General features: G+C 37.2%; 1 protein-coding gene and 2 pseudogenes across 1 annotated transcript; 1 reads left to right on the forward strand and 2 right to left on the reverse strand.

Moving 5' to 3' along the window:
- Positions 1 to 1520: 1520 nt before the first annotated feature.
- Positions 1521 to 25115, reverse strand: LOC134361364 (NKG2-C type II integral membrane protein-like). Its single transcript, XM_063076401.1, has 6 exons — positions 24929 to 25115; positions 6170 to 6268; positions 5627 to 5680; positions 4935 to 5107; positions 3150 to 3250; positions 1521 to 2829 (listed from the first exon to the last, which is right to left on the reverse strand). Exons 1-6 carry the CDS (start codon positions 25113 to 25115, stop codon positions 2718 to 2720), a joined length of 726 nt encoding a protein of 241 aa, XP_062932471.1. The 3' UTR covers positions 1521 to 2717.
- Positions 25116 to 68453: 43338 nt separating this feature from the next.
- On the reverse strand, positions 68454 to 69382 carry LOC134361094 (olfactory receptor 5W2-like; annotated as a pseudogene).
- A 256-nt stretch (positions 69383 to 69638) lies between these two features.
- The window catches only part of LOC134391795 (dermatan-sulfate epimerase-like), a 3555-nt pseudogene continuing 1104 nt past the window's right edge, over positions 69639 to 72089 (forward strand).

A 72089-nucleotide genomic window follows, 5' to 3' on the forward strand; every position in this document is an offset into this window, starting at 1 on the left:
AACAAAGAAAGAATATTACAGACCAATCTTGGAAGAACATGGATGCAAAATCCTCAACAAAATATTAGCAATCAGAATACAGCCATACGTTAAAAAAAATTATACACCTTGATCAAGTGGGATTCATTCCAGGGATGCAAGGATGGTTCAACATATGCAAGTCAATAAATGTGATATATGAAATATTTAAAGTAGCCAAAGTTATAGAAACAGAAAATAGAATGGTGATTGATGGAGGAAGGTGGTGGAGGATGTTGTTTAATGTGTATAGAGTTTCAGGTTTGCCAGATGAACAAATTCTAGAGATCTGTTGTACTATTACAACCCTGTACTGTATTGCTGTGTAATGCTACTATAGTTAATGCTACTAAACTGTTCACTTAAAAATGGTTAAGATGTTTGATATGGTTAGGATGTAATGGTTAAGATGTAATATACTGTATGAGTCCAACTATGACAGCTGGGAAAAAGAAGTTTAATAGTCTACCATAGTGCTAGGCATGTGTAATTAACAGTAATCCATTGCATGTTCTCAAATGGCTAAGAGAGGAATTCGAATGCTTTCATCACAAAGAAAGGATAAGTTTTTGTGATAATGGGGATGCTAATTAGCCTGATTTGATATTCACACATTGTATACTTGTATTGAAATATAACTCTGTACCCCATAAATATGCACAATTAATACACAGCAATTTAAAAATAAATAAACTAAAAAAAAAACATTAAAAACAGAGTAGCTGAAATTAACTGAAATTAAATGCAAGTGAATTAGAAGGAAAAAAACAATAAATAGTACAAAATTATGACAAAGAACAAAATTACAGTAGAGAGGATCAATAAGGCCAAATGCGTTTTCATTAAAAAGACATTTAAATTGATAAAAGACTATTGAAGAAAGAATCTGTAAAGGCACAAATATTTTATTTATCAATTAAACAAGGGAACACCATTATGGTTTTTACAGATACTGAACAGAAAATAAAGCCATATTATGAACACATTTTAATGCCATAAGAAAAAAAAATTCCTAGAAACACAATTTACCAAAATGCAGTACAACAAACAGAAATCTAAGTCAATCTTACATGTATTAAAGAAATTAGGTTGGTGATTTAAACCTTCCTACCAAAATATCGTACAGAGTCTATGGCCTGTACACTAGTGAATAACCTTTAAAACAGTACTCTCACACATACTTTCAGGTTATCTGTAAAAAAAGAAATGCTTCCCAATGTAGCCTTGATAGCAACTGGTCAATTACACATAGCTATAAATGAAAACACAGCTGAATCTCCTTGTGAACATATCTTACTCTGAGTATATTATACGCACTGATTTTCTTGGAAGGGTAAAACAGAATGACCAATTTCATTTTACATTTGAAAGAAATAATGTTTGCATACTTTATAAACATTATACAGAGAAGAAATATTATTCCAAAAGGTAGAAAAATAATAAAAATGTAATATTGACAAAATCTATTAGAAAGATAGAATATTATACAACTCCTTCAATATCAGAAGTATGGTTTTTTAAAAACCTTTGTAAATATGGATGAAATATCAAAATCTTTTCCCCTAAATTAGGAAATCATAAGTATGACACATGTAGAACCTTTACTATACCTTTTATTCAACATTGGAAATAAAACCCTCCCTAGTACAAATGTCACCATTGCCCCTCCCTTTCCTAAACTCTAGGAACCACAGTTCTACTCTGTACTCCTAAAATTTCAAATTATTATTTTTATTATTTTTATTTTTAGCTCCCACATATGACTGAGAGCATGTAGTATTCATCTTTCAGAGAATGACTTATTACACTTAACATAGTATATCCAGACTCGTCAATGTTGTTGCAAATGACAGGGTTTCATTCTTTTTCATGGCTCAGTAGTATTCCATTGTGTATATATACCACATTTTCTTTCTCCATTCATCTGTCAATAGACATCTAAATTGATTCCATATCTTGGCTATTGTGCATAGTGCTAAAATAAACTTGAGGTATCTCATCACTATGCTAATACTCTGCAAGACATCAACAGCAAAAAGTACAAACATGATAGAGAGAAATTAAAGAAAACCTAACTCATTGAAGGACATATCATAATATTGATTAGAAAATCAATACTATACAGATGTCTAATCTTTAAAAAGTACTTTAAAGATTAAATGTAGTCCCAAACATAATTCCAGGAGACTTTTTCTTAACACTTTAATTGAAGTGTAACGCACATAGCATAAAATTCATTCATTTCAGGTATAAAAATCAGTAATGTTTAGTGTATTTCCAGAGTTACAACTTTCACCACAATCAAAATGTAGCAAGTTTTCATCAACCCAAAAAAGAAACACTGTAGAAATTAGCAGTCACTTCCTATTCCAACCTCCCCTCAGCCCTTCGTAAACACTGATCCACATTCTGTCTCTGTGGGTTTGTCTATTCTTCATATTTCGTATAAACAGACTCACACAAAATGTGAACTTTTAGAAAGATGGATGCCACAAACATAATGCTGAGCAAAAAGAGCCCGACAAAATGTAATGATATCTGTCCTTTGTGGTATGTGTTTTATACTTCAATGATTGGTTTTGGAAATGTTTTTGTTATTAGAATAACACAAATTATTTTAAGACATCCAATTATAATATGGTTTCCATTTCATTCAATATAAAATTACCTAACAGACTCCAGACTCAGGTGGTTCAATTCTAAGGCTTATGCTTACAATAAAACATTTGTGAAGATCCACAACTGTCTGATTTTAGATATCCTGAGAGTAGCACAACACAATTATGTTCATGATTGCCTGATTCTGTTAACCTGCAATGGAGAAAAATGCATAATTCTATTATATATCATGGGGACAATACATGAAACAATAGCACTTTCCATGTACTGTAATAAAAGCATGTTGTGAAAATAGATAACATTTTTCATATAATATTGGTAAGAGTGGATTATTATAAAAACTGAGTAGTCTATTCTTTAATATTTATATCAACATTTTACTAATTTTCATCATCTTTCTTTAGGTCTGTAATTCATTAATATTAAATAATATTAAATTTATTAATATTATTATTCTTAATTTCTCTTTTTCATATATTTTCTCTTATATAACATCATTCAAAAAAACTTACTTTAGTTTGAAAGTTGAGCCATTTATTGACGCCCACGGACGATCACTGCTGTTACGAAAGACTCCAACCCATGATACAAATGATAGGGACATCAGAACTTTCTACCAGAAAATAAAGAAGTTTCATCTAAATAGTCATTATGGAAGCTTTTAATAATTTTTTTAAATGCATGTAGTGTACTGTTTCATAGGATCTTTAATTTAAAAAACAAAATGAACATGTGCAAAAATATAATAAAGTATAATAAAGTCGAAAACAATCTTTCATGTTGCCAAAAGCTTCACAAACGTTTGTAATTTTGATTTTAAATGAACTTATATTTATACCCATGTACTTAGTTTATACTTAGTAGTTTCATTATTCTTCTTATATTAATAAGAAAAAACGTGATTCATATAACTTAATAGCTACCCATTTTGGGGGAAAAAAACATAGCATGGATTAAAATGTTTCTGGATATTATGCATTCATTTTCAAGATACTGCGACTAAATACATGTGGTACTTTTCTATTGTGTTACTCAGACATTGGGGTTGAGACAGAAATTAACGGGTTTCCACTAAGGAATTAAATGAAATAGAAGACAAAATTTGGTTTTTAACTAGATAAGCCCCCACTTTTATCTGTATCTGTGTTGGTGAAATGCCAGTGGTCTAGACAAAGTGGCATAGAATCATTTCTCTCTGCTACTTCCTAGTAAACACAACTGTGAACTCTTGAGCCAATGAAGTACAAAAGCGAAAGAGAGCTCTGAAAGGTAGAAAGAGAAAGGTAAAATGATTTGTGAACACAAGATCAGGGATCAACAGAGTGGTAGGGAATCTTAAGTCCCACATGCGACAGAAGAAAGTGACCAAGGTATGCTGTGACCCAGCACCCAACCTATCAAGGAGAGGTGGCTCAGATAAGTTCAGTCCTACCCTGTATTGAAAGAGCCCTGCCAGCAACAGGCCAGGCTGGTGCCACTGGCAAGAGGTGTCTATCAGGAGATCTGCTAAAAATCAGCAGCCAGAGGAAGTGCTTCTTCCTTACCAACAGACAGCAGTGTGAGGTGTGGGAGTGGGGGAGCAGCAAAGGGAGCCCGGGGACTACAAGTGATGACCCATGAAGCCTCTTTACGCTGAGGCATGACACACCTTTTCTATCAAGAAACAATGGATAGACTGGATTTTAATATGTCATATTCACATAATATAGTTGTAAAAATGAATAGATTACAGCTAACTGCAGTAGTATAGATGGATTGAACAAATATATGGAAGTGAAAGGAGACACATAAGATACCTACTGAATGAGTCCATTGATATCAATTCAAAAACAGGCAAAGCTTATTTGTAACATCAAAATTGATGGTAGTGGTTTAGATAGAAGACAGGGAAGTGATGGGAGCACACACAGGGACAGGGCTGCAGGAGCTGGAAACTTCTATTTTGTGATCTGACTTGTAATTACATGGATCAGTTCACTTTGGAATCAATCTGCACCATCATGAGATGTTTAATTTTCTTTCTGTATTGTAAAAGCAAAAGCAATTTTTTTTATTTTAGAAGAAAAGCATTTTCATAAGCATGATTTTCCATGAAAAGCAAGAAGAACTGAAATGATCAAATGTGCATTTAGAGCATGCAAAAATAAATAAAATAGAGTAAATTCAAACAATAGAATAGGGTACAGATTTGAAAAAAAATAAATTAAAAATATACACAGGAATATGGATGAATTTTATGAATATAATGTGGACTGAAGTCAATTTTAATAAAATGCTTAAAACATCTAAAATCTTACCATTTCTTCTTCATCATCAATGTAAAGAAGACTAGAATTCTTAGAAGCACAGGCAATCAAACTCTCATTCCAAGTCTTTCTTTCCATACTGATGAAATAACAACTGCTGGAATATGTGAACCACTCCTTTTCACAGTGACCACAATGATACACTGAAGAAAGATTATGAATTTCTATCCAGAAAAAATGTGAATATTTTGATATTAAAATTAACTTACCTATTTGCATAGAAATGAACATATGTATATATACATAGCATATCTATATACCCTAATAAAAAAAGTACATATTTTAAAAAGCATACTCATCCAACAATGACAGAACAAGGTCATCCCCTAATTTATGTGACTATATAAAGCAAACAAACAAAAATCCACCCAACACATGTCTTGAAAGTCACTGAATAAAAATTCTTTTTAAGATTAGTAAAATAATTGATCTTCTCTCATATTATAGCAGTAGGGAATTTGAGAAAATTGGGGAAAAAAAAGCATATAGTGATTTTAAATGAAAATTTCTACTTATTGTTGGAGTAAAGGGATTGCTCTACTACAATCTGTACTTATGAGAATTTAATGCTCAATTTTGTAGTTTAATTTCCCCAAAAAACCCGTATTATCATTTTGCATGCCTTAAGGTAGAGACAATGTATAAACTGTACAAATATCAAAACTTTGAAAATCATTATGTACCTTTCTGGCTTCTTGTTTTCAGAGAAGAATTATTCTGTTCCAGTATCATGGTCACTAGAAAAATTAAAATAATTCTTATAAAAATTAATATCCAAATAAATCATAATAATTTTAGAGTCTTAGTTTGAAATTTTGTGAATTATTTAGATTTGGGATGATTTGGAATGCACTGGACTTTTCCTACAAAAATTAAAGAAATGATGTGACTTTGGAAAAAAAACTCTAAAAGCCTAAAGCATCAAACTCTACCATCTCTTGCAGTATTTGATTTAAACACTTTCAAGAACTGATTTGTATTTTTAAATATTTTTCAGTCCCCTAAAGCATATTTGAGTTATGAAATCAGAATATATATCTATATTCAATTAAAACAAATGCTCTCTACAATCATTTTGCTTTGAAAAATTCAGAATAATCATTTCACATTGGGTTCAAAGACATACATTAAAATCAGAATTCTATTCCCTAATATTATGAAATGTTGAGGCACTTTCAATCATTAAAGTGAAAAGTTCCTTTATAATCTTCCAAAAATATACTTACAGTAAATAAGAACCATCAATTTTAACACAGTGACCATTAAGACAAGAGAAATGTATCCCAAGATCTCAGCAGTGAGCTTCCCTGGAGGTGACAGTGAATCTGTAGATGAAAAATGGAAACACTGACAATGGAGAGATGGACACAGTTATTTATCAAGTTTACACACAAGAGAACCCAGAAGTACAGAGAACTATGAAGATCAACCTAGACCCCAATCCCACATCTAGCACTGTAATATTTCTCTCAGAATATACCATTGCATTTTCAGTACGTAAAATCCTCTATGAGTCGTTTTTCAAGGACTACAAATTTTAGCAATGCCTGAATAAAATTAGTCTTCAGAGTTGACACTAGAATACCATATCCCAACTTCAACCTCTCATACTCACAAGTGAGGAATATTTCCTCTCCTTTCCCCGCACCTCTGCCCTCCAGCTGCACATCCTGAGAAGCATTTTGAAGGTATAATTCCCCATGGGTTATTTCCTGTTCAGTGACTGAAATGGAGCATTTAGTGTCCTCATGGTTTTTTTTCTGTTTCTTTGGGATTTTGGCCAGATTCTATTCTGGGTAGGTTACTCTTTGTTTATTCATCTCTGCAGTGGAGTCATGTCAGGGCCTGTGCTCTGTGGTAACTGTACATAGGAAGTTGACAAGTTGTGTGTACAATAACAACGTCACTGGTATAGTCAAACTAGGTGTGCTGAGGGGCTGAGTGACAAAATCTGTTTTGCAGTTAAATGATTTAAATGTCTGGTACTAACTTTATTAGAGCTTTAAAGAAGGGTCTCATGATACAATAGGTAATTTTAAAAAGATATTCTGCATTTTACATAATATATTGGTTAAACTATGAAAACCATTAAATTAGTGAGGAATAAGGAATTCATGAATGAGAATATCTTCATTAGTTTAAAGTCAGATTCCACAGACATACTGTAACACAATTAGAATAGCTGTGTTAAAAATTAAAATGCCATTAAGAAAGAAAGGTAATGCACTAATTTTATGAACATTTTAAAATTCATAAACGATTAAAGATTGAGTGCTATGAAATGGAGGAGTAGTAATGATAGTTTATATAGCAATTTATTCCACTACAATACTTTTAATTAGCGACTTTCATTTATTTATTAAGAGCATGATATGTTATGACTTTTATTGTGAATGAGAGGAATTTTGAGAAAGCATTAAAAATTTAAAGAAATATTTTATGTCTTGGAAAATGTTACAATATACTTATGCATGAGCTAAACAATACTAAAATATATTTTTAAATATACACTTTATTTAGAAATTAGCAAATGATTTAATGACTAAAATATGAAATCGTAGAATGATAAATACAAGTTTAGAACATCTATAAAAGAACATGTTTGATTCAAACTTCCAGAAAGATCCAATTGTTGTCAAAGTCAGTGAGGGTCACTTTATTTGCGTAAGTAATTATAAAATTCAGATAATGTAATGAAACAATTCAGTCAATGAGCTGAGCAATAAGTGAGATACAAAATTCACTCTGGCTTTGATACTTACAGTGTGTGACCTTTAAAAAGTTACTTAGTGTTTAGTTACTTAGTTTACTAATCTAGAATGGGAATCATAATTTGTAAAACATAATACATGTAAAACACTTAACATTCAACCTGGCATTCATTAACCTTCAATAAATATTCCTTATTTTAATTATTTTGAAGACAATTGCCATGTTGTTACTTATGATTCATATTAGTTAGACCATGTAAAATACCTCAGCAGATAGGAATCTCTTATATAAGTGTGGTATGTCATTTTTTCAATGTTTTCTTCAGTTTCTTTAAGTCTTTCAGTTGTTTATAGTTAAGTTTAGGTTAACATTTTATGGATGCTAAGGTATCATTATTTTTGTTGGAAGTAAAAACTGCTTTACTTAATCTAAGTGTATGAAAAATTGTTTGACATTCATAATTTGAGGTGTTCATTTAAAAAATCTATTTGTAAAGGCTGAGCTAAATATTAAATATTATTATACCTGTCCTGATTTTAAAAATCCAAAATTAATTGTTCATTGTCCTGATGGTTATGGGTTTCACTTTAAATTATATTAATTAGCAAACCTAGTATCATGTGTGTGTATGCATTCAACTAATTCTCCACAGGAAATAAATGGAGTATTTAAAAAAATCCTCCAACATATTTCATATTTCAGGCTTGTTTTTCACCCTGGATAATTCACGTAAATACACCAATGTTCCACCTTGATTTTACTCTATAGTAATCGCACCTCATTTGCATCACATCTAGAAGCTGCAATCTCCCACTAAATTAGGGGGCTAGTAGAGACAGAAAAGCAGTGAAACATACCTTCCGTCACCAGTAAGTCCTGTGTCCACCACTGTGGAAGGCCACATCATGCTTGTAAAAAAAAAAAAAAAAAATTATCTGTGATCTTCACAGACTGCCCTGTGAGGGTTCAGAGTGAGGCAAGTGTGGAACGATAGATTTCTCAGCGTCATGTCACTTAAGGTTTGAGCAGGAAATTCTCACACGGGCTAATCTGAAGACAGTTCATTCTCATCACACATTTTCTGAATATAGGAGACTTTGGCCACCTCATGTGTTGTTTAATTTGTTCCTTTTCAAGTGTCCCTGAGAAATTATTTTCAAATTCTAAATGATATGGGAGGACAGAAGCTTGACTACCCATTCAGTTAACTTGTTTTTGACTCAATCGCAAACACTAAAACCTTGAACCTTGTTAACAGGATCTTAGATGTTTAAGACAAGATTGCTAAATTTTGACATGACACACTTCTTCTTATATCCTTGTTATATTATCATTAAATGATTAAAAATTATAAAACCATAATCATATTGTTAATAGGCATTTAAGTATATTAGTCAATAACTGTTCTGAGGAGTAACTACATTTTCAACTTTGTTGTAACTGGCCTCAGTTCCCAAACTTATCTTCTTTATTTCTCTGCCTTTGTTTTTAAAATTCATGTATTCAATTTTATTCTTTGTAAAAAGTTAATCAGACTCCCCTGATTAAAGAAAGTCTCTTAGAATGATAAAATAATAAACAATATTGAATTATATCACCATGCCTGAGATCAAAATATTAAACATCTACTCATTATGTTTTTTATTGATTCATTCTCCAATCACGTTACTAATTGTCTATATGTACATAGGAATATTTGTTGTAAATCGTAAAAGCCCAAGTCAAACTACGTAGGAAGAAAAAAAATAATTAAAAAAAATGTCGCCTAACTAAAAAAGTGGAGGGGGAAGAAAAAGTAGACTTTTAAAACACATGATACATGAATATTAGAGAAGAACTTCAAATCTAAATTATCTAGTCTATATCAAATGGAAATTTTTTCATCATTCTTCATCTAGTATCAAGAAAAGGAGGAATGCTCGTTATTTGTAATTCCAAAGGATATTCGCTTCCATAAAACCATCTGGGGACTGAGTAAATCCCAAATCTTTATCTCTCTAATATCTAGAAAAATGCAACTTAAATTCATAGTTATGGTCATGGAATCTAGACTATCATTTGAGCCTTCCATAACAATGGCTAGAGTTGGCTTACTATATATGCATTTCTGTTAATTATATTTCAATATATTTTCATAAACTAAATTAATAATCATATATATGCTAGTGTATATGTATATATTTCTATTTATTACAAATAAATGCATTTATATTTATGTATTTATCACATTTCATAAACAAAATTAATAAACTATTTTTAGTCATATTTTAGAATTAAAACAATGAAACCATTCATTAGAGATGCCAAATAATATCACATTCACTACTGTTCTCTTTTTAAATTTGAGATAATTATGTCTACTATACATACATATATCCATTTTGTGTTTTCAATTAAATGTTATATAACGTGTCCTTTATTGCATGCAATAATATTTATCTTTACTCTTTAAGCATTTAAGAGTAATAAAATCTGTGCTCAGACAAAGACAAAAAAATATAATAGCACAACAAAAATTACTCAAAATAACCAGAGTAGTTAGAATATATTCTACATGATAAACGTTAAGTGTGTATATACATGTGTGTGTGTTTGTGTATATATACACATAAAGAATCTAAACACGTATTACGGTGACTATTTTCAATAATGTCAATATGTAGTATCCTAAGAGAGACAGGTAAATTGGGAGTCAATAGCAATTAAAAGTATCCTTTTAATATGATGGCAAAATACATTATCAAGGAATTTTTAAAAATGGACTCAATTACTAATTCACTGTAACTGAAGGATCTTCTAAGATGAAGCATTTCCTCCCAATAAAAACTTGAACATGCAGAATGGAGACTTGATGAAAAAAATGTGGGTATATTTAAATGGATATTGAATGGATAAAATATTAAGAACCAACTTTTAAATTGTAAAATATATGTTTGTATTAGAATTCAGGGAGCAAATACAGCATAAGCAATAATGAAAGTGAGGGTTATTTTAGTCAATTTGTGCTGCTATTTCAAAATACCGCAGACTAGGCAGTTTATAAACAATAGAAGTTTATTTCTCACAGATCTGGAGGTGGAGAAGTCCAGCAGGTCTGGTGTCTGGTGAAGCTGTTCTCTGCTTCCAAGATGATGCCTTGTATCTGGGTCTCTACACAGTAGAAGGCAGAAGGACAGAAGGACAAACACTGGTTCCCTACAGCCCTTTCATAAGGCACTAATCCACTCATGAGTGCAGAGCTCTCACAGCTTAGTCACCTCCTGAAAGACCCACCTCTTCATACCACCACACTGTGGATTAAGTTTCCACTTAAATTTTGGTGAGGACACTAACTTTCAAGCCATAGCAAGGGTACTGAGAACAGTTCACTGTGTAAGAAGTGGTAAAGAACTAATTTGTTAGTATTTTAATGAGTAAAGAATATATGGTGTTAAATGCAGAGCATTAATAAAAGTATATTAACAGAACATTAATTAACAAGTTTGTATAGTGGAAAGTGAACAATAAAAATATTGTGAAAAGATTTTTAAAAAGCAAGTAGAGTTCAAAAACTTAGTAGTCAATCCAGATTAAATAAAAATTATATTATAATATATAATTGTATTATATTTAAACATTTACATAAAAAGAAAATGAATAATTATATATTAAAATTAGATAATTATATGAAATATAAATAGAACAATTTTAATTAAATACAAATAGTGATTATATTAGAAAAATAACTGCTGTCTAAATGAGACACTCCTTTAATATAAACATAAGCTAGCAGGTTACCTCACTTGGTTAGAGAATGTTGTTGATAACACCAGGGTTCAGGGTTTGATCCTTCTACTGATCAGTAAAATAAATCAGCAAGCATAAAGAAAGGTGAAAACCAGGAGATGAAAAAATATAGCATGTAACACAAACCAGTAGAAAACTGCTATGGTTATATTAGTGTCATAAGATAAGGCAAGAACCGCAACTGCAAATAAAGAAACATGTTTTATAATCATAGATTCATTGTCCAAAACTTTTGCAATAATTTTAAATAATTTATATGTACCTAATAATACAAATTTAACATAGAATTTAAAGAAATGAGCGAGTAAACTATCATAAATGATGATTTGAACACTTTTCTCTCACTGCTCATATCACAAGTAGATACTCAATAGACTGTAGAAAGATTTAAACTGTAAGAGTACCCACACACAAATGCATAAGCACACGTGCTCACACATAAGCTTTATACTAACACAGAATATTTATATATTAAAAGTCACATGAAAATTTTACAAAGGTACACTATATTTTCATATTCCCAAGGTTACTAAAATAGAAAGTACAGAACTGTGCAGTCAATGCAATAACCACTAGCCAAGTATGGCTGGTTAACACTCAAAATATAGCAATTTAATTTTAATATTAATTAATTAAAAATAAATAATATTTCAAATCAATTTCTCAGTCACTAGCCACATTTAACCAAAAATAAAACAATCCCAGCCTAGTAGAAAATTTTATAACTATAGTTTAACTAAAATAAAAGTGAGAAGTGGTGGACTAATGGGTACAAACTATGCTATCTACCCTAAGTGAATCATTGTTCAGTGATGTATTGAACTGACATACTGTATCTCACAAATGAGTACAAGTATATGTTAAAATATTTTGAATAAACATTTTAAATAAGAAGTAAAAGAAAAAAGTCTGTAACCAAATTTTGAAAATTGTATATGATTTTTGATTGAGTGATGTAGAGTGATGTATTTCTAAATAATTTATGAGCCAAAAATATCATTACAAGAATATTCACAATTATTAGGTGTATGACAAGGAAAATAAAGTAAAAGTCTGTCACATAAACATATGATTGCTTAGACACATAAAAAATGCACAACATCACAAAGCATCAGGGAAATGCAAATCAAAACTGCATTGAGAGATCATCTCACACCAGTTCCACTGGCTGTTACCAAAAAGACAGAAAATAACAAATGCTGGAAAGGATGCAGAGAAAAGGGAATTCTTTTGCACTGTTGTGGGGACTGTAAAATAGTGCAGCCATTATGGAAAACAGTATGGAGATTCCTCAAATAAATACAGATAGAACTGACATATGACCCAGCAACCCCACTGCTGGGTATATATCCAACGGAATAAAAATCGTCATATTGAAGGGATACCTGCACTCCCATGTTTATTGTAGCTCTATTTACAACAGCCAAGAGTTGGAACCAACCTAAATACTCAATGGGATACTACCCTGCTATAAAAAAGAATAAAATTTCTCCCATTCACTGCAACATGGGAGAACTTAGAGTAAACTAGGAGACATAAGCCAGGCTCAGGAAGAGAAATACCATGTTCTCACTCATAAGTGGGAACTAAAAAAAGAAAAACAAAACAAAACATAAATTAAAAAAAAAACAAAGAGAAAGATATAACAATCAATAATTTGCTTAATTTTCAAAAACAGGGAACAGAATTGAGGCCCCCTCAAAGGTGAGAAAGGTGGGGGAGGGTAGTAAGAAATTGGTAAAGGGCCACAAAAAATGATTACATAGTGTAATGTTGAATCTACTAATTATCCAGATTTGAGCATCACATATTGTACATTCTTATTGATATTCATTGCTGCACCCCACAGATACATACAATCAATTATTTGTCAAGAAAAAATATATAAACATAAAGAAAATGCTTAAATGCATATATTACTTAAAGTGAAAGCAAAAATTTAATTATTTAACAGTGCATCAAAAGAAATTAAGAACCAAAAAGCTGAAATTGAACACAAGTAAAGTAGAAAGAAAAAAAAAATATAATACAAAATCATGATAAAGAATGAAATTACAATAGAGAGGATCAATAAGGCCAAAGGTATTTTCATTGAAAAGGCTTAATACAATTGATAAGAGATTACTGAAGGAAGAATCTGAGAAGGCAGAAATATTTTATTTGTGGATTCAACATGGATACACCATAATGTTTTTCACAGATGTTAAGCACATATAACTTATAACATACTGTACTATGAATACATTTTAATATCCATATGAAATAGAATATTCTTAGAAAATGCAAAGTACCAAAATTCAGTACAACAAACAAACTTGAGCAAACCCTACATGTATTAAAGAAATCGAATGTGTTATATAAACCTTCCTAATATTCTAAAATATTCTGTGAACTCAGATGGCATCACTAGTGAATAATATTTAGAAATAAGAAAATTGTGGGAAGATGGCAGACTAGAGAAACCTAGGATGTGTTTTTCCCACAGAAAAAGACCAGAACAGGCACTTTCCTGCCAGCACTGCACTTTCCTGCCAGCACTGCACTTTCCTGCCAGCACTGCACTTGCAGTGACATCATCAGGAACTGGAACCATCACCCACCTTCCTTCTGTGAGTTTCGCCACATCCCATGCTGCTGTTGCCTGCAGTATGGCTGCAGCTGCTGCTGTTGCTGGAAACTACCCAAACCAGCACTACAGCAATGACCAGGCTAGATGTGCACAGGATCCCTGCCCACACTGCTAGGCCAGTCAGCCCTACCATGTGTGGGTCCTCTGCCACAGCCACCTGCAGTGCAGCATACTTTGCTAGCAGCTGTCTACACCACTGCACCAGCCAGACCAACAACTCACAGGACCCCTGCCAAGCAGCTTCAACAGCCAGCTCAGCCTCTTGCGGATCCCCTGCTGTAGTTGCGCACAGTGCGGCTGCTGCTGCCCTAGCCATCCATCAGTAAGACCAGCTGGTCTGAGGGAGTGAGCAAGGAAGTGGCAGACCCCAGCTCTGCTGATTCCAATATGAACTAACGCTGCAGCTGCAAAGCCACAGAGGAAGTGATGGAGAGAGCACTGCCCCTGCAGTGAATTGACCCTGCAGCCACCAGGGCCACTGCAGACAAGAGTGGCACAGTTGCAGCCATTGCTGCTGCTATTGTCAACATAAGGTAACTCCGCTGCCACCTAGGACAACACCAAGGACACCACAGAGGAGAGTGAGGTAGTTCCAACCACCGGTGGCACTGCTGCCCTCCTGAGGTTACATCCCTACTGCTGTGGACACCACAGAGGTGTCAGAGGCTATTTCAGCTAAAAGTACCATAGCCACCCCACAAGGTAGCCCTGCTTCCTTTGCTTTCACTGAGGACATCATAGATGGGAGGGAGAGAGGTGTAGCCTCTGGCACCACTGCTGCCCACACCAGGTAACTCTGCAATCACGGCAGACACAACAAACTCAAGGGAGGCAGTTGCAGCTGCCAGTGCTGCTGCCACCCTCACAAGGTAACCCCACTACTGCTGTGGACAGTGTAGATGCCAGGGAAGCAGTTACAGCCACTGGTGCAGCTTCCACCTCTGTGAATTAACCCAGATGTTGCTGCAGCCACTGTAGCTGCACCGGCAACTGTGGAGATCACTACAGCCAAGCAGGCAGCTAGTGCAAACATCACTGCTCCAGTCACTGCCACCACCAGCACTATCAGATAGCCACAATCATTGTTCAAGTAGCCTGCCACTGCTGGAGCCACTTCTGTCACTCAGGCAACCCGCCAAAGCCACTGCCACATGAGGGTGACCTGCTACCACAGGTGAAGCCATAGCAGCCACTGCAGCTGTGCAGACAGACAACCAATCACTCACTCATCTGAATTGACACAAAGAAGGCCACCAGCAGAGTCCAGGGAAAGAGTAATAGAAAAAGCACAGCTCTTCCAGATAACTAAACATCAATGTAAAGATAAGAAAAATATGAAAATACAAGAAAATATGAGTCCACCAAAAGAATATCATGACGCTCAAGAGCCAGACCCCACAGAAGAGGAAACACTTGAAATGACTGAGAAGGAATTCTGTGTAAAAATCTTTAGGAAACTAAATGAGATACAAGAAGATACAGTTAGATGACACAATGAACTGAGCAAAACTATCCTGGATATGAAGGAGGAAATCTACAAAGAGATCAATACTTTAAAAAAGAATGTAACAGAACTCATGGAACTGACGAGTCATTCAACAAAGTAGACAACACAACTGAAAGCATAAGCAACAGGATAGAGCAAGTGGAAAAAAGAATTTCTGATCTTGAAGACAATCTCTTCAAAATGACTCAGGCCAATTAAAAAAAAGAATTTAAAAAATGAAGATAATCTAAGACAGAGAGTAGACAACCTTAAGCATGCAAACATCCAAATCATGGTTATTCCTGAAGGGGAGGACAAAGGAAAAGTCATTGAGACCATATTCAATGAAATAATATCAGAAAAATTTCCCAGGTATAAGGACAGACATGGACCTTCAGATTTGAGAAACTCAACAATCCCCAAGCAGCTTCAATCCAAGAAGGTCTTCTCTGAGACACATTGTAGTCAAACTATTCAAAGTCAAAGACAAAGAGAGAATCCTAAAAACAGCCAAAGAAAAGTGTTAAGTCACATATAAAGGAGTCCTCATCAGACTAACAGCAGACTTCTCAATAGAAATTCTACAAGCCAGAAAAGAATGGGATGATATATTCAAAATACTGAAAGAAAAAAACTGCCAGCCAAGAATACTATATCCCAGAAAGCTATCATTCAGAAATGAAGGAGAAACAGTGCATTTCCCAGACAAACAAAAACTGTTCACCACCACATGAAAAGCCCTACAAGAAATTCTCAAGGGAGTCTTGCATCTGGAATACAAGAAACAATAATCACTTCCATGAATACATTAGAAAGAATAAAACCCACAAAGAGCACAAAAATGCAAATGAGAAACAGAAATAAACAGTATCTTACCACTTCAAAAAAACAAAAATACCAAACAAAAACAACAAAATGGGAAGAAAGAAACATGAGACATTCAAAACATCCAAATGAAGATCAATAAAATGACAGAAGCAGCAGAACACTTTTCAGTCACAACCCTAAATGTAAATGGATTAAATTCCCCACTCAAAAGACACAGACTGGCTAATTGGATTAAAAAGATAGACTCTACTATATGCTGCTTACAAGAGACATACCTCACCTGTAAAGAAACACACAGACTAAGAGTGAAGGGATGGAAAAAGTTTTACCATGCCAATAGAAATAAAAAATGAGCAAGAGTAGTTATTCTTATATCAGATAAAATACACTTTGAGCCAAAAAATATAAAAAAAGACAAAGAAGACCACTATACAATGATAAAGGTATCTATCCAGCAAGAAGACATTACAATCATCAATATATATGCAACCAACATTGGAGCACCCAGACATATAAAACAAACACTATTAGACTTAAGGAAAGAGATAGACCCCAATACTATAACAGTAGGGGGCCTAAACACCCCTCTCTCAAAATTGGACAGGTCATCTAGGCAACAAGTCAATAGAGAAACACAGGATTTAAACCATGCTTTAGACCTATTAGATTTGGTGGACATATACATAACATTTGATCCAACAACTACAGAATACACATACTTCTCGCCATTTCATGGAACATTTTCCAGGATAGTCCACATACTAGGTTACAAATCAAACCTCAACAACTATTAAAAAGTTGAGATAATTTCAAGTATCTTTTTAGACCACAATAGATTAATACTAGGTATCAGCAACAAGTGAAACTCTGGAAATGATACAAATATGAGGAAATTAAACAACATGCTTCTGAATGACGTATGGGTGCAAGAACAAATTAAATAAGAAATCAAAAAGTTTCTTGAAACTAATGAAAATAATGAAACATCATACAGAACATATGGGATACTGCAAAAGTAGTTCTAAGAGGGAAGTTTATTGCTTTAAATGTTTAAACCAAAAGAACAGAAAGTTTTCAAATTAACAATTTAACATTACAAATAAGAAAATTAGAAAAACAAGAACAATCAAATCCAAATCTAGTAGACAGAGGAAATAATTAAGATCAGAGCAGAACTAAATTAAATAGAAACCTGAAAAGCCACACAAAAGATCAAACAAAAAGTTGGTTTTTCAAGAAGATAAATAAAATAGACAAGCCATTAGCTAGATTAACAAAAAAAAAAAAAAAAGGAAGAGAGAAGACACAAATAACAAAAATCAGAAATGACAACCAATACCACATATATGAAAATCTGGAAGATATGGATAAGTTTGTAGATGCATACAAACTACCAAGACTGAACCAAGAAGAGATAGAAAACCTGAACAGATCAATAACAAGCAAGACATTTGAAGCAGTAATTAACAATATTCCAACAACAACAACAAAAAAGTCCTGGTCTGGATGGTTTTACAGCTGAATTCTATCAAACTTTTAAAGAGTAGTTAATGCCAATTCTCCTTAAAATATTCTAAACAATTGAAACAGAACATACTCTTCCAAACTAATTCTATGAGGCCAATATAACTCTGATAACAAAACCAGACAAAGATACAACACAAAAAAGAAAGTTACAGGCCAATATCCTTGATAAACCTAGATGCAAAAATCCTCAACAAAATATTATCAATCAGAATACAGGAACATATTTAAAAAATTATGCACTATGATCAAGTGGGATTCATCCCAGGGGTGCAAGGATGATTCAACATATGAAAGTCAATAAATGTGATACATCACATCAACAAACTCAAGAACAAAGACCATATGATTATCTCAATAGACGCTGAAAAAGCATTTTACAAAATTCAGCATCCCTTCATGATAAAGACTCTCAACAAAGTAGGTATAGAAGGAAACACAACACAATAGAAACCTCAACACAATAGAAGCCATCTAAGACAAGCCCACTGCCAGTACCACCTGAATGGGAAAAACTGAGGGCATTTCCCTTTAAGAACAGGAACAAGACAAGGAAACCCATTCTCACTATTTCTATTTAACATAGTACTTGAGGTACTAGCCAGAGCAATCAGGCAAGAGAAAGAAATAAAGGAAATCCAGATTGGAAAGGATGAAGTCGAACTTTCCCTATTTGCAGATGACATGACACTATATATAGAAAAACCTGAAGACTCTATCAAAAAACTCCTAGAGCTGATTAATAACTTCAGTAACACTGCAGGATACAAAATAAATGCCCCCAAATTAGTTGCATTTACATACTCAAATAATTAACTAACAGAAAGAGAAATAAAGAAAGTAAACCTATTTACAATTGTCACCAAAAAAAAAAAAAAAAAAAAAATAGAACACTTAGGGATCATTTTAACCAAGGAGGTGAAAGACCTCTATCATGAGAATTACAAACCACTTCTGAAAGAGATTGAAGATGCAAAAAGATGGAAAGATATTCCATGCTCTTGGATTGGAAGAATTAACATTGTGATAATGTCTATAGTACCCAAAGCAATCTACACATTCAATGAAATCCCCATCAAAATACCAACGACATTCTTCACAGAAATGGAAAAAAACAATCTTACCACTCACACGGAACAACAAAAGACTTGAAACTGTTACATTACCAAGGGAAAATACAGATGAAACACTTCAGCAACTAGGTCTGGGCACAGACTTTATGAACATGACCCTGAAAGTACAAGCAGCAAAAGAAAATATAAACAAATGGGACTATATCAAAATAAAAAGCTTCTACACAGCAAAGTAAACAATCAAAAGAGTGAAACAACAACCTATAAAGTGGGAGAAAATTTTTGCTACCTATGCATCCAACAAGGGATTGATTAATATCCATAATGTACAAGGAACTCAAGCAATTACACTGTAAAAAACAAAACAAAACAAAACAAAAAAACAACAAATTACCCAAAGGAGCTGATTAGACATTTTTCAAAGGAAGACATACAAATGGCCAACAGATACATGAAAAAATGCTCAACATCACTAGTCATCAGGGAAATGCAAATTAATACTATATTGAGATACCACCTCACCTCATGTAGACTGGCTATAATAAAAAGACGGTGAATAACAAAAGCTGGAGAGGGTGTGGAGAGAAGGGAACACTCCTACACTGTTGGTGGGACTGTAATTTAGTACAGCCACTATGGAAAACAGTATGGAGGTTTCTCAAACATCTACAGATAGATCTTCCATGTGATTCAGCAATCCCACTCTGGGTATATATCCAGAGGAATAGAAATCATCATGTTGAAGGGATACTTGAACTCCCATGTTCATCGCAGCTCGGTTCACAATAGCCAATACATGGAACAAACCTAAATGTCCATTTATGGATGATTGGATAAGGAAAATGTGGTATATATACACCATGGAATACTACTCTTCCATAAAAAAGAATGAAACACTCCCATTTGCAACAACATGGATGAGCCTAGAGAAACTTGTGTTGAGTGAAATAAGCAAAGCTGAGAGGGATAAATACCACGTGTACTCACTCATATGTGGGAGCTAAGAAGAGAAAGAAGGCCGAAAAGAAAGACCACAGTAGTGCATTGGACTTGCAGAGGGAGAGAACATTCCTTGGGCTACAAAGTTGAGTCGGGGGGAAACGAAGGAAGAAGGAGGTTGGGGATAATTGGGTGGGGGATATGGGGTACAAATGCAATTTGTGGTAATGGGTATGCTGCCAGTATGAATCTGGCCCTCACATCATGGGCACAAGGGGTAACAATCAGCTTTGTATCTCATAAATATTCACAACCGGTAAAAAAAAATAATTAATTAATTAATTTTAAAATGGGCAAAGGAAAAAAAAGCAGGAATATATGAATGTGAAATACCTACATTTCTGTATGATTTCAATAACAAAAAATACAAAATAGAAAAAATCAAAATATATTTGCAAAAATCTGATACATTGAAGGACATAGCTTGATAATGATCAGAAAAGTCAATATTATAAAGAAGACTAATCTTTAACAATTACTTTAACGATTAAATGCATTCCCAAACATAATCCCAGGACAGATTTTCTTTTAACACATAATTTATTGAGGTGTAATGTACATAGTATAAATTTTATTCTTGTATATGTCACTGATTTTTAGCATATTCACAGTTACAATCATTACCACAATCAAAAATTAATACGTTTACATTACCACAAAACGATACACCGTAGCAATTAGCAGTCACTTCCTTTCCCAACCTCCCCTCTGCCCCTTGGGAGCACTAACCCACTATCTGTCTCTACGGCTTTGCTAATTCTTCATATGTCCTATAAACAGACTTGCACAACTTGAGAACTTCTAGAAAGGTTGAATGCCACAAATATAATGTTGAACAAAAAGGGCCAAACACAACAGGAATGATATGCGTACTTTGTGGTATGTGTATTATACTTCTGTAACTGCTCCTGAAAATATCTTTGTTATTTGAACAAATAACTCTATTTTAAGACAGGCAATTACAATATGAATTCCATTTCATTCCACATAAAATTACCTGACAAACCTCAAACTCAGGTGGTTCAATTCTAAGGCTTATGCTTACAATAATGCATTTGTGAAGATCCGCAACTGTCTGATTTAAGATATCCTGAGTGTAGCACAACACATTTATGTTCATGATCTCCTGATTCCGTTACTCTGTAATAGAGAAAAACGTAAAATTCTGTTATATATCCTGGGGACAATAAAAGAAACAATAGCATCTTCCAGGTGCTGTAGTAAAAGCATGTTGTGAAAATAGAAATGTTTTTCATATAACATTGGCATGAATGGATTACTATAAAAACCTAGTTCTTTCTTTAATATTTATATCAACATTTAACTAATTTTCATCATTTTTCTTTAGTTCTATAATTCAGTATAAATTTAGTAATATTATTCTTGTGAATTTCTCTTTTTTATACATGTTTTTCCATATAGCATCATTCAACAAAACTTACTTTAGTTTGAAAATCGATCCATTTATTGACTTCCATGGATGATCAGTGCTGATACGAAAGACTCCAACCCATGATACAAATGATAGGAACATCAGAACTTTCTACCAGCAAAAAAGAAGTTGCATTTAAATAATAATTATGAAAGCTTTTAATAATTTAAAGAAACGCAGGTAGTGTAGTGTTTCATAGGATCTTTAAAAAAACAAAATGAATATATTCAACATTACAATAAAGTTGAAAATCACTTTTCATACTGCCAAAACCTTCAAAAATGTTTGTAATTTTAATTTTAAATGAACTATTGTTTATACCTTATGATTTATACTTAGTATGTACTTAGTTGTTTCAGCCTTCTCATATTAATAAGGAAAATTGTGATTGATGTAACTTATAGTTACAATGTTGACAAAATAAACATAGTATAGATTTGAATAAGTTTCTAGATATTGTGCATTCATTTCTCCTGATATTGTGACTAAATTCATGTATCTTTCTATTGCCTTACATAGATACTGGGGTTTAGAAAGAAATTCATGTGCTGCCACTGAGGAAATAAATGACAGAGAAAACAAAATTTGTCTTTCTGGGCACAATATCATCTTTTAACTAGATAAGCCCTCACTTTTATCTGTGTCTGTATTAGTGAAATACCAATGGTCCTGAAAAAGTGGCATAGACTCGTTCTTCTCTGCGACTTCTTACTAAATACAACTGCAAACTCTGGAACTAAAGAAAGACAAAAGCAAAAGAGAACTCTGAAAGTAGAAGGAGAAAGGGAAAATGGTTTGTGGCCCAGCGGCAGGGATCAACAGAGTGGCAGGGCATCTTAAGTCCCCCAGACAACAGAAAAAAGTGACCTAGACATGCTGTTGCCCAGCACCCAACCTAGCAAGGAGAGGTGGCTCAGGTAAGTTCAGTCCTGCTCTTATTGAAAGGGAGCCCTGCTAGCGAAACCAGATAAGGCTTATCCCACCAGCAAGAGGGGTCTATCAGGAGACCTGCTGAAAATCAGCAGGCAGAGGAAGTGCTTCCTCCATAACTAGACACACCAGTGTGGGGTGTGGATACGGGGGCCAGCAAAGGGAACCCCACAATTGCAAGTGTTCCGCCCAGGAAGCCTCTTTGTGCTCATGTGTGAGACTCCCTTGTTGATGTAGAAACACTGGATAGAATGGATTTTAATTGTTATATTCACATAATATAGCAGTGAAAATCAACAAACTACAGGTAACTGCAGTAATATGGATGGATTGCACAAATATATGGGAGTAAAAGGAGACAGACGAAAAATGGCATGCTGTATGAGTCCACTGATATCAATTCAAAAACAGGCAAAGCTTATTTGTAATATCAAAAGTGAAGATAGTGGTTTAGGGAGGATGCAGGGAAAGTGATGAGAGCACACACAGGGCCAGGGCAGCTGGGGCTGGAAACTTCTGTTTTGCGATCTGACTTGCAATTACATGGGTCAGTTCACTTTGTGATCAATCTGCACAAGTATGAGATGTTTAGTTTTCTTTACATATGGTAAAATTAAACAGCAAAGTTTTATTTTGAAGAAAAGCATTTGTGGAAGCATGATTTTCCATGAAAAGCAAGAACTGGAAATAATCAAATGTGCATTAGAAGTATACAAAAATAAATAAAATATTGAAGGGTCAAACAATGGAATACTGAACAAATTTGAAAATAAACTAATATATGGGAATATGGATGACTTTTACAAATATATTGTGGACTGCAGTTGCTTTTAATAAAATGCTAAAAACTTTTAAAATCTTACCATTTCTTCTTCATCATCTATATAAAGGAGAGTAGAGTTCTTAGAAGCACAGGCCATCAAACTTTCATTCCAAGTTTTTCTTTCCATACTAATGGAATAACAATTGTTGGAATACGTGAACCACTCCTTTGGACAACAACCACCATAACGTACTGAGGAAAGACTATGAATTACTTTCCAGAAACAAGATAAATTTTTAAAAAATGAAAATGAATTTATATATTTGCATAGGTATAAAAATATATGTACATAGCATATCTATGTACACTCACTGACTTGTACATAGGAAACAAAACATAATTGCTCATACAAACAACATAGAAAAGTGTCAGCCTGTCACCCCCTAATTTATATGCCAGCATATGACAAAGGAACAAACAAGTCCATCCTACACATTTGCCTGAAAGTCACTGAACAAAACCCTTATTTTAGAATAGAAAATTATTTATCTCATCACATTACAGCAATAGAAAATTTGAGCCAATTGGTAAAAAGACTTTATAGTAATTTTAAATGAGTACTCATAAACATTTATTGCTCATTTTTCTAGTTTATTTTTCCCCAAATAAATATCTATTGCCCATTTTTCTAATTTATTTTTCCCCAAATAATTTATAATTTTTGCATGTATTAAGTTAGAGACAAAATATAAACTGCACTAATTCAAGAACTTTTAAAATCATTCTGTACCTTTATGGGTTCTTGTTAGGGAAGAATTGTCCTGCTCCTGTATTACAGTAGCTAGAAAAATTAAAGTAATTCTTACAAAAATAATATCTAAACAAATCATAGTAATTTTAGTTACACAGTTTGAAGTTAATACATTGTTTAAAATTAGAATAATGTGAAATAAAACTTATTTTGCCAGGATAAAAGTAATAAAGTAATGAAAGTTTTTGGGAAAATTACTTAAGGAGCCTAAAGGACCAAAGTTCACCACCTTTTACAGTATTTGATATAACTACTTTCAAAAATTAATTTGTTTATCTCAATAAGATTTTTCAGGATCCTAAAGCATATCTTTGAATGATGAAATAAGATCATATACATACAATTAAAAACAAATGCTCTCTACAATATTTCTGTTACTTATACTTTTGACAAATTCAGAATAGCCATTCCCCAGTCAGTCCAAATGTGTACATTGAAATGAAAGCTCTGTTTCCTGATATTATGAGATGTTTAAAAGCACTTCCAATCATTAAAGTGAAAAGTTCCCCTATAATCTTTCAAAAATATACCTACAGGGAGTAACAACTGTCATTGTTATCACCACGGTGGCCATTAAAACAAGGCACATGGTTCCCAGGATCCTAGCAATGAGAGGAGGTGATGGTAAATCTGCAGGGAGAGAGGCAGAAACACTGAGAAAGGAGCTGGAGACGGCTGTTCAAAAGGTTTGCATTCAAGAGAGCCCTGATGCGCAGAGAATAATGAAGAAAAACCTGGACCCCAAATCCACAGCTACCATTGTGATATGTCTCTAGAATACGCCGTTGTATTTGTAGTAAATATAGTGCTCCATGAGTTCTGGGTCGAGGATACACATTTCAACAGTTTATGAGTAAAATTAGACTTCCTATTTCACGTTAGAATAACATCTCGACTTAGAGCTCCTGTCCTCACACATGAAAAATACGGAAACTTATTCCCTGTTCTCTCCCCACACCATCGCATCCCAGCTGCACACCCTAGAACAGCTCAAAAGTATCACATGCTTTACCTTTGCAGGGAGAGCGCTGGTCATTTCCTTGAAGATCCTGAGAAGCGTTTGGAAGGTTTAATTCCACATAGATTATTTCCTGTTCAGTGACCGAAATGGAGCTTTTTGTGATCTTAGGTGTCCTTTGCTGCTTCTTTGGGTTCTTGGCCAGACTCAGTTCTGAGTAGGCTACTCGTTCGTCATTCATCTCTGCAGGCGAGTGATCTCACGAGCTGTCCTCTTACAATTGTCCTCAAGAAGTTAATGAACGGTGTGCACAGGACACGACCCCGAGTGCAGTCAAAATGGGCGGGGTGACGAGTGAGTGTCGTGCTCGTTTGCAGCTGGAGAACCTTAGAGAGTCTGGGACCTTAGAGATGCGAACCAGGGTCGCACAGTCAAGTAAGTGAGTTTAAAAGATATTCTTCTTCTCACAGTATTTTATTCATGGGACGATGAAAAGCAATAAATTAGTGTGAAGAGTAAAGATGTTCATAAAAAAGAATATCTTTGTTAATGTCAGTTTCCACAGAAATATTTCAACACCATGAGAATACCTGCACTAAAAATTGAAATGCTATATTACAAAAAAGTTATGAACTGATTTTTAAGATAATTTTGAAATTCAATAATGGCTTAGACTAAGTGTTTTAAACATGAAAAATAAGATATATTAATATCAATAATAATTTTTTGCACTAGGTTACTTTTATTTAGTAGCTTACATTTATTTATTAAAATGGATTAGGGATTATTAAATGGTCTTCTATTTTGATAATTGAAGATTTCTGAGAAATCATTAAAAAATTAAGGATATTTTATCTGTTATAACATGTTACAAGACACAATAAACTTATGCATACTTAATTTTGGAAAATTGCAAAAAAAATTTTAAATAACTATTTTACGGAAGAAATTGGGAATTGATTTAATGGCTAAAATATGAAACCATAAGTGATAAATAAAAGTGCAGACCATCTATGGAAGAACACTGTTGGTTCAGACTTTCAGAAAGATCTTATGGTGGTCAAAGTCAGTGAGGGTAATTGTGTGAGTAATTGGAATAAATCAGATAATGTAATTTAATAATTCAGACAAAGGATTCTTGAGTCATGGAGATCTAGAATTAATTCTAGCTTTGAAACTTACACTGAGTGACCTTTAAAAAGTTAGTGTCTAATGACCTAGTTTATTAACTTAAGATGGAAATAAGAACATATAAAATGTAATTCCTGTAAAACACTACTCAAATGGGCACTTAATAAATGTTAGCAATATTAAGTCATTATTTTAGTTACAATTGTTCTATTATTGTTTTTTGATTCATATGAGTTATACCATGTAAAAAAAAAAAAACGATTAGACAAGAGTTTCATATCAGTGTGGTACACGTTTTTGCAATATTTTGATGATTTTTTTCAGTCTTTTCATTGTTTATCGTTAAACATTTTATATAATCTAACTCATTCTTATTCTCATGAAAAATCAAACTGCTTTTGTTTAATCTAAGTAAGTCTGTGAATTATGTTTAGGCTTCATCATTTAAGTAATTCCTTTTAAAAATCTATAATTGCTGGATTAGTATATTATTATTCAAAGACACACAGTGTACTGATTACAACATCTAAAATTATTTATTCTTTGCCTATGGATTTCACTTTAAATTATATTGCTTAACAAAACATAATATGTGAATATGCACTTGATTAATTCTCCACAGGCAATAATTTGAATCCTTTAAGAAATCCTTCACCATATTTGATATTATTTAGGCTAGGTTTTCACCCTGAATTATTCAATGTTCTACTTTGATTTTACTGTATATTAATTTTACACCAATGGCATCACATCTAGCATTTGTGATCTCCCACTAAATGAGATGAACTAGTAGAAAGACAGGAGAGCAGCGATACATACCTTCTGTCACCAGTAAGTCGTGCATCCTTTAGTGGGAGGCCTGGCTACTCTCATGAAAACGCCTACTGTGGCTGAGCAAGAAGTGAAATTTAAAGACATAAATCTAGGACAAGAGCAAACAATGTCTGTGATCTTCACAGATTGCCCTGTGAAGACTAAGAGTGACTCAAGCGAAAAAAAGTAGATTTATCATAAATGCATCACTTAAGGCTTGAACAGGAAATTCTCACACTTGGGCTATTTTCAAATCAGTTTATCTCATCACACACCTCCAGAATATAGGAGACTTTCAGCTCCTATTGAAAGACAAGTAGACCTCTAAGTGTGTCATTTAGTTTGTCCATTTCCAAGTGCATCTGAAAACTTTTTATCACACTCCACAAGATATGGGGACAGAAGCTTGACCACCCATGGAGTTAACTTGTTTTCATCTCAATCACAAACAGTGCCAAAGTTAGCTTTGATAAGAGTGTCTTAGATATTTATCTCTGTATTAGTCCATTTTTGTTGCTATAGCAGAAATACCAAATAAACCTCTGTTCTTTATAAATTACCCAGTCTTTGGGTAATTTATAAAGAACAGAGGATTATTTGGCTCACAATTCTGGGATAGCTGCATCTGGCACGGGCCTCAGGCTGCTTCTACTTATGGCGGAAAGCGGCAGGCAGCCGGCAGGTACAAGCAGATCATATGGAGAGAGGAAGCAAGAGAGAGATAGAGAGAGGGGAGGTGCCAGGGTCTTTTTAAAATTTATTTTAAAAAAGATGACCAGTAAGGGGATCTTAACCCTTGACTTGGTGTTGTCAGCACCACGCTCTTCCAAGTGAGCTAACCAGCCATCCCTATATAGGGATCCAAACCCTTGGTTGGCCTTGGTGTTATCAGCACCGCACACTCCCAAGTGAGCCACGGGCCGGCCCATGCCAGGGTCTTTTAAACAATCATGAAATTAATAAAGTGAGATCTCACTCAGGACCCTCACCCCCCAGGTAGAGCATTAATCCATTCATAAGGGATCCACCCCCATGACTCAAACAACTTCCAGTACTGCCATATTGGGGATCAGATTTCCACATGAGTTTTGGCAGGGACAACACATCCAAACTCTATCAATGTCCTACTTTTATTACGTATTTGGCAGCTGGCCAGTACAGGGATCAAACTCAGACCTTGGTGTTATCAGCACCACGGTCTAACCAACTGAGCTAACCAGCCAGCCCCTACGTCCTGCTTTTAGAGGGTTGCTAAATCTTAGCATAACATACTTCTTTCCCTCATAACCTTCTTATATCATTTCTATTTGATGAAAAAAATTACAAATCATACTAACATTATCAACATATATATGATATTTGTCACTACTTATTCCGAGAAATTACTACATTTTCCACTTATTGTAGTGGCACAAACACCTTCATCGCCTAACTTATCTTCTCAATTTCTCTGATTCGCTTTTTAAAATTCTTGCATTTAATTTTATTTTTAAAATAAGTTATTTAATTTTCATATTTCTCTTGATAAAAATCAATGTATCTTGAAAGGATAAAACATTAAACTCTCAAGCTATATCAGCATGTTAGAGATTGAATTACTAAAGAAGTACTCATAATATTATTCACTTATTCATCTTCCACCATGACTGTCTGTGTTTTAATAGGAATATTTAGTTTTAAATAACAAAAACCCAACTAAAACTATGTAGGGAAAGAAAAGTAATTTTTGAAAACTTCACCTCGGAGGTTATGTTAACAAGTTGATGAAATAGAAATTTCCTCACTCTTATTCACCCGGCAACAATAATTTTGAACAAAAGTGCCTTTGTTGAAGGCATGGGATTCAAGTAGGAGTTTTTTAAAACCCTAGTGGAGCCCAAGATCAAGGGGGGTTTTTCTGAGAAAGTAGACCTGCACCCAGGTCACAGACTCACTGACTGTGATCTCATCTCCAGACCTGGAAACAGCCCATTCTGTTTCCTGTCCTTAGCTACATCCCTATTTGATGTTGGTCCTGCTACTGAAAACCATCCACAGGGGACCCAGGGGGAGTCAAACACACAAGTGACTCAGGAGACAGGCCCATTGACCTCAGTCTCAGCTGTAGACCCTGAGACAGCCCCCTAACTTGGCTTCAGCCCCTCTCAGCTAAGGTCTGAGATCAGTCTCGCACTCACAGTGACCTGCTGGGAGAAACATCCATCTGTGTCCCCAGGGCAGGCTTGCCGACATCAGTGCCACAGCACATCCTGCAATGGCCCTGAATCTCAACTCCAGCCCCTCTCAGGTGCAGCTTGAGAGCAAACCTGCCCAGACAAGGACGCAGAAGGTGACACGCTTGTCAGTACCCTGAAGTTTGACCTGCTGAACTCGGTTCCACTGTGGATTTTAAAATGGCTCAGGAATTTGGCTCCAGTGCCTTTCAACTGCAGTCTGAAGCAGACCTTGCCCACGCAGGGACCCACCAGGAGACACACTCATCTGTGAGCCCGGAGACAGGCCTGAAGACCTCAGTCTCAGCTGTAGATCCTTAATGAGCTCTCAGACTCAGATCTAACCCCTCTGAGCCATGGATTGAGGCAGTGCTATCTGCCCAGGACCCACCGGTAGGAGCTTTCCCACGAACCCAGAGAAACTCATTCTTATTCAAGCATCTAGTAAAATGCTCACCATCTGCAGACCCTGAAGCAAACCACCATACTAGTGCCAGCCCTATGGACCAAGTTCCTGGAGACAGTCCAGTCTATTCAGGGACCAGACAGGATCCATGCCCGCTAGAGCCTCTGGTAACAGGCCCATGAACCACAGACTCTGCTATGGACCTAGCAGCAGGCACATAACCCAGCTCCATGAGAAATAAATAAAAGACATCCAAATCTGAAAGGAAGAAATTAATTATCACTCTTTGCAAACTATATAACCTTACATACAGAAAACCCTAAAGCCTCCACCAAGCAAGTTTTATAAGTAATAAACAAATGCAGTAATGTTGCAAAATACAAAATTAATATACAAAAATTGGTTGCATTACTATACACTAGCAGCATGCAATCCAAAAAGGAGGGAAAGAAAACAATCCCATTTATGATAGCTAGAAAAAAATAGGTATAAATTTAACCAAGATGGTGAAAGATCTGTGCACTGTGAACTATACATAAGGAAAATAGAAACAGTTTAGTCAGGCTTCCTCACCTCTTATCAGACAAGTTATGATTCAGCATATTTCAGCATGTATGCTGTGAACTAGTTATACAAGAGCAGTGTAACTGCACATGTGCACTTATGTAATCTTTGGTTCATGACCACTATTGTGTACTTGTAGTATAATAGAGACAACTGCTCTGAGCTGCCAACCAGCAGAGCAGGGAGAGCTGGCAGAGTTCACATCTGAAATAAAGCATGTCTGTTGTGCCTAAAGCTGCCAGAATCTTCTTTCAACTACCTGACTCATGACCTGCACAGAATGGGGCAGAGAGATCTGTGATCCCAGCTTGACAATCGGCATAGTCAGTAGCATTCTGAGCACATAAGGGAGCCAGGAGCCTCTAGGGAGGGGGAGGATATGTGGCCACCCTTGAGCACATGATATCCAGTGGTAGCATTCCTGTGGACTTGGGCTCCACCAGAAACATGGGACCAAGTGGATGGGTCCCTCGAGAGCATAGACAAATCTCTCAAAGTATTGGGCTCTACAGTGAAAGATGAGGAGTCCTGGAGAGCAGCTGGCAGAATGGAATGGATATTGCTCACTGCCCTGCGAGCCAATGTGGACCAGGAACTCCATAATGTGGCATGGAAACAAAAGTCAGACATGCTGGAGACCGAAGTATAGCAGCAGGTCACCCCCATTCCTGAAGTTGAGGGCAATGACGAACCTGAGGGTGAGTTGGGAGAACATGTGTATCTCCTGGCATAATCTGTTGTTCATCAGAAAACAAAACGTCAGCAACCCGTGAGTTGGGTGGAGTACTGGTAAGCAATCTACTGGTTGACTTGGGGATACGGTTTCAGCAGAAACAGGGAAAGCCCCTAGCTGCTTCGCTCCTATGGTTGTGGGACCTAGGGGTGGAGGGCATAATGTACAGCATGTGTTGGCATTGGTAGAAACTGGCGCAGAATGTAGCCTGATACGTGGCAACCCAGATGAGTTCCTGGGGCCACAGTTAATATTGATGGCTATGGAGGCTAGACTAATAAAGTCAAAGCTGTGTCCTTGCTGCTGGGCATAGGATGATTGCCCCCCTGTGTATATGCTGTGTATGTATCCCCAGTAGCTGAATACATCTTGGATATAGATGTACTGTATGGATTACATCTGCAAATAATGGTTGGAGAATTCTGGTTTTGGGTCTGGACAGGAAAGTCTGTGTTACAGGGATATGCTTAACATGACCGACAGGTATTACCCAAACCAAGACATGTAGTCAATATGAAACAGTATCACTTGCCAGGAGGACATGTGGAGACAGGTGCCACTATACTGGAGTTAGAAAAGGTTGGCATCATTCATCCCTCACATGGCCCATTTAATGTCCCAGTGTGGCTGGTGAAAAAACCTGATGGTACTTGGAGAATGACTGTGGACTACCAAGAACTGAACAAAGTGGTGCCTCGTTTGCATGCAGCTGTGTCTGTGGCTCACAACTTAACGCATCAGCTGGTGACCCAGCTGGGAACTGTCATGATGTACTGGACTCAGCAAATGATTTTTTTCTCTATCCTAATCTCGGCTGACAGCCAAGATCAGTTTGCCTTCACTTGGGAAGGAAGACAATGGACCTTTCAAGTGCTGACTCAAGGCTATCCACACAGCCCAACCATCTGTCACGGTTTAGTGGCTGGGGACCTAGCCAAGTGGACTAGGCTCAGCATGGTTACAATGTTTCATTATATTGATGATGTTACTAACCTCCGATTCTCTTGCAGATTTAACCAAGGTGGCTCCAATGCTGCTAGGCCATTTGCAACAATGTGGGTGGGCTATGAACACAATCAAAGTGCAAGGACCTGGGCTGTCTGCCAAATTCTTGGCAGTTGTTTTGACGGGTAAGACATGAGTCATCCCAGAAGCTGTGGTAGCTCAGACTCCCACTCTGTCTAAATGGGGAGTGTACATAGAACAGAGAAGTCCTGTGTCAACTAATACTTTGTCTAATGAGTTGCAAACTGTGTTAGAACAGTAGAGGTTGTGGTGGTAATTTTGGCACAATCCTTACTTTACCTATGGAGGTGGAGGCCACATCATTCCATGAGGGACAGGGACCCATAGTGGAGCAAGCCTCATATGCAGATGGCTCCAGCATGGGCCCCTCAGCATCATGGATGACTATTGTCATTGGGCCCTTAACAGACAACATGTGGTATGAAAATAGTACACAGCAAAGTAGCCAGTGGGCTGAATTAAGAGCAGTGGATGATAAGCCACCAATCACTGTGGGGACAAGCCATGTGGCAAGAGTTATGGGAATTAGGACAGGAAAAAGAAGTAACTCTTTTTCATGTCACAGGACATTCCCCTTTAGCCAGTTCAGGTAATGATGAAGTTGATGCACTGGCTAAGGTGAGATAGCTGGGGAGACCCCCAGCCACGGATGTAGCCCAGTGGTTACATCGAAGAATGCAGCATGCTGGCTGCAAGACCATGTTGTCGATGTCTCAAAAGAGGAACCTGCCCATAAAATGGGAGGATGTTGTAAACGTGTGCAGCTTTTGTCCGGTATGGCCCAGGAGAGTCCACACACCAGACAGGTGCCACATACTGAGGGGCAGATAACTCGTGGCAGGGTGCCCCTGACTCAATGGCAGGTGGATTTTGTGGGACCACTGCCAAAGTCAGAGAATTTCAGGTATATTTTCACAGCCATTGATACAGCTACTGGTCTTCTGTTTGTATGGCTTTGTAAGGCCCCCAGACCAGGTAAGCACTGAAAAGGCACTGAATGGCCATACGGCCATGTATGGTCAACCTCTGGTAATACAGCATGATAATGGAACCCATTTTACTGGACATAAAGTAAAGAAGTGGGCTTCCCAGTTGTCCATTTGGTGGAAGTTACATGTGCCATATCATCCTGAGGCAGCGGAAATGATCAAATGGTACAATGGTCTTTTGGAAAAGGGACAAAGGCTATATGCCCAACCCCCAACCCTGAAGTGGTAGACATGGCAGTTGTGGCTCACAGAATCTTGAATGAGAGACCCCACAAGGGTGGGCCCTCTCTGTTGGAGGCTCTGTTACATAGAGCTGCAGCATCTATTCCATTGCAGGTTACTACTAAGGATGAGCTTCTGAAACCAGGATATGGTAAGAATGGAAACATTCTCTTACTAGCCCCTACCTATTTACAACAGGGACAGACAGTACAATGGTAATGGCCTTGGAAAATAGAAGCCCCCCAATGTATGCTGGGTAGGCCTAATTTGACCTTGGTGGAGAGGCTTAGAAGATTTACAAGTCTCACCTTGGGTGATGAATAGTTGCTCTCCCTGAGAAAAGGTAACATGGTCTGGAACTGATAAACATTCTATTCTAAAGTGTACATCTATGCTATCATTGTGGCCAATTACGAGTTCCCCTATATTGTTACACGTAGAACCTACAGATCCAGCAGTGTTAGCTTATAATATATGGTATCATAAACCAAGTAAGACACCTGTTCCAGCAGCCATTCTTTCTCAGGATGGTAAGCTGGCATGTATTCTGCCAGAGGGACAAGAACTCCCTCTATTGGTGCCAATAAGTCTTTTGTCTTTTTGCCTATAGTCTTGTGGCTGTCAGCACCATAGCTGGCTGGGCACATATGTATGCTTGCATGGCTAATGTGTCTGCTTGCTGGATATGCACAGAGGTTCCTACCATTGTGGCTGCAGGATTCCTGTGGTAGATTATCCTGATGATGACGGCTAACTGGACCTGGTTTGAACAGAATGTTGTATGTATGTCCCTGACTATCATCATAATGTTACTCAAGCTTTGCAGCAATTAACTAATAAAATTCATGCTATTCAAAAAATGACTGGAGGTTCCCTCCAGGAGTGGTGGGCTAATATGTCAGCTTCCTGGAGATGGACATTAGCTGTACTAGGAGGGAGCACCTGTGTTCTAGTAGCATGTTAGCATGTTTCTGTCGTCTATATTACTGCTGTGGCTTATGGATACAAGGGTCATCTATCCTCACTAAGTGAACATTGCAGAAGATCTCAAGCACATAGATTGCACAGTGAGGGAGCCTAAAGGGGTGGACTGTAAGGAAAATAGAAACAGTTTAGTCAGCCTTCCTTGCCTCTTATCAGACAGGACATGATTCACCATATTTCAGCATGTACGCTGTGAACTAGTTATATAAGAGTAGCATAACTGTGCATGTGCACTTATGTGATCTTTGGCTCATGGCCACTATTGTGTACTCTTAATATAAAAGAGACAACTGCTCTGAACCACTAGCAAGCAGAGCAGTGAGAGCTAGCGGAGCTCAAGTCTGGAATAAAGCATGTCTGTTGTGCCTAAGGCTTTCAGAATCTTCTTTCAACTATCTGACTCACGACCTGCACAGGATGGAGCAGAGGGATCTGTGATCCCAGCCCAACATTATAAAACCTGATGAAAGAAATTGAAGAAGATACAAATAAATGGGAAAATGTCCCAAGTTATGGATGGGAAGAATTACTTACTAAAAATGTCTATACTTTCCTAACTGATCTACCAATTCAATGCTATCTCTATCAAAATTTCCATGACGTTTGAAATATTTTTCAGGGATATATAAAAATCAATACAAAAAAAAAAAAGATATGGAACCCCAAACAACCCTGAAGAATTAAGGCAATCTTGAGCCAAAAGAACAAAGCCGGAGGCATCACACTACTGCATTTCAAAATATACCACAAAGCTATAGTAATCAATTCAGCATGTCACTAGCATAAGAAGAGACGTATAGAAAAATGGAACAGAATAGATAGCTCAGAAATAAATTCACACACTTATGGTCAACTTTTTGACAAAGAACAAGAACACACAATGAAGAAAAGACAGTCTTTTCAATAAATGGTGTTGGGAAAAGGGATATTTATATAAAGAAAAATAAAATGAGATACTTATCTCACCCCATATAAAAAATCAACCCAAAATGGATTAAAGACTTAAACATAAGACTAAAGCTTTAAAACTGCTACAAGATAACATGAGGGTAAAGCTGTACAACATTGATCCAAGCAAAATTTTTTAGATGTGGCCCCCAAACCACAGGCAACAAAAGCAAAAATATACAAATGGGATTTCATCAAACTAACAAGCTCCTGCATAGCAAAGTAAATAATCAACAGAATGAAGAGATGACCCGTGGCATGGGAGAAAATACTTGCAATCCATACAGCTGAGAAGGGGTTAATGTCCAAAATAAGAAACTCAAGCACCTCAATAGGAAGAAAACAACCCAATTAAAAATGGGCAAGTTACCTCAATAGACATGTCTTAAAAGAAGACATACAAATGGCCAACAGGTACATTTAAAAAAATGCCGAACATCATTAATCATCAGAGAAATGCAAATTTACATCACAATTAGATATCACTTCATACATACCTGTTATAATGGCTAATATTGAAAAGACAAAAGATTAGATGTATGTCTGGTTGTGGAGAAACAGGGATCCTTGAATGTTGGTGAATGTAAATTAGTACATCAGTATGAAAAATAGTATAGAGGCTCTTTAAAAATTTAAAAATAGAACTGCCATATGATCCAGCAATTCTACTACTGGCATTATGCTCAGGGGAAAAGACATCAGTATGTCAGAAAGATATCCACACTCCCATGTTCATTGCAGCATGATTCACAATACCCAAGATCAACTTAAGTGTCCATCAGCAGATGAATGGATAAAGAAAATGCGGTATATATACACAATGAACATTAAAAAAAAATCCTGCCATTTGTGACAACATGGATGAAACTGGAGGGCATGATGTTAAGTGGAATAAGACAAGCACTGCATGATCTCACTTATATGTGGACTTTTAAAAATCTAAGTCAGAAGAAGAGAGTAAAATGGTGGTTACTAGGGACTGGGGCGGGGAGAGGTCAGGAAGAGATTGATCTAGGAACACAAAATTTCATTTATACAGAAGGGATAATTTCAAGAGATCTATTGTACACCATGGTCCAATTGAATAAAAGGGCCATCTCAATTGTATGCTGCCTTCAAGAAACCAGTTTAAAATATAAAGGCATAGATAGGGTAAAAAATAAAGAATTAAAAAAGATACACCATACAAACACTAATCAATAAAAAAAACCTTTATGGCTACATTAAAACCAGAGAAGGTAAAATCCAAAACAAGGAATATTACCAGTAATAAAAGAGACTGTTACATAATGATATAGGTTTGATTCACCCATAAAATATAACAATTCCAAATTTTTGTGCACCTAATAACAGAGTTTCAAATGGCATGAAGCAAATCTCATAGACCTGAAAAAAGAAATAGACAAATTCATAATTACAGTTGCAGACTTTAGAACTCTGTTCTCAGTACTCAATACAACATGCAGACAGAAAAACATTAAGGTATTTAATACACAGAAGACTTCAAAAACACCATCAACTACCTTGACCTCACTGACATGTATGAAACACTCAACAACAACAAAGAATACACTTTTTTTTTTTCACGTGGGCATAATACATTCACCAAGCAGACCATATTCTGGGCCACAAAATAAAGTTCAAAATTTTTCAGGATAAACATTATTTGAAGCATGTTATTTGAACTCAGTGCAATATCATTGAAAATCAGTAACAAAAATGTATTTGGAGATTCAAAACAAACCAAGACATCAAAGAGGATGTCACGAGAAAAATTAGATTTAAACATTGAATGTAACAAAATAAAATCACAGCATTCAAAATTCGTGAGATGTAGCTAACTAATTCTTAGAAGAAAATTTATAGAATTAAATTATTTCAAGAAGGAGAAAAGGTCTCAAATCAATGATCAATGTTTCTACTTTAAGAAAGTAAAAAGAGACGAGAAAATTTTAACCAGATAAACAGGAGAGGACTATGTAAATTTAAGAGGATACGTCAGTGAAAATAAAAATTTTAAAACAGTAAGAAAACCAAAACTTGTTCTGTAAAGGAAAAATTAAATTGATAAGCTTCTACTCAAACACATCAAGAAGGGAAAAGAAACAAATTCCATATACAGATATGGAAGAATAGACATAAGTATATATTTTTAAAATATCAAAATAACAAGAATTATAATAATTATTAAAGATAAATATTTTAAGAGGTATTGTAGACCTTGTATATGACACTTTGTGGAAAGATTGTGTGTTCTTCCTGTGCTGTTTATAAATAACCTTTATTGAAGTATACACAATATAACGCACTGATTTGCAGTATATAGTTCATTGAGTTTTGACAAATGAACATATCTCTATAATTACCTCTCAACTAAGAATTAGGATATTTCCATCACCCCAAAACTTCACTCATATTCTTTCCCAACTAATGCTTGTAAACCTAAACTCCATACTAGACAATTGTGGATCTAAATTATATCATTGTAGATTATTTTTGCCCATTTAAACAAATCATAAAGACATAGTCATTTAATATGAACTCTTTTGCATCTGGCTTCTTTCACTCAGTGCAATGTTTTTAAAAATTTATCTATGTTGTGTGGATAAGTATTTCATTTCTTTTTATTGCTGAATACTATTCTATTATAGGACTAAACCACAATTTGTCACCTACTCATCTGTTGATAAATATTTTAAATGTTTATAGTTTCAAGTTATTATGAATAAAATGTCTACAAACACCTGTGTACATGCTTTTTACAATCATATGTTTTCATTTCTCTTGTTTAATTGTTTAAGCATAGAGTAACTTATGCATGTGGTACTGCCAGTCACTCCATGTCCTCACCAACACTTGGCACTGTCGGTCATTTAATATTTAAATCATTTTTGTGGAGGTATAGTGATAACTCACTGGGATTTTAATTTCCACTTCCATGATTAATTCCTATTTGACAAATTTTTATTTTCAAAGTAAGTGAGTGGAAGAAAAAACCCAAGCATGCTGAAGGGCTCATACTTGGTATCCAATATGTTTTTTATCCCATTTTTCCCCTAGTAATAATAAAATCACAAGCAACACTGATATGGTTTGAATACCTTTGTCCTCTCCAATATTTATGTCTCAGTATCTAAATACCCAATGCAATGTGTTTAGGTCATGAAGACTCTACCCTCATAATTGGATTAATGCTGCTATAAAAAGGGCTTGAGGGAGAAGTTCACTCCCTTCTGCTCTTCAGCCATGTTGAGAGCAAAGACTTCCTTCTGTCCAGAGGATGCAGCGTTCAAGGAGTCAATTCAGAAGCAGAGAGACTGGGCCCTGGCCTGCTGGAACTCCTGATCTTCGACTTCCCAGTCTCCAGAACTCTGAGAAATAAATTTCTGTTCTTTATAAATAACCCAGTCTTGCATATTCTGTTATAGCAGCACAAATGGACTAAGACAATTGCTTCCATCATATTTAGATTACTTTGGGTCTTTTCACACTCTTTTGTGTCAACTGTAATATTTTACTTAATATGAGTATTTCCTTAATAAAGGATTGAATATGTGATAAAATTCCATTTGTCTATCATGATTCATTGCAGTTTTGTGGATTTTAGAAAAATATAACATTTTACCCTAAAAATCAAAAGTATTAGAAGTGGACTGGACAGAGTTAATAGTCACCATCATTTCTAGAAGATAGAGTTGGAATAAGTGAAGTTTTTTTGTTTTGCTCTTTTCTGCTACAAAATAATGTGGCTAAAATCACGGTAATAAGTAGCACTACTTAGGATATAATTATTAAGACAATGTGAAAATTTAGTCTTGGTATCAGATCGTTGAATATATATCATATTGTTAACGTTGTAATAAGAAGAAATTATTTTATTAATTACCCACAGATTGCAAGCAAGACCGTCATCAAGGACCGTACACAGGACTCCTAGGTGGCCAGTTATCACTCACCATGCAGTAGACCGGGTGTGTAACAATAAAGGAAAAGGAAACAATGATTGCATTTGATCATTTCCCAGAACTCTGCAAAAATAAAATTGAAAATCATTACATCTCACACTCAGAGGGCAACCTTCCATTTTCTAAATCATGAATGGGTTCATCCTAAACACAACAATTTCTTAGCCATGCTGAGAACCTCACTTCTTTGCTCTTCAAATTTCCTTACTGACCATTAGCTTCTGAGTCTGAGTCTTGCATTACAGAGGGCTAGGGAGACAGAATGGTCTTGGGGACAAAGGCCAAGATGCCCTTCATGGGGTTGCTTCCCAGGGCCACCTCAGGATGCTGCTCCCAACAGCAGCACCCCAGCTGCTTTGGCTTCTCCAGCCATGGCTAAATTGGCCCCAGGTATGGCTGGACCTGCAGCTTTGTAAAACACAAGCTGGAAGCCTTGGTGGCATCAGTGTGGTGTTAGGCCTGCAGACTCACAGAATGCCAGGGTTGTGGAGGCTTGGGAACCTCCACCCCAGTTTCAAAGGATGTATGGAAAAACCTGGCTATGCAGAAAGAGATCTGTAGCAGGGGCCAGGTAACTGAAGCTAGCCTTTGCCAGAGCAATGCTGAATGGAAACATGAGGTCAGAATTGCAGCAGAGAAACCCCATCACTACCATGTTTAGTGGAGTCATGGAAGGGAAGCACCGTGGAGACCTCAGAACCGTGGAGCTATGAGCATGCAGCCCCAGCCCGGGAGAGCTGAAGTGTGGCCTCAGACCAGGAAAGCCATAGGAGCAGAGCTATCTGAGGACTTGGGGGCCTAACCCTCACCCCAGCATGCAGAGGACACCGAACATAGAATCAAGGTACTTGATTCACCAGCTTTAAGATTTACTGCCTTCTCCGCTGGGTTTCAGACTTGTTTGGGATCTGTTACCCCTTTCTTTTGGCCTATTTCTCCCTTTTTGAAGTGGAATATACATCCTGTGTTTGTCCTACTATTGGATCTTGGAAGTAGATAACTTATTTTGATTTCCTAGATGAGACTTTGGAAATGGAATGAATGTATTTGTATGTGAAAAAGACATGAGCTTTTTAGGGGGGAATAGGGGCAGAATGCCTTGGATTGAGTGTCCCCTCGAAACTTAACCCCACTGTGACAGTGTTAAGAAGATGGGGAATCCTATTATGGTATTTCAATGGTGGGGCCTTGAAGAGGTTATTAGACCATAGGACCATGCCATAATGAATGGATAAAAATGGAGGTCATGGGCTTTGTTTGGAGGCCTTTAGAAGAAGAGTGAATGAGGAGGCTAGTTCTCTCTCTGCTCCTCCATTTCACGATGTCATACCATGCCATCACTGAAGTCCCAACCAAAGACAGCCTTCACCAGATGTGTTCCCTGTACTTTGGATTTCCAGACTCTGAAACTGTAAACAATAAATTTTGTTTTCTTGTAAATACCCACTTTGAGGTATTTTATTATAAGCAACAGAAATGAACCAATATAGTTGCTGTAAGAAAACTCTATTATGTTAGCACAATAACAAAACTGCCTAACTCATTCCTCAGAAAATATCCCTGTCATTATGCAATGCATGACTTTAACATGGAAAAGCTTAGAATTTTTGCAAACTTCATACAATTAAAGAATAAGTTCTCAAAAGTAATGCAATTTCTGTTGGAATCTGAGTCAGTGATATTTTGGAGGAAATGAACAGAAGGAAGGACTATTTCAGAGATAGTTTATTTCAGGGTTGTATCCTGAAATAGTTAAGGAGGGTGTTGAAGACAGATAATTAGTGTAATGTGGCAATTTTGTAATGGTTTTGAGAGATAATCTTCTGAACCTGAGAGTCAAGATCTACCTTATAACAAAATGCACACACACACACACACACACACACAGTACTGTACATTTTATTTTTTTCTCTAACAAACCATTTTCTGTGCTGGAGGTGAGAAGATTCCTGTAATTCCTGTTTCATGTAGTGTACGTACAGTTTATGCAATATAACATTGCTCTGGTCTCTCTTAGCTATTCTTTGTTTCCGCTAAGATTTAGAAAATTTTAGTTCTGTGCAAGTTTTCTCTTGCCTATTTACCATACTTTCCTTTTGTTTATTCCAGCTATTTTTATTCCGAAAATACTTAGATTGCCTCAGCTCAAATTTGATAACGTGCCATGTTTTCTCTTTAATGTCTATGCAGCAGAAATGTGAGGAAAAGTTAAGTGAATATTATTCAACACAGTGAATAATGCATTCATTCTGATGTACAAGTAAGCATTTAGTATAATATAAAGGGGTGGAAAAGGGAAGAAGTGAAAATCTATTTTTATTCGAAGAATGGATTTATTGTCTCATAGTTCTGAAGGCTGGAAATCCAAGATCAAGGTGTGGGCAGGGTTGGTTCCTTCTGAGGGCTGTTAGAGGGAATCTGTTCCAGGCCTCTCTAGTAGCTCATGGCAGTTGTTAGCAATCTTTGGTGTTCCTTGGCTTGTAGAAGCATCAACCTAATCTCTGCTTCCATCTGCACATGGTGTTCTCCCTGTGTGTGTGCCTGTGTCCACATGTCCCCTTTTCATTTTATTATTTTACTTGGTATTAATATATTTATTTATTATTATCATTATTATTCTTTACATTCTAAGATGTTGTGGAGCAGTTGGGAGCGAGGGGGAGGGGGAAAGGGGGGCTTAAGGTGGGAGGAGGAGGGTGGTGTTGTCTAGGGCTGCGGCACGACCCTCATTCTGGCAGGGGAGCCCTGGAGGCTTATGGCAGTGGCTCGGTTGGGGCTGGGCTTGATGCAGAAGTCAGGAGTTCTTGGTTGAGGTTATTGGCCCCCCATTGACCCAGCTTGGAGTCCTGTGGCACTTCCAGTGATTGCCTGGTGGTCATTGATAGGCTGAATGTGGATGTCGGGGAGGCATGGCTGAGGTCCTCATCTCCACACCACCCCAGACTGGGAGCCCACAGTGCTTCTGGCAGCAGCTTGGTGATCATTGTTTGGCTGGATGTGGATGATGGGGGAGATGGCTGAGGCCCTCGGACCCCCACCACCCTGGTTTAGGAGCCTGGGGAGCTCCTAGCAGTGGCTTGGTGGTCATCACTGGGCTGAATATGGTGATTGAGGGAAGGCGTGGCTGAAACCCTTGGCCCCTTCCCTGGCTTGGGAGCCCGGGGCACTTTTGGAGGCAGGCTAGTGGTCATTGCTGGGTTGAATGATGACATTGGGGGGTGTAGCTGAGGGCCTCAGCCCTTTCCCCACCCTGGCTTGAGAGCCTGGGGGACTTTTGGTCCTTCTTTCTAGGTATTCTTTGGTGGTGTTAGACCTTTACTTGTTAACATTAGAACTTTGTCTCTGAGCTGTTGGGTTTTTGTTTTCCTTTCAGTTTTGTGTTGGATTATTCATTGTTCCCACCACTTAACCTCCACACTGGAACTAATTTGTTGTTCTTTGCTTACTTATAAAATGGAAGAACTTCCTGTGGGGACCAGGACTTGAGCTCTATGGTTGAGCTAAATTGCCGTTTTCCTGCTGATGCCCTGGGGGAGACGTTTTGTGTGCTCAGGGTTTAATTAACCTCGTAAGCACTTCCAGGTGTTGTGAGGTCCAGTATATCTGGCTTGTGTGCCAACTCTGGTCTGGGCTGGAGGCTTTTCAGCAAACTGCACCCCCTGCAGTTCTACATGCCTGACCGGTCTCCACTGTGGTCCTGTGCTGATTGGAGGGCAGATCAGCTGTCCACGCTGTGCCCCAGCGTTCCTCTGGTGAGCCATCTCACCCATTCCCTGCACTCCAAACACTTAGCATGCGGCAGGCTGTGTGCCGGTCCCTTGCAATGACTACCAGCTTTTGACTGGCTCCTTTTGTCAATTGTCTGTGGCCCCTCACTCCTATGTGGGTCCACAGGAACCTCGTTAGTGGTCTTCCTGGCCACCCAGGCCCTCTTCTCTCCTGCCACCTCCAAGCAACTTCATACGATGAACACAGCTATGGCTTCTCCAGCTCTTGCTCTGTGTGCTCCCCAGCTCCAGTTTTGAGGTGGCTGGGGCTCAAAATGGTAGGAGCAATCCTTTCTTTCTTTCATTGTGGCTTCTTCTGCCTTCATGAATTCTGTAGGTCTCTCCTTCTCTTCTCCTGAGCTCTAGCAGCCCCAGCTTGGCTTTCATTGCTTTTTAATAGTTGCACTTGGTTGATCTGTAGAAGAGAGTGACACTGGAGACTGTCTATCCCACCATCTTTGAGGGTTTTATTTCCAATGTGGAATACAAGGTACAGTAAAGGTTCTATGTGTTTCATAGGTATTATTTTATATTTTAGGGGAAACAATTTCAGCCTTTCATTAACATTTACAAAGTTTTTTAAATCATATCTCTCTCATATTAAAATGATGGAGTTTAAGAATAATGCTATTTAAATATTTGGAATACATAAACTATTTTTTGTGCTAAGAGAGGAAGGAAATGGCCACTGGTATTCTACTAACAGAATAAGGATGATAATAGAATCAGATGGATGGAAAAATGGTTCAAAATTGTAGCATTACATAAATTTACATCACTAATGTTAAATCATGTGCTCAAACAAATTTCAGTTAAACCAAAATGTTAAATGTAAATTATGAGACAATAAAATAATTAAAAGAAAGTACAGATAAATAATTATAACTTTCTAGCCACACACAGATGAGGAAGAGAGATAGGTCAACTATGGAGACATCGTTTGTATTGATAATGTAAAAATTTTTATCACAAATAAGCATATTAGGCCTGCAAACAAGGAAGGACCCAGAGTACTGCCTGCCTGCTTTGACCAGGGATACACAGGCAGGAAAGCGCCCATGGGAAGCCCACTCATTGCCTGCAAACAAGGCATGATCCCATGTGCTTGTAGCCCATCACAAATAAGGATGCAGAGGCAGGGAAAAAGCCCTCAGGAATACCACCCAAAACCTGCAAATGAGACAGCACCCAGTGCTGTTCACCCAGCATGACCAGGAGGCCCCACACCACTTTCAAAGAGGTGGTCCACAGCATCCACTTCCACAGCTTCTACCAGTGCAACGGTGGCTAGTCACAACAGTGACAGCCATGACCACCATGGAGGTGGCCGGTCACATATTCAACTGCATTGAAACAAAGAGAGTCACCAGTGGAGCCTGGAAAAAGGAGAGGAAGTCTTTCTCCTCAAAGTCCACTCCAGAGTGATAGAAGCAGAAACTGATCTATCAGAAGAGCAGAAGTCAGTATAGAGATAATAGAAATACAAATAATTTTAAAAAATGACACCACCCAAGGAATATAATAATTCTCAAGTTCCAGATCCTACACAACAGGAAAACCTTGAAATGACTAAAAAGGAATTTCAAGGAATTATGTTAAGAACACTCAATGAGATAAGAGAAGACTCAGTTAGACAACATGATGAAATAAGAAAAAAGAGCAAGAATATGAAGGAGGAAATTTACAAAGAGATTGATACTTTAAAAGAAGAATGTAGCAGAACTCCTGAAACTGAAGGACTCATTAAATGAAAAGAAAACAAGAACAACAGCAACAACAACAACAATCAAACAAACAAACAAAAAAAAACTGAGAGCTTAAACACCAGATTGGAACAAGAAGAAGAAAGAATGCCCGATCTTGAACATGGTCTTTAAAGAATAACTCATGAAGACAAAAAAAGAAAAAGAATTTAAAAATGAAGAAAATCTAAGAGAGCTAATAGACCATATAACAGCACAAACATTTGAATCATGAGTGTTCTACCAGAAAAGGAGAAAGGTAAAGGTATTTAAATTCTATTCAATGAAATAATGGAAAACTTCCCAGATATAGGGAGAGACACAGTCTTTCAGATCCAGGAAGCTCAAATATCCCCAAACAGATTCAATACAAAAAGATCCTCTCCAAGATATATTATGGTCAAACTGGCAAAGCTGAAAGACAAAAAAAAAAAAAAAAAAAAAAAAAAAAATTCGCAAAGCAGCCATAGAAAAGCATCAAGTCACTCACAAGGGAGCTCTGTCAGAAACAGCAGACTTCTCAACAAAAACTCTACAGGTGAAAAGAAAATGGGATGACATATTAAAAATACAAAAAAACCCAACCTGCCAGCCAAGAATATTATAGCCAGCAAGGCTATCATTCAAAAGTGAGGGAGAAATAGTGTATTTTCGAAACAAACAAAAACTGTGGGAGTTCATCACCACACAACCCACTCTGTAAGAAATTCACAAGGGAGTCCTATGTCCAGAATCCAAAAAACAATAATCATTACCACAAATACACAAGAAAGAACAAAACCCATTGGTGAAACACAAGTATAAATGAGAAAGAAAGAAAAACAAAATCTTCTTAAATTCAAATAAAAAACCAACAAACACTGAAGATGAATAATAAAAGGAGTAGACAGGAATAAAAGATATTTAAATCATCTAAACAAAAAGCAATAGAATGGCAAGAGTAAGACAATACCTACTATAATAACCCTAAATGTAAATGGATTAAATTCCCCACTCAAAAGACACAGACTGATGGAGTGGATTTAAACCTAGGCATGACTATGTGCTGTCTTGAAGAGACCCACCTCACTTATAAAGACATACACAGACTAATAGTGAAGGATGGAAAAATGTATACCACACAAAAGGAAACCCAAAATGAACAGAATTGGCTGTTATATCAGATAAGGTAGATATTAAAGTAAAAACCATGAAAAGAGACAAAGAAGGCCACTACATAATGATAAAGGGATCTATCCAGCAATAAGATAAAACAGGTATAGATATATATGCATCCAATACTGGAACACCCAGATATATAAAGCAAACACTATTTGAACTAAAGAAAGAGATAGACCCCAATACAATAGCGGGGGACCTGAACTTGCTTCTCTCAGCATGGGACAGATCATCTAGTCAACAGTTCAACAGAGAAACACTGGATTTAAACTACATTTTAGACCAATGGGATATGGCAGTTATCTACAGAACATTTCACCTAACTACAGAATGTACATTCTTCTCATCAGTACATGGAATATTCTCCAGGATAGACCACATATTAGGTAACAAATAAAAACTAAACAAATATGCAAAATCAACATCATCCTGGCCATCTTTTCAGACCACAACAGATTAAAACTAGAAATCAATAACAAGTGAAATTCAATACACTATACAAACATTTAGAAATTATGGGCTGGCCCCATGGCTCACTCAGGAGAGTGTGGCACTGGTAGCACCGAGGCCACAGGTTTAGATCCTATATGAGGATGGCCAGTGCAATCAGTGGCTGAGTGTGGTGCGGATGACACCAAGCCAAGGGTTATGATCCCCTTCCCGGTCACACACACACACACACACACACACACACACACACAAAACCAAGCAAACAAACAAACCAAAAAAAAAAAAAAAAAAGAAAGAAAGAAATTAAACAATGGACTCCTGAATGATCTATGGATCCGAGAAGAAATCAAAGAGAAAATCAAAAAGTTTTCAAAACCAATAAAAATAAAGATACATCACAATAAAACCTGTGGGATACTGCAAAAGCAATACTAAGAGGAAAATTCATTGCAATAAATGCTAACATCAAAAGAACAGAACAATTTGAGATTGTTCTAACAATCTAACTCTAGACCTCAAAGAACTAGGAAAACAAGACCAATCCAATCCCAAAGTTAGTAGTAGGAAAGAAATAATTAAGATCAGACCTAAACTAAAAGAAACAGAGATTCCAAAAAGGATACAAAAGATGAATGAAAAAAAAAAGATTTTTGGAGAAGATAAACAAAACAGACAAGCCATTAGCTAGATTAACAAAAGAAGGAGAAGGTGGAGAAGGAGCAGGAAGAGAATAGGCCCAAATAACAAAAATCAGACTGAAAAAGGAGACGCAACAACCAATACCACAGAAATACAAAGAATCATTAGAGACTATTATTACAAACAGCTATATGCCAAAATATTTGAAAATCTGGAGGAAATGGATAAATTTCTGGACACATACGAACTACCAAGACTGAACCAAGAAGAAAAAGAAACCTTCACAGACCAGTAACAGAATTAGCAATCTCCCAACAGAGAAAACCCCAGGAGTGGATGGCTTTACTGCTGAATTCTACCAGACCTATAGAGAGGAACTAATACAAATTTTCTTCAAACTATTCCAAAAAATTGAAACAAAAACCACTCTCCCAAACACATTCTATGAGAGCCGCATCACCTTGATACTAAAACCCGACAAAGATACAACAACCAAAAAAGAAAACTACAAACTACATTTAACAAAAACTACCTTTAACAAACATAGCTACAAAAATCCTCAACAAAATACTAGCAATCAACATAAAAGCAACCCATAAAAAAAGTATACAACACAACCAAGTGGGATTCATTCTGAGACAAGTATGGTTAAATATATGCAAGTAAATAAATCAGCAAAATCAAGGACAAAAACCATATGATAATCTCGATAGATGCAGAAAAAGCATTTGAGAAAATTCAACATCACTTCATGATAAAGGCACTCGGCAAATTAGGTATAGAAGGAAAGTATCTCAACACAGTAAAAGCCGTCTATGACAAATCCAACACCAATAATCTTCCTGACTGGGGAAATGCTGAAAGTTTTTCCCTTAAGAACAGGAACAAGACAAGGATGCCCACTCTCACCACTCCTATTTAACATAGTGTTAGAAGTGCTAACAAGAGCAATCAAGCAAGAGAAAGAAATAAAGGGCATCCAGATGGGAAAGACAAAGTTAAACTGTCACTGTTCGCTGATGACACAATCCTATATAAAGTAAATCCTAAAGACTCCACCAAAAATCTCTTAGAGCTGATTAACAATTTCAGTAAAGTTGCAAGATGCAAAATCAACACGCCCAAATCTGTAGTTTTTTATTCTCTAATAACAAACTAGCAGAAAAAGAAACCAAGAAAGGTAGCCCGTTTACAATAGTCACCAAAAATATACAATAACTAGGAGTCAATTTAACCAAGAAAGTGAAAGATATTTACAATGAGAAGTATAAATCAGTACTAAAAGATATTAAAGAAGAAACAAAAAGGTGGAAGAACATTCCATGTTCTTGAATTGGAAGAATCAACATTGTGAATACTTCAATACTTACCCAAAGCAATCTATAGAGTCAATGCTATTCGTATCAAAATACCAATGACATTCTTCACAGTAATAGAAAATCAATCCTAACATTCATATAGAACAAAAAAAGACCCCAAATAGCCAAGCTATCTTGAGCAATAATAATAATAATAATAAAACAAGAACCATAACACTCTCTAACTTCAAATTATTATACAAAACTATAGTAACCAAAGCAGCATAATACTGGCACAAAAATAGACACTCAGATCAATGGAACAGAATAGAGAGCCCAGAAATCCACCCACAGAGCTACAGCCAACTGATCTTTGACAAAAGCAACAAGAACATATATTGCGGAAAAGAATGTCCCTTCAATAAATGGTGCTGGGAAATTTGGACATCCATATGAAGAAGATTGAAACTAGACCTTCACTCTCAGCATATACCAAAATCAACTCAAAATGGATTAAAGACTTAAATATAAGACCTGAAACTATAAAACCCCTAAAGGAAAACATAGGGGAAACACTTTAAGAAGTAGGACTGAACAAAGACTTAATGAATAAGATCCCAGAAGCACAAACATCAAAATAAAAAAAAAATACTCACCAACTTGAAGAATAAATTTGAAAATAAATTTGTAGGAGACTAGTCAGTATGAAAGAAAACAAAATTATTGCAGACTGAAACTAATAAAGCTGTATAGCTAACTACCTGGAGGTAAGAACCTCCAGGCAAGATTTTGGGTTCAAGGATCTAATGACCTATGAAATTTTGTTAATCAGAGTCTGTGAAAAACTACAAAGGAAGTTCTTATATAAGTGCTGATTTGCAGTTTATGTCCCCACAAAATACCTATCAGGGTATGAAAATGTTACTTTAATAGGTCATGACTTCTGATACTTTGAGATAAATTTCATAAGTCATATCTGAGAATATTTAAAATTAATAGAAATATATTAAATATATAAACCAATTAACAGGAACATCCCAATATCAAGTCTGAGGCCTTAAAAAAAATGAACCAAGTTGAATATTGCATTAGAGTTTACACAGAGCAAAAATGACACAGGATACATAGAAAAGCATATAGATTTGTCAGACTAGAAATTATCTTTTTAGGCTTATCAGCTTAATTATAACTAATAATTCTTAGTGGTAGCTGATATCAGAACCTATCGCATAGTGTTTATATTTTGTTTATTATAGCATAATATAGAATGAAGAAGTCTGGTATGGCATAATAAGTAATTACATAATTTGAAAAACGCTAGTGGTTACTAGCTTGTGGGTATTAAATTACCCTACTAAGAATTTCCAAATTTGGCTCTGCTGTTAGTTTCTACCTGACAACTCAGAACCATACTACTGACATCATTCTCCTCCAGATTCTCATAATTATTCCTTCTACAAATTAAATCATTTTCCCACTACAGTTCATTTTCCCTATTCACATTGTTGCCTATGTCCTCCCAGGAATCCTCTTTATTCATCACTGACGATGATTCACAACCTTCCTCTCCATCAATTTCCATACCCATGATTCTCCTACATTTTGACCACTATGTCTCTTTGTCTCTCCACCTCCAAATAACAACTCTTCTACTTGGCCTCAGCCACCCTCTCCCATGAGAACACTTGTTCTTTCTCATAAATACTAAATTGTACATCTCAAAAATGACTTATTAAATTCTGGGTGGGGTTTACATTTTTTCTACATGACAAAATGTAGCATAACATAGACAGTATGATATAATACCTTGATCTTTGCCATAAACTTCAAATGATTCTTCTCAAAAACGTACTGTTAAAGTTTCCCACCCTCTGCACACAACATGACCTCTCTAGCTTACTTGCTCATCTCTTTCCAACATACAAATGCTGTGACTTCATTAGCATCTCCAGTCTTGTCTCCAACTCTAATTTTTTCCAATCTATTAGTCTATTTCTTATTTTGCCTTCCTCCGTGTCTAGATTGATTCCGTGATATGTTATTTGAAAACACTTCTGCCAGTACACGAAACTTCCTTGAATCTCTTTTGGCCCCAATTGTTCAGGAAAATTATAATCCTATATGAAATTATCTTTTTATCTCTGTCAATGGCTAAGAAGTCAAGTGCCTGTAAACCAGGTTATATTTATTGCAATATAAATTCATTGTCACCAACATGAAATTGCTTTGACACTGCTGAGTCCTCTTACATTTTTCAAGTCACCACTTTTTCACATTCCCTCAAATTAGTTTTATTACACATTCGCCATTCTTAGCAAATCTCTGACTCTTCCACATTCCCTCTTAATATTAGAAGATGACATGCATAACAGAGAAATAAAAGTCACCAGTTATCAGACCGAAAATCTCTTATATGCCTGCTTATATATATATATATGCATGCTTTTTATCTTCATCCTGTCCTGTTAGAAAGGTGTGCTCTTCCACCCTTCCATGTCTGCATTTCATTTCTGTTTCTTATATTTTACTCTCATTCCTCAATTTATTACAATCTGACTCCTGCTCTTATGACTCCATGGCATCTGCACTCTCTTAGGTTACAAGCAATCTCTGTTTCACTAAATGGAAGAAAATATTTGCAAAATATACATCTGACAAAGGATTAATATCCAGAATATACAAGGAACTCAAACAACTTTGCAAGAATAAAACAATCAATCCAATTAAAAAATGGGCAAAAGAGCTAAGTAGGCATTTCTCTAAGGAAGATATACAAATGGCCAACCGACATATGAAAACATGCTCAACATCACTCAGCATCCGGGAAATGCAAATCAAAACCACACTGAGATACCATCTAACCCCAGTTAGGATGGCTAAAATCCAAAAGACTCTGAACGATAATAAATGCTGACGAGGTTGCAGAGAAAAAGGAACTCTCATACATTGCTGGTGGGACTGCAAAATGGTGCAGCCTCTATGGAAAATGGTATGGAGGTTCCTCAAACAATTGCAGATAGATCTACCATACGACCCAGCTATCCCAGTGTTGGGAATATACCGAGAGGAATGGAAATCATCAAGTCGAAGGTATACCTGTTCCCCAATGTTCATCGCAGCACTCTTTACAATAGCCAAGAGTTGGAACCAGCCCAAGTGTCCATCATCGGATGAGTGGATACGGAAAATGTGGTACATCTACACAATGGAATACTACTCAGCTGTAAAAACGAATGAAATACTGCCATTTGCAACAACATGGACGGACCTTGAGAGAATTATATTAAGTGAAACAAGTCAGACACAGAAAGAGAAATACCACATGTTCTCACTTATTGGTGGGAGCTAAAAATAAATAAATAAATTCACACACACACACACACACACACACAAAAAAAAAAACTGGGGGGGAGGTGGGGAAAGAAGACATAACAACTACAGTTCCTTGAAGCTGATATGACAAGCAAACAGAAAGGACATTGTTGGGTGGGAGGGAGAAGAGGGAGGAGGGAGGGAGGTTTCGGTAATGGGTCACAAAAATCAACCACATTGTATATCGACAAAATAAAATTTAAAAAAATTTTAAAAATAAAAATAAAAATAAAAATAAAAAATAAAATAAAATAAAATATTCTTATTAAAAAAAAAAAGAAAGAAAGAAAAAGACACTAAAGTGTCTCCTCCAAGGAGAAGGGTGGGCGTTTCCTCTGAGGGCTGGAAGGCCCAGGAGGTAGCCATTTCCTTGGCTGGCCACCACTCTTGGAAGGCTCTTGGCTCTTACTATGACAGTCATGGTGGCGGCTGTTCACTGCACAATTTCAAATGAATCCCCACAAAGTTTCGCAAGAATGCTAGATACAAAAGAGATGATGGACGGAAACTCACATGAGAAACCAAAGTGAAAACAAAATTGTGTCACCAAACCCCATGTGAACCAAAACCACATGGCAGAATGCTCTGACTCCACAGACATAAACAGTTTAAACCCCATGAGTCGCCACGGTAGCCAGTGCAATGCTGGACAGACAAGGCCCATCTGGTGGAAGTTCACTCGTGTGTTCTGCGGACTGTTGTACTTCACTTTTCCTAGAAGACTTATTTTCATGTGAGGAGAAAGAAAGAGAACATTGATAGTGCCCCTTCTATACACCAGAGGCTCTGGGCAGCACTGCAGATATACATTTCCACTGGGTTCTCACTATAACCCTGCGCGGGAACTGAGTCTTAGCTCCACCTGCACAGGAAGACTCAGAAACCAGAGCATTTAGACAACTAAAATAAGCCAGAGCTGCAATGTGAGCTCTGTCCTCTGCCCACACTTCCCCAGAGGGCACCCCTAAAACCCTGCCTAGTCACCAGGGCCCAAGTTTTCCTGCTTTCCTAATGGCCTCCAATCTGCTGTGATTACATGCCACTATCAATAAATAAAATTAATCAGTAATAAAATTTGAGCAAACCCCACCAATATCTGTACACTTATTTACCTACAAGTGAGGTATATGCCACAAGTAATATTACAAAATATCCAAAGAAATAGGAATGAAATGGACTAAGATAAAAGAAAAAAGTGAACAGAAGCTGCTATATTTCCTTCCCATATCCTAGTGCAGTGGTCATAGGGTTGCCAGATTTAAAAAAAGAAAAAACAAACAAACAAACAAAAAAATGCATGCTACTCAGTTAAATTTGGGACAAACTTTTGCTAAAAAATGTATTTATCATTCACCTAAAATTCAAGCTTACATGGGTATCCTGTATTTTTATTTGCTAAATCTCGCAACCCTCAGAAGTCAGTAATTTCTTTCTGTTCAAAGACCACAGTAAACACTCTTGGCTTTGTGGGACAGATGTTGCAGCAATTCAACTCTGCCCTTGCAGGGTGAAGCAGTACTAGGCAATTCCTAAACAAATGGGTGTGGTTGTGTTTCAATAAAACTTTATTTATAAAAACAAGTGATGGGTGGAACTTGACCGTGGGCTGTAGTTTACTGCCCCCTGACCTAGTGGATTATCTCGGGTGCATCCCTCTTAGGAGACGCCTGTTCTATAAGAGAGAAGAGCCTATATGAACACAGTTCTCCAGTAACATGGCATAGTAGAAAAATGACTTGTGATTTCTACGGTGGCAGGGGGTAGGGGCTGTTGAGTAGACAAAGAATAGTAATGACAACTCCTTGGATAACAGCAGAAGCTGACAGGAGTAAAAGCAAGAGCATATCTAAGGCGCGCGCGCGCACACACACACTGCTGCAACCAAGATACCAACTCTTGGTGGACTCACATTCAGTGTGTCAAAATAAATGCTTCCCTTACCCGAATTACTAGCAATTCAATTGGCCAACTGGCAGCCATAACAATGCATTAACCCTTCTACCAAATCAGTTCCACCAAATCCCCTTCCAGCACTAAGAGAAATTAAGTGGCACCCCCACGCCTGGGAGGAGGGGCACTCTCCCGTCCACGCACTTTGGAATCTCCAACTGCATCTGAAACTCTGAATCCCAGCTCCTAAACAGGGGCTCCTAATCACTTTCCTGAGGTTGTTTTCCCTCCCTTCTGCAGCCAGCTGGGATACGAAGGCCTAAGCCAGTGGTCACTGCCAACCCCTATAACAGTGCTAACTTCATAAATCATGTGGGCAGTTGCTCTGCTCCAGATGAAGCTACTGGGCTTAACTTTCAGGAGTCCCTTTGGTGGGTAATTTCACTTAGAAAAACAGAGGTGTGGCAACTCTCTGTGTCATGTCACCATTTTAAGCATGTCCTAAGACCCCAGACCTTCCTGATCCCTATTTCTTTAAGTGTTGGGGCCTAATTTTCTAAGAAGTGGATTTCTTGGAAGATGAAACTGTCTTCCAATTCAGCAGCACTGGATGGCATAGGAGATAAATGCAGAGATAGGATGTGCTTGGGAACAGCCAAAGCAAGGCAGAGAACAGTAGGGTCAGTTAGGTGGTAGAAGAAGGTGACAGTGGGATGCCCACTTCAAGGCTTACCTTTAAAAGCCATGTCTCCATTGAAGAAATAATTTAGAGACTGAGTTTACTGACCTGTGTGTGTTTGTGTGTGCATGTATAACAACAAATGCACAATTCTTCTGTTTGTCTGGCCCCCAAAATCCAAAAACACACTCCCTGTTTCTTCTTCTGTAATAAGCAATTTCTCCATACCCAGCCCATCCCAGCCCAGCCCTCTGCCCACCAGGTCTATTGTCGTCCCACCCAATTCTACATCCCTTTCAGAGAGTCTAGAGAAACCTAGAATTTCTGGAGATGGGTAGTTTGCCCTCTGCAAGCACATGGCACCCAGTAATTGTTAGCTGCCTCCATAATTGTTGGCTAACCATGATTCTGCCTCCACAGGAAGTGTTGAGAAGAAAGTTTGTGTACAACACCCAGTGTCACCATCTGTCTGTGATCAAGCTAAGCAAACATGCTTCCTTGAACCACCACAAGACTGGTCTGCAGGATCATGCTTTCATTTAGCAAACACCTTTTGAACTAGGTTCTTAAGAATCCAGAGATAGTCATAGCCCTGGCTTTGGGGAGGTCACAGTGTGACTGGGAAGTCACCCAAGATATACAGGTTACTGTTGACCTGCTGTAAGTTTCTCGTGACTTTGCAGCCATGGAGCAGACTACCAAACCCTGTGCTTTAATCGGGTGACAGAGAAAGTGCAGCCAAAGGGAAACCATGGCTTCGAGGCGTTGAATTTTGTCCCATCACCCTATGTCTTCCTAGGGCCAGGATTAAATTGGCAGCACTGGAGGTGGCATTTAGGGAGCCCCAGTAATGAGGGCAAAGAAATAGCCGTCTCTAAAGAGTACAACAATATGAAGAGTGGGCAATATTTAGGAGACAATGTCCAACCCCTCCCTCCTGATCTTCAGGCAGTATGGCTGTGTGGTCAGGGGCACAGGCTCCAAGGTTGGACCGCCTGATCTAACCAGCTGCTGCCTCTGTCCACGTTCAAACCTGTCAAATGGACAGAGTCTATCTGACTCACCTCCTGCCCAGTTCAGCCGGGAGGAGCAAATGTGTTCAAGGCCATGAGGATGCTTAAAAAAGCCACCAAACATAATAAAAAATGTGAAGGATTGTTTGGGGACTAGACAAACCAGCAGTTGTTTTGAGCAAACATGTACTCGTCTAATAAAAGTGAGAAAAATATAGATATATTTGTACTTTAACATGCCAATAGTCTCAAAGCAGTGAAAGCCTCATTGTTTCAAAATTCTCTTTATACTGTGACATTTCATTGGCCAACTGAATCCAGATTTTAATTTGTAAAGCCCAGAGTCATAAGTAAGGGATGTCTTCAAATTACAAGTTATACATAAATATCAATTTTATGTCTAATTATTATGATAATGAAAATGCAGTTACAATGATGACTCTATTTCACCCAGTTGTAAGAGTGCACCTAATACATAATATTAGGAAGGGCAAAAATTATCTATCCGACTCCAGCAGCTCCTGAAATCTTAAAATCACTGTAGTCTCCTCTCTGTGACAAACTCCTGAACTTTTATGAGTCAGACACACACCAGGGCTTAAAAATGTCACTTTTGCCTAATAGAACTGTTTTTCAGGAAGACATAATTAGAAGCTCTAGCTTTCTGGCAGTTGGCAGCTGCCACTGAGGAGCCCACCTTGAGTTGCTTAAGGCCACAGAAGCCAGCCTGGCTCTGACAGTGCAGCCTCCACTCCACTAGAACTCACAGAATCACGTTAGTGCCTTTCTCTTGGGATGAAGGGAACGGATTAAAACAATAAGCACTGATAAAGGGAAATGACTGATTAGGAACTCATGGCCTTTAGGAGGGATAGGTGAGCAAATAGAGTGACCCAGGGACAAACCACCCAGGACGCATTCCGGAACTCACAGGAATCTCTTCTGCAAATGCTCTGCACAAGTTTCTGCAAGATGCAAATCAGGTGAGGAAGAACAATGGCAGTCAGGAAAGGACTGGGACAATGTCTATGATACCAGGATTCTTATGCCCTTTATCCTGTTAAAATGACAGTAAGTTTAATTACTTCAAGCCCCCCCAACACACACACACTCATCACTTTGCAAATCTAGTCTCTGTTCTGGAATTTGTTTTATCACCTTCCATGACTGAGGCAGTAACAAAATGCATGACAGATGCACGAAAATATTGTGTGCTATCGGTACTCATAGAATTGAGTACATGTTTATATCAGAGCCAATAGATTACATATAAGTAATATGTACATTTCATGTCTATATACATGGCACTTTAAAATGTTCATGGAAAAATAAAATTAAAAGGTAATATGAATCTTTCCATGAACTTTGAAGTGCTCTTATATAATCTCCTATTGGTTCTGATTCTCTGGAGAACCCTGCCTCTATGTATCTATCTGTCTACCTATATATCTAAAATGGAGAAAAGTCTCAAAATCTGCTGTAGGCAAGCTGAAGACCCAGGAAAGCCAATATTTAGTTCCAGTCCAAATCCGAAGGCCTGAGAACCAGAGACCTGATGGAGCAAGTCCCAATCCATAATCAGGCAGGCTCAAGACCCGAGAAGAGTTGAGGTTTTAATTCAAGTCTGAAGGCAGGAAAAGACTGTTATCCCCACTTGAGATATTCAGGCAGGAGGAGTTCCCTTTAAGGGAGGATCAGCCTTTTTGTGTTATTTAGACATTCTACTGATTAGATAAAAACCACCCACATTAGAAAGGGCAATGTGCTTTACCCAGTCTACCGATTTAAACATTCATCTCATCCCAAAACACGCTCACAGACACACCTAGAATAATGTTTGACCAAAAACATATAAACCAGATCTGCCCTCAGCTCAGTGAGGGCAAGGGTCTGAAATATTTCCCAAATAGTTAAGGGGATGGCTCCATTCACTAGAAGCGTCAACCAACAGCCCTCAAAATTAAGGATGCAAAAGATAAATAGGTTCATTAACAAGACAAATATTTATGAAATTATGATTAGGAATACTATGAGAAAGATGTAATAGGCAAAATAGGCATGCAAACACTGATAATAAATTGAGGACTCCTGCTATTATACCTGAGACTATACTCCTGAGACTCATGTGGAGAGAAGTATATTCCCTTTTCAGTTCTCTTACAATCCTTGCACTTATAAAAAGCAACAAGTTTCATGATGCTTCTTTAGTACCTACCATTCTAATTTCAGAGTCACTGGCAATTGTAACATCTAACTAGAATTTAATACCCCTTTTATTTTCATTATATTTATTTGTATGGATACTGTATATTTATGGCAAATGATACAAATCATTACTTCGGTGATGTAAAACTTTCCTTATAAATAGCTGTATGTAAAACTCTAAGTACATATAATGATAAATTAAAAACAAATAATACGACAGAAGGACAAACAGGACAGAAATTGGGAAGGTGGTATCAAAATAAAGTTTGGGAAGTACCATTTCACATCATTAAAATGTAAAAACTACAAAAGGTGTGGTGTGAGTAGGATAAAGGAATGGGTGTTGAAAAAGTCTAGCAAGAAAAGATGAAAAGAAAATAAATAGTCTCCCACTCCACTTCAGTAATGATATCATAATAGAATAAATGCCATACCTTTATTCTTGCAAAAACACTATGCTAATGCTCTAGCAAGAAGAAAGTCACACTTACGGAAATAATTCCTAACCCCTCCTAAGAATTACAGAATTAATTACTTCTACCTGCCATAGATCCAAAAATCATGACAGGAGGACCTAATTTCCACTTTTTTACTTTTATTTTATTTAAATTAACTTAAAGATTTGAGTCATATTTCCTTAAATTCAGATATGCCCACACCATATCCAAGTGGTCAATAAAATATAAAGGTTTAATTTCTGATAAATCTTAGCTAAGAATAGTGATTAGAGTTTACTCCACTTACTATATCTGTATATCAAATTACCCCAAGACTTACAGCTATAAAAAAACCACTGATTCAGTTCACGGATTCTGTGGGTCAGGAATTTGAACAGGGCACAAGGAGCCAGTCTGCCTTTGTTGCACAAAGTTTGAAAACTGGAACCATCCGAAGGTTGGGCTGCTCACTTCACGTCTGATGGTCGACACTGACTATTGGCCAATGGCCTCAATTTCTCTCCACGTGGGCGACTTTTCATGGGCTTTCCTCACTGCATGGTGGCCAGGTTCCTAGCTAAGCATCCCATGAGTGAGAAAAAAACAGAAGGAAGCTGTATCATCTTTTATGACCTAACTTCAGAAGTCCTGCAATGTCCCTTGTACCACATTCTAATTAGTTAAAACTGAGTCAATCGTGGTGGTCCAACCTCAAGAAGAGGTGGGAGCATTGGAGTGAAATTAGGTTTTACCTCATGTTGGGAGAATGTCAAAAAATTGGCAAACATGTCATAAAACCACCCCAGAGAAGATTAATGACAGAGAAAAACTGTCCATCCTGCATCCTGGCCATATCTCCCTCCCAGTAATCATAATGACGGTACTCAATCATACACATTATTACGTTATGATAAGTTGGAGTACTTATTGCTGTCTATTCTCAGTTTTAAGGTACAGACCTGCACAACTGAAAAGATCCAAGGAAATGAGGAAGAAAAGAAGGTAAGAAAGGGACAGATAATAATGGAATAAAAGGAAAAAGGAATTAACAAAGGGAAAAAAGAAAGAACAGAGGTTTATATTTCTTTTCTTTAAAATAAGTCTATGTTGAAACACTGGATATTCAAAGAAATCAGTGCCAGAAAGATTTCCCAAGCAGCCACAGTGTTTTGTGCATCTTTGAAGTCACACAATCTATAAAACATTTGAAAATCATTGAGCCTATACCTAAAAAAGTGGAGCAATTGGCACCTTAATGTGAGTATAGCTCTTTGCTCCAAGTTCTAACCTCAACTCCAACCCTGGACATGTCCCATGGCCATGTCAAGTGCCACTATCACTAATGTAGGCAATAAAATATTGGTCAAGGTCTAACCTACCCGAAAAGAGGTATTACTCCCTAGGCTTACATAGCCCAGTCAAGCAGGATTTACTTACAAAAACAAAAATGAGCCAACAGTACCAAATAACTTCAACATTTTCTTAAATTAACACCAAATATGATTTGCTGGATACTACAGTGACATTTTCATCAACTGCGCTGTAGTTATCTGATAATGCAAGTTGGGTTACTTCATTAATGATGACTATTTGCTATTTGGGGGGAACAACAGAGACATCCACATTTTTTAACCACTGCCCAGTTTCTGTATCTCCTGCAGCTGTTGAGTTCCCAGGGTTTCTGGTGGTCCTTTAATGGAAATGACTCCCCACATCCATGTGATAAGCCAAAAGAGAGGTCATGTCATTTTTTTTCCCCCTAAAATACTTATTTCTCCTGGACTCATGTGAAACAGTCTTAAGAAATGTCTTAGTTATGGAATTGGTGTGCCTAGCACAGCCCAGCACATGGATTATAAGAAATGTTGGAGTTAGAATCACTGTTTTATTTATATTGATCTTTTCCTTGTGTGTGTGTGTGTGTGTGTGTGTGTGTGCGCGTGCACGCGCGTGCGTGTCATTATCCAGGTTATTATTAACATTTCCATTACTGATCTGTCATGACTCCAGAGACTCAGAAGCAGAGTCTTCTTTTCGCTGTGTTTCTTTCTATCTACCCTGATGGGGAACCTTGGGATGATTTTACTAATCACAGTCAGTTCCTACTTGCACACTCCTACGTACTTTTTCCCCTGCATGCTGTCCTTCATAGATGCATGCTACTCTTCTTCATTGCCCCCAAATTACTTGTAAATTTGGTTTCTGAAGAGAAGGCCTTTCCTACAATGGCTGTGCTGCACAGTTATATTTTTTCTGCTCTTTGGTTGACACAGAATCTTTCCTCTTGGCTGTGATGGCATATGACAGGTAGGCAGCAATCTGTAATCCACTGCAAGCACAAACAAATAATGGATTGCTGGTAATATGTAAAGACTATTGAATCAGTGCCTTTAAAGAAAAACACGAGAAAAAAATAATTAAGGATTTTATTTCCTTACACATGTATGTGAAAAATGGGTGGTGAATCCAATTTTATATAACATGAGTTTTTTAGCTTTTATAGCTATGAATGTACACTGAGTCTAGAAAAAATACATCCAATTTAATGTAAATCAATAAAATGATAATATCTCTTACATTTCACTGCACAGGGGTTATAACATACTTTCATCCAAATTAAGTCATGATATTTCCATGCAAACCTACGTAGCACTTGTGATGATTGTTGCTCCTGCTGTTTTATAGATTAAGAAACTGGTGTCCTCTGAGTTCAAGATAATAGTTCTTACAATTAATTTGTCCAAATAACCTACATTGTATGATGATTATTGTCTTCAGAGTCATAGAAATGCTGCTATTTTCTGTAATAGAGGGTCATAATTAAGTGAGAAGTGCAGGTAATGAATATGTCTCAATACCTTTCCGTCAACGTCCAAAATTGTGGAGCAGGCAGAGCTATGGCCTGGTCCTGGATGTTACATTCCCCTACTGCCCACGTGCACTTCTCAGGTCCTATCCAGCTTCAATAAACAAGGCTGCATCCCATTTTCACTGGGATGGAGTAGTCTGTGGTTCAGGACAGAGGAGGAAGATTAGGGAGGGTGGTGATTGCTGGAGAAGTGGGTGGAAGGGTCGTTATGAGCAGTAAGCTCGAGTGGATAGGCAGGGAAGTGCCAGGGCTAACCGTGCTCTCCTCAGAAAGCTGCTGTTGCTCAGCGGAGACTAGGAGGAGGATTTTGAACCTAATTGTATGGATGCTGGTAGCACAGGTGACAGGCAGGAAAGGGGCTACGGTTTACTGTATGAGTCCTTCTGCCCTATTAAACTAAAATACACATGATCCATTCACCAACAGATCGGATGTGTAAGACGCATGATAAAAATATTTATATGTCCACAGTTTCGTAACCTCAGAGAGTTTAGTTTCTGAATGGGGTTTTCCCATCCCAGTTCCCCAGAGTAATATTTTTTGTTGTTGTTGTTTTATTTTATCCTTATTTTTTTGTATGACTCTGAAGTCTGCCGGCTTTGGTTAAAAGTGGTCCTTGGGAGGCTAATTAAATTCAAGCCTCCACTGTTATATTTTACTCAAACCCATCATGTCCTATGTAATATCATACATGCCCCTCTCCATTCGGTGGAGGTGTAAGGGGAGTTGCACATACATGAATACCGAAAAGGGATTTTATCTGAATAATGGCATAGTGATCAATGTGCAAATCTCCAAAACCATGGCCTAACCCTGCTTACATACCTGTCCCTTTAAATATATCTTTAAAATAATGATGTCCTTTATGAGAACATTTAGAAAAATATATATATAAGTACAGGTAAGAGATTATGAACAGTAAATAATGTCTGACCACCTCCATAAGCCATGCTAGCATTTTATTGTATTTTCTATCTGTGCATATATGTACACATATATATACACACACACGCATATACGTATCTAAAATAAATAAATAGATTTAAGTGATTACAATAAATTTTGCATTAAGTTTCATAGTCTCCTTTGGTTTTATAACATGATTTTATTTAAAGAAAAAAGATAAAAAAATTAAAGAAATATGCAACATAAATCAGAAAATCAATAAAAAATCTTCATACCTGTCTCAGAACTATTGACTTCATTGTTGGATGCAGCTCTATCCGCACAAATATTCAACATTGTCTCCTGACAGACCTAGATTGTATAACTACTTCTGTGTCTGGTCCCTGGGTGCTGAACCCTCAGTCTCTCAGGAATAAGAGACTGATATAATAGAAAGGTTTACCATCAGATATTTCAATTTTCATTTTGTTCCTTTCTACTTTAATGCTTAATATTATTCTTAATTAAAAACAGTATTCTTAATTAAAAACAGTATAATCAGTCAGCATTCATTATTTCCAGTTCAACAATCCCTCCACAGGCATTTCGTATAATTGCATAATGTACAAAATAAATATACACCCACCCATGCTGACACACTTACACAGATGCACTTACACAGACACTATTCCAAACACACACACACAAACCAAAGATGTTTGTAAGGAAATCATAAAGGAACTATAATGGCACTGCTTAGGCAGATTTTGTTGATTATACTATCAGATTTCTAACTTGTAAACAAAAATGGTGTTAGAATAAACAGTCTTTATGTATAAATGAATGTTATGATTAGAAACAATGCATTCTTTTCTATTCTTGTACATTACTTTATTTAATCTATCCTCTTCTAATGGCCATTTGGTTTATATGCCATTCTGCATATAAGAAGTCTGATATGAGTAGAATGAAACATACGTAACTTATCATGTTCTGGTGTTTTCTTAAAATAAATTTTAACAAATGACCTGTAAGGACAAGGAGACTTCACCCTGTATAAAGGAAATCTTGGCCTTCTTACCACAGTCAAGTGTGTTTTATATTATCTAATCATCATAACATGTTATCATATATTTCATATTTTATCACACATGTCCTGAGTTTTCTCTAATAACCTCATTATAATCTGAAAGCCAAAGGTGATGAATAACTTTTAGTTTCTTCGATATTAAGTTTCATTGAATCCATAGAGATTACTCACAATAGATTCTTGAATAATTTGCAGCAAAGCAGATTAGTTTTAAAAGTAAATTCTCTTCAATACTGTCATAGAATGATATAGTGTGTTTTTTGAATTTTGTAAATTCACAAAATTAGTGACCCATAAATGACTCCTCAGAGGTGACTCAAGTTTCACTTATCCTAATCCAAGGCAGGATCCCAACACTAATTGAGGGCAGAAGGGAGAAAATAAGGAGGTTTGCCACATTGGGAGATAGTTTACTTGATTTATATCAACCTGGCACTAGAACATTACTGGTATTCCTCTTAATAGAAAGTGATGTGAGGAACCATTGCATTAAGAAAATCCAGTAAATAAGAAGAAAAAAAAAATAGTGCCTGTTGAAGTTGTGCAACATGAGAAATATTTTACAATGTGTGACCTTTGGTCATCTTTTGAGAAATATTTTACAATGTGTGACCCATTAAAATGCAATTACAAACACAGGTTCCTATGCAGTCCTTAAATGGTTATTGTCGATCAATATTTCAAGAAAATATACAATAATTATGGATATTATCTGTACATCTTGAGTCTAAATGTGGTTAATTTTCTTGCCACAAATATAATATATGCAAAATTTGTGCAAAGAAAAAAGCAGTAAGATGTGCAAGACATGTACCAGTTTATGTACTCCAATACCACAGGGGGTTTAATGTTTCTTCTGAAACTCCACCTGGAGTAAACAGAGTTGTACATTTGTTGTTATTTTTGTTTGTTTGTCTTGTTTATAGTTATGAAGTTTCCCCCTTGCTTTCTAGAAAGCTAGAATACCTGTAAGTGAAATCCAATGAAATTAATATATTTTCTTTTTTTTTTGGAAAAGTGATTCTCAGTGACAATTTTTTTTTTTTTAAACCGGTAAGGGGATTGCAACCATTGGCTTGGTGTTGCCCACAGGCGCTCAGCCAGTGAGCGCACCGGCCATCCCTATATAGGATCCGAACCCCTGGCGGGAGCGCCGCTGCAGTCCCAGCGCCGCACTGTCCCGAGTGAGCCAGGGGGCCGGCCCCTCAGTGACAATTTTTAAGGCTTTTAAATATTTCATTGTGTGTGTGTGGGGGGGGATGATCTCAATACAAAAATACAAATTGTACTCCTGTTACAGATATTGTTGAGCTAAATCTCAAACCACTTAAGTAGTTGCCACTAATTTTCCACCAGGTGAACTAAGAAAGTAATATTTTTCCCAAGAGCAAAATCTACTATCTACTTCTCTGGTGCGTGTTTTGAAGAGGTGGAGTCATCCTTGGGCACTTTCTGATTCCTTTTCAAACTCATTTTTGTCCCTCAGGTACTTTCCTGTCTCCTCGGAATGCCAAATTTCCTCAGGTTACATTGCGTTGAGGTAGGATCCGAATTTTAATTTTGTAAACACGGCTGCCCCTGCAGACTACGTAGTCTAATTTCCACTCACCATTACTACCAGAATGTGGTTAGCCATATGTTGCTGAAAACTGGACAATTTAAATGACGTCCAAAGGGATTTGTGATTTAATAAAGAATCACTTTTTTTAATCGTGAGAAAATGACATAAGGTAGAATTTAAGATGTCAGGGACAAGCAAGTAAATAAAAAACAAAAATGAAAACATCTGCATCCAAATGGCTTTCTGGGCTGGCCCCGTGGCTCACTCAGAGAGTGCGGTGCTGGGAGCGCAGCAGCGCTCCTGCCACGGGTTCGGATCCTACATAGGGACGGTCGGTGCGCTCACTGGCTGAGCGCGGTGAGGGTGACACCAAGCCAAGGGTTGCGATCCCCTTACCGGTCACAAAAAAGAAAAAAAAATGGCTTTCCTAGTGTCGCTGGTACTTGTAAACATAATATTACATAGAAAAATGTCTGCCTATAAAGCCTTTTTCTTCAGAAAATAGTTGCCTGGCCCTGAGTCATGGACTATTATCAAATAAGTTCAGTGTATGATATTGGTAACAAAGAAACCAGGTTCACTAAACTCTCTGTTGCCGAAAACAAAACAAACCAAAAACAAACAGTGCCTGGGGATTGCTGACATCTCTGCTCTATAAGCAAGGAAGCAGATTTTTTGTAACATAAAAGATGATTATTTAATAAAATGTTCTATGAGAGTTGTGAGCTTTATTAATTGCACAAGCATAGATTGAAAATTTATTGTGTACAAGAAACTGATGGATACTTTCAAAGTAATAATGAGGTTCTGAAGTCACCTGCAATCAGATAATAGATAGATTTTTACCTTTGAGAATCTTTTAAAATACACACACGCACATATACATATATCAGAAGTGAATTTTTAGAAATGAAAACACTCCTGCAGCCAGGATTCACACCATTATGGAGAACATAAATAGCATAAATAGCATCTTAGAGACTGTATGTGAGCCCTAACCTAAATTGACCACCAATATAATAGGTTAGTTTTGCATGATTTTAAAAACCTTGTAGACATCAGTCCATTCAGTTTGTATTCTTTTGTGTTTAGATTCTTTTACTCCTTTTAGTGAGATTACTTCATACTGTTTCTTGTGGTAGTAGTTCATTTATTTTCATTGCTGTGTGGCATCCTAATAGACAAACATACCATATGTGATTTATTAAACTCCAAATAATGCACTGTACAAGCTTTAAGTATACATATTCATGCGGTTCTATTGGGTACAAAACAATGAATGAATATTTGGAGGTCCTAAATTATATATTATACATACGTGTGTGTGTATGTGTGTGTGTCCATCTATAGTAGATAAAGCTGAACAGTTTTCCAAAGTTGAGTGCCAAATCCAAATTCTACTGCCAATGTATAAGAGCTGTCATTGTTCCACAATCACATAACACTTGAAATTAATATTAATCATTTTCACTAGAGTCATTTGTAGTTGAGTCACAGTACTGCACTGAGGTATTAATTTTTATTTACCTGGATACTAATAGTTGTATAGCCACTTCTGTGACATGTATGGTAAATTCTGCATGTGGAATGGCAGGCCAGTTAAAGGGGCTGTGCTTAGAGTATCTGGTCTTTCACAGTGCACATGCTCTAGCTGGTATCACTGTCATTGTCATTTCCGGTGGAATCAATCTGGACATGCACTGCAGTTCTCTTGCATAAAGCTGTAACATGCATCACTTTTGTTGTTATCTTATTTTGTTTTTATTGTAAATATCTCCAATAATGGGGACAGGTTTATATGACGCTAGAGTCATAAATTTTTAGATACCTAATGTGGCAACTAGTAACGACTTTTTAGATAATCTAGTGTAAGTCCATTTTTTACAGATGAGGAGACTGATATGTAGTGAGGAAAAGTGACTTGTTAAATTCCACAGAGATTTAGAATCGCTTTGGGTGACTAGTTCATAGTATGTTTCTAGAAAGAAGGGTTCAGGGAAGATAAAAGTTGCTGACTGTTTTTTCACAGAAAACCTCCTACTTTCTGGGTCATTGAGAACTACTATAGATTTATCCTAACAAATGTAGTTATACAACCTATCACCAGTATGTATCTGTCTGTTCACTGTGTTATATTTTTATTCAAATCTACCATCATTATGTCATGATCATATTTAGACACTTTAGTTCTAAGGCTGAAGGTAAGGGCTGAAGATAAAGAAGCTGACTAGAGTGCTAAACCAATACACACAGTCTAGAGTGATGTCATATTTGGGCAGTACTATTTTTCATCAGTCCCTGGCAGCTGTATGAGAAGGGTATGATGTAGAGAGACACAGAGCAGAGGAGAGTGATGGGGATCCCAGTGGACAGACTGCAATATATCAAAGCCTTTTGATATATGTTTTCCCTGTTTCTGTGAATTATCAAATTGAAGGGCCACTCCAGGCTATCTGCATCAAATTTCTATTGAAATCATGAATCTTCTTAACAATTGTCTTGGTAAGTGACTTTTTAACATTTAACTAGACAAATTCAGAGAGATGAGACCTACGATCAATCAACTTGGTTTCTCCCATTTGTAGATATACCCTTATTGAGATTAAGATCGCATCTTTGTTGGGATTACAATTTCCTCCTCTTTATTAAATGGGCCAATAGATCAAATCAATTTCTATGACATCACTGTCATATTTCATATGGAAGGGAGAAAAGATGTTTATGTTTTCTTAATTTGCAGCAATCCACCAACCCTCCAATTTGTTTGAACTTTAATAATTTTCAAACAATGCTTTCATCTATGCTGTTGCTTTTAAGAAAGATTAACAAGAACATGTGTAAATTGAGAACATATGGTACAGGTGGAAACTCTTAAAACCTGTTTTCTAAAAGAAGCATGTCTCGTGGGTTTTTTCCCATCACTGTGCTCTCCTATAATCTGTCACAGTGTCCCACAAATGCCACCTTGAAAAGCAGAGGAGTCTCTTGTGCTTTAATTTCATTCTGAAATGTTTTCACACAAGGACATTTTAAAGTGGCAGCTAGAATACCTGTCTTTTAGTTTGTATAATTGCAATGAATTATTGAGTGTCATTGAGTTTTGTATGATCCTTCAAATATATGGCCATATCCACATTTTGTCAATTCACTTCTCCCTTGGCCAGAGGCATATGATGTAGGAAAACATCAAGAAAGTACCCAGGACAGGGCTGGCAGTTTAGCTTGGTTGGTAAGAGCATGGTGTTAAAGCACCAAGGCCAAATGTTCAGATCTCCATATTGGCCAGCCTCCAAAATAAATAAATAAAGAAATACCCACCCCCCAAAAAAACCCTAAAAACAAAGTAACCAAATGAATGTTCTTTACTTCTTGTGTAATCCTTATGCATGTCTTTGTAGACATGCACATTGATTACAACATTATCTTAGCATTCACAACATTTTATTTACCTTCTCAGAAGCTATAAAATATATATTCAAGGCACACATCTGGCCTTCAGTTAATTATACTTTGATATCTAAAAAACACTCAAAAATTTTATGGTGTATATTGATTTTTATTAATTATTTATGTTTTAGCCTTGTGTCTTAGGCAAGTGCTGGAATGACAGGCATAAAATACACAATCCTTAAGACAAGAATGCTCTCAGTCTCGTTTTGGAGTCAATAGCTTAATAAGCAGAGTAATAGAATAATACCTTTAGGTGAATATTAATCATGAATCTAAAATAGGGGCCTTTCACCAGGTCTGAGGAGGGGAAAGAAGGGAAGAAAAGTAGAGTGGAAGTGACTGAGCTGAGAATTTCAACACAAAGATGAACTTTACTGGGGCCTTTCCCTTTGTGCTTTAATTTTTACATCCCGAGCTTCCTCTTCTCTGGCAAAGCATTGTCCAGCACACCCCTGAGTTTCTTCTTCTCAGCTTCTCCATATATACCTCTTTCTTCTCTCCACCCCCCATTGTATATTACTCATTGTTTAGATCTGAAACTAAATGTCCCCATTTCAAAGAATCTTTTCTCCTCTGTAATATAGATTTAGACATCTTCCTTGTATTTGAGTATGCTGCCTTTTGGCTTAATTGCATTTTATAGTTTATTAGGAATTATTTGTAAGTTTAATGTTTCCAGTTTCACTACATTATGAGATTCATTAGCATAGAAACTAATGAATTACCATAAAATGAAAAGCACACAACAGTGTAAAAGGCACATCCTAAAGACTTGATAACTCTCAGAATAATTAAATTAATTCATGAAATAAAGAGCACACAAATGAAAGTTAAGCACACTAATACAGAGACAAGAAAGTTTTACAAAAATAGAGAGAACTTTATTTAAGTTGAAGGCACATGATAAAGTATAGCCTATTTAGGAAATTTCAAAATTTTAGCATGCTGTGAATTAGTAAAATGTGTGTTATATTAAGTTAAGGTATTTGAGACAACTTTATAATACACAATTTGAAGAAAGCAATGAGTGTGCATTTCTGTGTGTATATAAATGCATATTTATTTACAGTGTATACCTATTTACTTAAAAAGTTTATTTTTCAGCTTTCCCAGGGCTTCTTTCACATCCTAGTTCTTTAGGCTATAAATCAGAGGGTTCAACACGGGAATCACAAGGGTGTAAAACAATGAGATCATTTTGTCCTGATCTAGAGAGTAGAATAAACTTGGCCAGAAATACATGAAGAACATAGTTCCCTGGAAAATTGCAACTGCAGTTAAGTGGGAGGGAAAGGTGGAGAATGCTTTGATCCTTCCCTCAGCAGAGTGGATCTTTAAGAATGAAAGGATGATATAAAAATAGGAGACAAGAACTCCTGAAATGGTACTCAGTTTAATGAACCCCAAAATGGTGAATATCACCAGCTCATTGACCTGTGTGTCTAAGCAAGATAGCAATAGGAGAGGAGGAACGTCACAGAAGAAATGATTAATCTCATCAGATCCAGAGAAACATAAGTGGAATGCCAAGGTCGTATGTATTAAGGCATCTGTCATTCCTAGCAGATAAACTGCAGCCGAGAGTAGGAAACACACTCTGTTGGACATATTGACAGTAGCAAAGGGTTGCTAATGGTCTTGTACCGATCGAAGGCCATCACTGCCAGCAGCAGACACTCAGAATCTGCAAAGATACAGAAGATGAGAAATTGCAGAGCACAGCCAATGAAAGAAATAGATTTGTCTTCAGCCATCAGGTCCACCAGCATCTTGGGCCCAACTGCCGTGGAATAGCAGAGATCACAGAAAGAGAGGTGGCTGAGGAAAAAATACATTGGCCTGTGAAGCTGCCAATCCATCCTAATTAAAATGATCATTCCAAAATTTGCCAGGACAATAATGAGATAAACAATTGGAAATACAGAGAACAGAGTTACTTTTACTTTCGGGTTATCTGTAATTCCCAAGAGAAAAAACCCGTTACTGAGGAGCAATTTCCCCCTGTCCATTCTTCTCTGATCTTGTTCAAAACTGTTTCAAAAATCAAGAGAAGGATAGATTAGGATTTGACTTTTATGGATATCCAAAAAGTATTATTTGTAAGACAGAGCATGATTTGTTTCTGTAAATTGTCTTCTTTACTCTCAGAAAATACTCCAGACAAGTGTCACTTTTTAATAAGCATTCTCATGTGCAAAAACTAAAAATGTCTGGAATAGAAAGTTGACAAACTTTGATTCTAAATTTACATAGAATTCCCGAGATATGTGGCTTGTCTTGGGTTGGATCGCCCAGTCTCAGGCAGTAGATCAAAAACGGTTTGAAAAAAGCGCCCAAGTTGGAGAAAAAAGGCCAGAAGGCACAAGATCAACCGTATTATATTTTTGACAAATAGGATCACATTTATTGTATTTTTCAAGAAACACAATTGATTTTTTCACTGACAATGATATTGGACATAAGTTAAATGAAAATTATTATGGTACTGTTTTTGGCACCATATCTTTAGTGTTTACTGAAAAATTAAACGAATGTTATTAAACTGTCTTATCACTCACCCTCACTGGTTTCCACAGCATTCATGACCCATTTGTATGACTCACCTGGTTCCAAAGGATCAATCTCCTGAAAACCAGAGAGAAGTGGCGAGAAGAAGTGGAAACGCAGACTGCAGCACACACGTGAGCTTGTTGTCAGCTTTTAAATTGACTTTTCCATTAAAATCAACGTGGGAAGAAAACAAACGTCTCTGAGATGCGTGGACTTGATTCCTGAACTTACACGTCCAGTTAAGATCCCGGGGCCCGGGCGCCATGGAGTGAGGCGGCCGGGAAGGGGCGGTGGAGCCTGGGACGAGGCTGGCAGGCGACGCCGGAGAGGACGGAGCCGCGGCGGGGAGCGGGTCTTTCGAAGCCGGTTTGGCTGCCTTGGAGATGTGGAGATCGGATGCCACGATGAGGACTCGCGCACGGGGCTCCCAGTGTGTTCTTCACAGATTCGCTTTGCTTGGTGTCAGCCTCCTTCACCGACGGGAACCCGGAAGTCACGACTCCCTTCACCAGTGCCAGCCACGACAGCCATCCGCTGCTGGGCTTCTCCAGGGCGGAGGTGGCGGAGCTGCAGCTCAGGGCGGCCGGCTGTCACGAGCACGTCGCCGCCGGCGCCCCGAGGCCGTGCACACCACGCTGCCCAGCCCTGTGGAGCGCCTGCCTCCTTGGGAGCCCAAGGATCACAGCGCCCGCTGGAATGACACTTACGGAAGCGACCTGGGTGCCTTGGCCATGTTCTGTGTGCTGTATCCTGAGAGCACTGGAGCCCGAGACACGGCCAGAGACTACATGGAAGGGACGGCAGCGGCCTAGCTGCTGAAGGATGCTCCTTGGGATGAGGTCCCGCTTGCTCACTCCCTGGTTGGTTTTGCCACTGCTTGTGACTTCTTGTACCACTACCTGAGCAAGACACAACAGGAGAAGTTTCCTGAAGTGATTGCCACTGCCTCGGGATATACGTATGAAATTCATGCAGGAGAGGATGGGATTTCAATACCTGCACAATCACCAGCCCACCACCTGCATGGCTTTGCTCACAGGAAGCCTAGTTCTGATGAATCAAGGGTATCTTCAAGAAGCCTACTTATGGACCAAACAGGTTCTGACCATCATGGAGAAATCTCTGGTCTTGCTCCGGGAGGTGACAGACGGCTCCCTCTATGAAGAAGTTGCACATGGCAGCTACACCACTCGATCACTCTTCCAGTAGATGTTTCTCATTCAGAGGCACTTTGGCATCAACGACTTTGGCCATCCGTGGCTTAAACAACACTTTGCATTTCTGTACAGAAACATCCTGCCAGGGTTTCAAAGGACTGTGGCTATTGCGGACTCAAATTACAACTGGTTTTATGGTCCAGAAAGCCAACGAGTGTTCCTGGATAAATTTGTCATGCGTAACGGCAGTGGTAACTGGCTGGCTGACCAAATCAGAAGGAACAGAGTGGTGGACGGTACAGGAACACCGTCCAAAGGGCAGCGCTGGTGTACCCTACACACAGAATTCCTCTGGTATGATGCCAGCTTGAAATCCATTCCTCCTCCAGATTTTGGCAGCCCTACATTGCATTATTTTGAAGACTGGGGTGTTGCGACTTACGGAAGTGCACTGCCTGCAGAAATCAATAGATCTTTCCTTTCCTTCAAGTCAGGAAAACTTGGGGGACGTGCAATATATGACATTGTCCATAGAAACAAATACAAGGATTGGATCAACGGGTGGAGAACTTTTAATGCAGGGCATGAACACCCTGATCAAAACTCATTTACTTTTGCTCCCAGTGGTGTGCCTTTCATCACTGAGGCTCTCTATGGGCCAAAGTACACCTTCTTCAACAACGTTTTGATGTTTTCCCCAGCTGTGTCAAAGAGCTGCTTTTCTCCCTGGGAGGGTCAGGTCACAGAAGATTGCTCATCAAAATGGTCTAAATACAAGCATGACCTGGCAGCAAGCTGTCAGGGGAGAGCGGTTGCAGCAGTGGAGAAAAATGGGGTGGTTTTCATCCGAGGAGAAGGTGTGGGAGCTTATAACCCCCAGCTCAATCTGAAGAATGTTCAGAGGAATCAGATCCTCCTGCATCCACAGCTGCTTCTCCTTGTAGACCAAATACACCTGGGAGGGGAGAGCCCTCTGGAGACAGCAGCAAGCTTCTTCCACAATGTGGAT

This window comes from Cynocephalus volans, chromosome 12, assembly GCF_027409185.1.
Source record: "Cynocephalus volans isolate mCynVol1 chromosome 12, mCynVol1.pri, whole genome shotgun sequence".
NCBI lineage: Eukaryota > Metazoa > Chordata > Mammalia > Dermoptera > Cynocephalidae > Cynocephalus > Cynocephalus volans.

What these genes read in the sequence shown, in the direction of transcription:
- LOC134361364 (XM_063076401.1), bottom strand. Translation starts at nt 25,115, where the DNA reads ATGAATGACGAACGAGTAGCCTACTCAGAACTGAGTCTGGCCAAGAAC. An exon ending in CCAGCGCTCTCCCTGCAAAG is followed by an intron (nt 6,269 to 24,928) that starts GTAAAGCATGTG and finishes TTTCATCTACAG; the next exon opens with ATTCACTGTCACCTCCAGGG. An exon ending in GAAAACAAGAAGCCAGAAAG is followed by an intron (nt 5,108 to 5,626) that starts GTACATAATGAT and finishes TTTTCTGGATAG; the next exon opens with AAATTCATAATCTTTCTTCA.